Source organism: Dreissena polymorpha, chromosome 4 (assembly GCF_020536995.1).
Source record: "Dreissena polymorpha isolate Duluth1 chromosome 4, UMN_Dpol_1.0, whole genome shotgun sequence".
Taxonomy (NCBI): Eukaryota; Metazoa; Mollusca; class Bivalvia; order Myida; family Dreissenidae; genus Dreissena; species Dreissena polymorpha.
In genome coordinates, this window is record NC_068358.1 from 131,218,918 (window position 1) to 131,291,006 (window position 72,089).

Genomic DNA, 72,089 nt, shown 5'->3' on the forward strand with positions numbered 1-72,089 from the left:
ATCTTGTGCAATCAAAGTAATAAAGTTTCTCATTCTGGTACTTTACCCATAAATCTTAGTGACCATTTGCCAGTATATTGTACAAGAAAAACTACAAAAGAAAACATAAGTAAGCATAACACAGTTCATGTTCGGTGTATGAAAAATTATACTGTAGAAGATTTTATTAACAAACTTTACAATTGTGATTGGAATTGTATGTTTACTGCTGACACTGTACAAGAATCTTGGTTATTTTTCAAAGACACATTTTTGACAGTTTTGAATAATATAGTTCCAACCAAAGAAGTTCGATTAAAGCAGAGAACAGAGCCATGGATGGATTCGAATATTTTAGAATTAATTAAAAATAGGGACTATTTTATGTACAAATTTAAGAAAACTAATAATAAGGATTTTTTTCATTTGTTTTGTTCATATAGAAATAAGGTCAAAAGAGCTGTGAAGAAAGCAAAGGCAGGATATATTTGTGATCAATTAGAAGAAAACAAACACAATCCTAAAAGTTCGTGATCTCATTTAAAATCGTTAGGTCATAGCAATAATAATAAATCCTCGTCACATGTTGTTTTAAAAATAGAGGGCAAACTATGTTTTAAAGCTGAAACAATACAGTTTCTGAAGATTTTGTTTACAAAGAGTTAAGCAAATTGAATTGTTCAAAGAGTACTGGGTTAGATGAAATTTCGGCCAGATTTTTTTTAAAGATTCTGCTCCTTATATCAAAACTCATATTACATTTTTGATAAATAGCTCTATTGTTAACAATGTAGTTCCCACTGATTTAAAAAGTGCTAAGGTAAAACCACTGTTTAAGAAAGACAATAGGTCCGAGGTTTCTAATTATAGACCGGTTAGCATTTTGTCCATTGTTTCAAATTTTTTATAGAGAGCTGTATACAACCAGTTGGAATCCTTTCTAATGAAGCAAGGTCTGTTGTATGAGTATCAGAGTGGCTTCAGGGGGAACTACTCCACTGACTCCTGTCTTATTCACCTGTCGGATCATATACGTGGACAGACCTCTAAGGGCCTGTTCACTGGTATGATTATGTTGGATCTACAGAAGGCCTTCGACACTGTAGATCATGACATACTGTGTCAAAAACTTCGTGCGATGGGAGTGGAGTCTGTGGAGTGGTTTCGCTCGTACCTAACTGATAGGACGCAGTCTGTGCATGTTAATGCCGCTAACTCGGATTTCGAATCGGTTGTGTGTGGAGTCCCCCAAGGGAGTATACTGGGTCCTCTCTTGTTTTTGAATTACATTATTGATATGAAAACAAGTATATCATCCAATTGTAAACTAATACTCTATGCTGATGATAGTGCAATGTTGTATTCACATAAAGATCCTAGTACCAGTAGTCAAGTTTTAGGCAAAGAGCTCGAGTCCTGTAGTAAGTGGTTAATAGACAATAAGCTATCCCTCCATCTAAGCAAAACAGAGTGTATTATTTTTGGTTCGAAACGTAAACTCACTGAGGTGGACAATTTTAATATACAATGTAATGATCATGTTATAAAATCTCAGTCGCATGTAAAATATCTTGGTTCGATTTTGGATGCTGATTTGTCTGGTACTTCTATTATAAATAATATCGTCAAGAAGGTTAACTCTAGACTTAAATTTTTATATAGACAAAGTGCTTTCTTAAATAAAAGTCTTAGAATAAGTTTATGTAATTCTTTAATGCAATGCCATTTAGATTATGCATCCTCTTCGTGGTATTGTGGGCTTACGAAACAGCTCAAGCACAAGCTACAAATAGTCCAAAATTAAATGGTTCGTTTTATTAACAATTCCCATAGTAGAACATCACTTGGTGTATCGAATTTTGAAGATCTTGGTTTATTGAACATTGAGCAAAGATACAAGCAACTTCGACTTCACCATATCCATAAGATTTTCAACAATAAATGCCCGACTTATATGAAAGACAATTTTGTCAAATGTACAGATGTTCATCAATATGGGAATAGATCAAGATTAAATTTTTATGTACCTCAAGTTGATGGCTTTACTAGTTCTTAATTTTACTACAATGATATTAAGGATTGGAATTCATTACCTGATAATATAAAGTCCATCAAATCGAAATTTACTTTTAAGAAACTTGTTAGGAAACATCTATTAAATAAAATGAAGGAAGACGAGAATTCCATGTATTTTTACTTTTAGATTTGTTTTATTTTATGAAATTGCTTATTTTTATGCTAATTTGTATGAGTCTGTGTATTATCATGTCAACGTTTGTAAGTCTCACTTTTTTAATATGTAAAAGAAATAATTGAAAGATCATGTCGTTTTTATCTTAAGAACTGAAACAAACTATATATTTATAGTCACTTATAAGACCTGTTTAACAAAATCCAGGGACCCCGTTGGAAATAAGCTTATTCATGTTTACATGTCTAGGCTTTACGGGTTATCCTGTGTATACATCATGTCCTTATATTAGTTAGAACTGTGATAAAGGCACCATTTACACTTGAAGTTACAAGGTTAGCTATATCGTAGTATTTGTATTTGTACTTAACATGTTAAGATATTGTAATGCATTGAATATATTGAACTGTAAAATGCTTGAAATGTTTACACAAACAAAACTAACTAATAATTTATAATCATTTTTAATAAACTTACTACCAATTTTGTGATAATTTTAGCTTCATTACATGATATCCGCGCACTAAACGTTAAATTGGCAAAACAATAAATAAAAAATAATGTGAAGATTTCTTAATGTTATTGCATATTTTTGCAAATTTGTATTAAACTCAGGAAATGTAAAAGTTAACAATAGATAAGTTCGGCATACCAATCTACCCTAACTTTCTTTTCGATGTTAGTGAAAACAAAGGACATTACCTTTTAAGCCTAAGCTTAAAGATTTTAGATTAACAACAACATTAAAGGAACTTTTCACCATTTGGCAACTGTCAATTTAACGTGAAGATGATACGTATTCAAAAATAAATAATTATTATTGTATTCATTATATTCAAACAGGCACAAAACATGTCTTACGTAGAAAAAAAAGGTTTAAAATATATGTTCGTTTATCAATCAAAAGAGCTGAAATTATTAATCTTATGTAACGTTTCGCATCGATATATTAAAGGTATATTAGATTGCGTTTGAAATACACTGCAAAACTTTTGAAGAGCCTCAGTGGTTTAAAGGTTGCGCGTTTTTTTATGTTTGCTTCAAGATATCGGGTTTGTGTGAAGGGAAACTTAGTATGTTTGCGTTCATCTCGTTATGATAATACTTTCAGCCTATAAAAATGCTAAACATAATGAAAATAAATACATTAAATGACATTTATACGAAAATGTGTTTAAAACATCATTTTAACACTCAAAGAATTCATCAATAAATAAATTATAAATTAAAATTTTTAAATTCGGTATTCTGGCGAGCGACGAATCATGTAATTTGGTCTACAGAACATTAATAAAGAGACAAAAGTTTTCATCTTATCAAGCATTTGCAAATACTGTCAACGATAAGCGCACTCAGATCTCATGTTATTGTTTCCGTGGGTAAAGCAAACAGAAGTGTCAAAATATATCCCGATTTATAACGTCAAAAGAACTGATTTATTGGTTTATCACTTTGTTTTTGAGACATATTGTTGTTCATCGGCACGGCACGTTGCTTCAAGCAAATGATTGATACATTATAAATATCGTTTTAAACCATGTTTGAATATACGCATGGAAACTCTATAATCAAAAATAAATAAAAACACCACAAAATGAAAGGAACACATTTCAATTTAGCTTGTATTAAACAGTCGTCATGTAGTTAATTCTATGCTATTTGTGTTTTCATGAAAATAAAATATATTCATAAGCTCATCAGTTTCGTTTGCAATAAATTTAAAATCTTGCAAATTGTAATTTATAGCATGAAAGAGGCTTTCTTCAAAGCTAAGCTTTTCAATAGGACAATATCAATACCCCTCTGGTTTGGCAATTAAAATAAGCTCCTTCAAGAAATGCACGATTCAGAATATAATCCGAAGTATTTACGGCAGTTTTCCATCGTAGATTTTGCGTTGTTGTAGTTTGTTTTTAACACGAACGCCTTTTGATTGTCTTGTCCGTTAGCACCGATTAAAAATGTACAATTGTATTTATTGTACTTTTTTGTATATTTTTTCTTTTTTCGTCTTCTCTTTTTGTTCTGCGATGCAAACTAGCTGTAATTGTATTTTCTTTTATAATGCTTAATGTACCAGAAAGCTCCACTTGTGTTGTTTACCCACACCCTGTCTCTTGCTCTTATCTAAAGGTTATATTGTTGATGATTTTACTTAGTGTGTATCTTTACCCACATAGATGATTGACATAACGCAATATCGATCAACAATTGGGGGCTTTTATATATGTTTGCAGCGATATCTTACAACTTACATTAAACATGTTCATCCATGGAAATACTTGTATCGTAACATAATAGCATCTATTTTCAGTGTTACATCAAAGAGTTTGCATCTGTTCAGGTGGCGCTATATGTTTACTATGTACGCATGGTTTCACTTTATATGCGTGCTAAATAAAGTACAAAATGTATACAATTATCAGCACCGTCCTATTATATTGGCAGATCTAAACTCCATTACTTTACATCTTCGTGTGGACGACCTTGCATGTACTCTATCCACCATTAGGTACACAATATTATTGCTATTGTAACTGTCGGGTGTCATTGAACTTATGTAACCCCTCAATAATGCAGCCTGTCAATATTCCATCAAAACATAAGAAGTATTTGAAACAAGTTTGAATATATTCGTGACGATTTCTTAGATTTCGACATAATATGCTTTACAGAAACGAAACTGGCAGGTGACCTCATTAATGAAAGTCTATCCTAAGAAGATCATGATTGTATTTTTCGAAAAGATAATACTAACCATTCATACTGCTTCTGAATGTCGGGATCCATTTGAAACGTGCCTTGATCAAGCATATGACAATATAATTATTTTTGGCGATATTAATGAAAACCAATTAAATCCCTCCAACCACAAATTTAAAGATAATCTTTGTTTAAATAACTTATCTAACGAAATTAACGAATCAACCAGAGTGACCGAATGTACTAGTACACTAATAGATCCCATCGCTTTAACAAACACATTGCAACATTTGCATTTAGGAATTTTTGGAATGATAAATCAATTAGTGGTCATTGTGGTACATACATATCTATTAATATTGACTTACCCAAAAATGCTCCTTACAAAAGAAAAATATGGCGCTACCAGTATGCGAATTTAAGAGAGCTTAATGCTGCAATAACGTCATACGACTGGTCCTTTTTACACACGGGTGATATAAACCAAATTGTACTCAGATTTACAAATGTATTTCTTCAATTAGCGACCCAGTTTATTCCGTCTTCCGGTGTCACTATTCGACCAAACGATCGTCCCTGGTATAACTCATCAATACGTAAAACATCCCGCCATAGGGACAGACAAAAGCGTGATGCTATCAAATCTAGTAAAGTTTCTGATTTGTCAGCATATAAACATCTACGAAACGAAGTAAATAATATGAAAAACATGCTAAAGAATGCTTCTTTTAATACTCTTGAAATTGGGCTAGACGATTTTAGAAAATCTAATCCACGCCAATATTGGAAAACGGTAAAAATGCTAGTTAAAGAAAATGCAAATAGTTTTAATAGATAGATAGATATATAGTTTATTTCAGACTTGTACATGGTACATCGTCTATAACACAAGAAATAGTTTACAAAGTGACAACGTGAATTTTACACACTAACAACATTTCATTTCAACAATGGTGTATAAGAAATACATAACAGCAATGGTTATTGAATAAACATACAGTTTATAAACAGTAAGAAAGAAGTAAGTATTATTCATGTAACAATAGTTAATTAGAGTCGGTTTATTAATGTCTGCCAATAGGCAGTGGAGATGAACAATTACACAATATTAATAGTATCCATCCGCTGGTGAACCCAGATGAATCGTATTCGGTAACTGACATTGAAAAGGCAAATACATTAAATACTTATTTTGTATTAATATCTACAATTGATGAACGCGATCATGACGTACCACAATTACGCCGAAAAACACGTAACACGTTTGACGACATTTTTGTTTCTAAACAAGACGTGATCGATGTTCTATGCAACTTAGACATTGAAAAGCTAATAGACCTGATGGTATTAGTCTTAAACTATACAAAGAAACATCGAAATCAATTTGTAAGCCACTAACAATTATTTTTAACAGATCGATACATGAAAACTTATTTCCATCCTTCTGGAACGAAGCAAACGATATGCCTCTCTTTAAAAAAGGTGAAAAATTTATCCCTTCGAATTATTGACCTATTTCCCATATAAGCTGTGTTGGAAAAGTATTCGAAAGGGTTGTTTTCAAATACCTCAACAACTACCTACACACAAATCATCTTATATACAAGAATCAGTCAGGTTTTTTACCAGGTCATTCTACTGTTTACCAACTCAATGACATGTATAACCAAATATGTAAATCGTTTGATGAAAAACAATCTACCTGTATCGTTTATTGCGACATTAGTAAAGCCTTCGAAAGGGTTTGACACATAGGTTTTATACATAAACTGAAAGAACTTGGCTTTTCAGGAAATATTATTGCGTGGATATCCAGCTACTTGTCCAAAAGATCTCAGAAAGTTTATATCGGCTCGTCGTTTTCCCGATCATTAAATATCCATGTAAGCGTTCAACAAGGCTTTGTATTAAGGCCTCTTATTTTTTTAATTTATGTTAATGATATCTCTGAATCACTTTTGAGCATAAGTCGCCTTTTTGCTGACGACTCTTCACTATATGTTTCCTCGGTATTACGCTAAGTGAAGACGGTTCGTGGCACAAACACATTGACAATATTACAAAATCAGCTTCCCAAATACTTGGAAGATGAGAATGCTAAAATAAAAACTCAAGCGGGAAACACTCAATCAGATATACGTTTCATATCTAAGACCTTTGTTACAGTATGCGTCCATTGTTTGGGACAACTGCGCAAAATACGAAAAAGAACTGTTAGACAAAATTCATTTGGATGCAGCTCGTATTGTAACAGGATTAACAAAATCATCTAAAATGACTCTACTACTAAAAGAAATTTGTTGGGTTTCTCTCGATGACAGACGGAAAATTCAAAAACTTGTTTTCGTATATAAACACAATAAAGGTGCCTTACCACAATATTTAAACGATATTTTCCCAGCCACAATATATAACATTCCTTACTTGTTACGTAATCGTTGCGACTATGCCACAATTGCCCGCAGACTTGCGATTTACTAAAATTCAACTATTCCTTCGTCTCTTAAGTTATGGAACGAACTTGACATCGATACAATGTCTTTTCAAACGCTTTCTAGTTTTAAAAGTGCAGTAAAGCGGAAGTACAATCCTCCTATAGTTCTATGTCTTTCCTAGTTAGCGAACGAAAGCAACACATTTTACATGCAAGGCTAAGAAACCACTGTAGCGACTTAAATTCCGATTTACACTTAAACCACCTACGTGACAACCCAAAATGCGCTTGCAATAGTCCTGTCGAAGACGTAGATCATTTCTTCTTAAAAGATCATCTTTTCTCCGAGCAACGTATCGTGCTTTTTACCAACACTCGTCCATACCACACTCTTAATGCAAACAAACTATTATACGGTATCCCAGAACTAACTGATAACCGAAACAATATGTTATTTTTGGAAGTTCAACGATATATTAAGACTTCGAACTGGTTCATATCAATATTTGACTGCAAACACATGTCAATGTGTTTCGCTTGTTCCATTTTATTAAACAGAGTTCAAGCATTTTAGCTGTAGATTATGTGCCATTTTGTAGTTTGTAGAGCTGGGTTGTGTGGAGCAATTTATCGTAGTTTTGTATTCTACTTTGGGATAATACCTCAATACCTTTCTTGCATTTAATATGTCGGTAAGTGTCGTTGTTTTTGTTAAAACTTACTACAGTAGTGACTCTAGTTTTTATTCAGCAGCAAAAGTAACAACATGACGCAATAATTACCTAGAGGATCAGAGTAGCAAATATCGGTTTGGTTTATTAACACATTATTAACTCCCGTAATGTGCACGACATGTTGCTGAAAGCAGGCGGAAGCGTTCATGGTCAGTATTTCTTGTGATCAGAATGTGTTGTATTTGCTTAATTCTGTAAAACCATGCCTTTAATAGATTATTGTTAATCTTCACTAGACAATGCATTCAGTTAATCGATCTCCCGGTGCAGTAGGTTTACATGTTGAATCACTAAAAATTGGAAAGAGCTATATTCCTACAATTAATTGACTCATCTTGAAAAAATACGGACTACTTTTATGAAAAAAACAATTAATGCAATTATTTATAATGTTGCCTCATGCTCATGAAATTCAAACTTTATTTGAGCTTCTGTCCGAGAACAGTTTTGCAGTTCACTCTCAAAACTCTCGATACATTTTCAGGAAAGATAATATGCTTGCCATTAATTTAAAATTTAATATTCGAAAAAAAAATCATTTTGTTAAAATATTATTCTTCTAAACAGAACTGTAATAACACCGTTCATATAAATATTTATTTATATGAATATATTAATTAATTTATTTCGTTATATACAAATATAGTATAAGACAATGTTAGAATGGCATGTAAATATTCACATTTTCATTTACATATGGAAACACGAAATTCACAAACTACTACAAAACACAAAACAAAATATAAGGAACACATTGTAATTCAGTTGATATTAACCACTAGTTATAACGTTATTCTATGTTATTTTGATGTTTTGCAAATACAATATATTCATACGCTTACTATGTTCTTTTGAGATAAAATTAATATGTTTACAAATTATAATGTATAGTATGTGTATCTTGTGTCCCTTAATTATGACCCTGTGTCGAAACCCATAAGCGATTGGCATTTTCACTAGAAAAGAGAACTAACACTGAATGTTTGACATTTATCTTATTCCGAACATGAATACACATATAGATTAGAATGGTCTTTATTAAAAAGGCTATCTTGATACATAAGCTTAAATGACGACAATGTCTTCAACGTCTGTACAAGTTGTATTTGTGTCGTTTTATGTTCAATGGCGTCCTAGTTGCCGAACACTGAATTTTAATATCTTTCGACAACTACGCTTGTCTGTAAAAACAAAACATGATTATTATATGCAAGTTCAATACCAACTGTATTTAACATGAACTTACTCTGAACGTTTGATATCGTTCAGTTCAGTGATACTCATTCTAAAATAGTGCTGCCAATTGAACCTTCGTTATATTATAGTCAAGACACATATATGAAATGGCAACAACAATTTTGTTTACTCGTCTGCTGTGTTGGGTAGCTATCGGTAGTACAACGTAATCTTTCTTGAATGATATAAACTGCCATACATATGCAAATAGTTGTTCTCGTATTTTTTGAAACTAACTACAGTAGTGACGGTGGCGGTTTTTTACAGCAGCAATAGTAACAACACATCGCAACGATTACCAAGGGGATTAAAGTGGCCAATATTGGAACATACCTGGAATGAAGGATACGGGAGTAAACATTATTATAATAGTATTCACATCTGTTGACTTTAGCTATCGTACCGTGGGTTCGCCGTTTCATTTCGAATAGGTATTTTATGCAATACACTTAATTATTACTAAATATATACAACATGCATATCTTTAAATAGTTAAACGAGCATAGTGATTTTACATCAAAATGTATAATCATAGTAATATTGCAAACAGTTTTCGTAAAAGAATACACACATATCCATATGTTTTATAGTTAACTATACACATCTTTTTTTATATTATATCTCACACTTTGTTCCCTGCAATGTTTTCGCATGAATCCGCGTTCATTTCCAAACTGGACACTTGTCGCAGTCTGTCAGTACAGCAGACCTTGTAGTTCCTGTGGATTAAATCTTTGCAGCAATATTCACTGCAAGTCTCGGGCGAATGATTTACCCCAAAGTCGTCCGTCCGTGTAGCTTGTGCAACATTGGTAACAAATGCCCTCATCAACTGTGAGTCAAACACTTGGTTTATGCTTATGCGACACATGACACGTATGTATTATAATTTTGATTTTTCTACAATAAGAATGTTGATTTGTAGGAAAACGATTAATATTTTTCATTACATGTAAATTCATTTAGATTTTAAAAAATGCAAATGGATGTGTGCTTAAATAAAATTCATGTTAAACAATTTGTATATTTAAGTTCAGCGGAATTAAAACACCGTGCGATTAAAATTGAAGGAAAAGCTGTCGTCGCATGTCCATATAGCTTGATTTTCAGAAGATATCAACTGTAAGATAACGCATTCCTTGTAATAAAGTAAATGACAAAATCCGAAAATATATTGGTAAAAACAAAACTTCGTTAATATGAAGACAGAGAGGTGACATTTGATGTATTAAATAGGATAACGTTTTGTTTTTAAATAGAATTGATGCTTTCTAAAACCGTTTTTAAAACAATTGTAATGGCTGTTGCTGGATAGATTAATTCAGGTAGCACATTGTGTGATATAAAATGTAAATAAGCACCAATATCAATATATATATATTGTTTGATGTACCGCTTTAGCGAATTTAAAATGTCAATATAACTGGGTTTTTTATTTAAAATAAAACAATTGCTTATCGGAAATAGAATAATAAATATTTGAAAATTGCTTATAACTGTATGTACGATTAATCATATACAAATGTCAAGTATACGTATATTTTCAGAAATACAATGATTTATTATAAGCGTTTACTCACCACCAATCGTAAACAATAGCACAAAAATTTCTGGTAAAACCTTCATAGGTGCGATAGCATCTTTGTAATGTAACCTGTTTTATCGATATCTAAATAAAAATGGTTTATGTTTTGCCCCAACTGAGTTTATGTATACACATATTCCATGTTTTTAGACAAACAAAATGAAATTATTTTTTACCCTGAGATAGCAATTTGCCTTGCAATTTTACGGAATACCCTTAGGGCCATCATAATTGCACATTAAAATCCAGAGGGCGTCAATGCGATAGTACGATGGCGACCATGCGATAGTACGATGACGACAGTGTGACTTTACGATGGCGACAGTGCGATAGTACGACGGCGACAATACGATTATACGATGATGACAGCGCGACAGCACGATGGCGACAATACGATAATACGATGACGACAGTGCGACAATACAATGGCGACAGTGCGATAGTACGATGGCGACAATTCGAAACTGCGATAGTGCGATAATACGATGACGACAGTGCGACAATACGATGTCGACATTGCGATAGTACGATGGCGATAATGCGACAATGCAATAGTTCGATAGTACGATGGCGACAATGCGATAATACGATGATAACATTACGACAAAACGATGGCGACACTGCGATAGTACGATGGCGACAATGCGATAATACGATGACGACAGAACGATTACGCGATAGTACGATGGCGACAATTCGATGGTACGATGGCAACAGTACGATTTGACTATCGCATTGTCGCCATCGTACTATCGCACTTTCGCCATCGTCGCACTGACACATTTTCGTCACCGTACTATCGCGTTGTCGCATTGTCGCCATCGTATTTTCGCATTGTCGCCATCGTACTATCGCATTGTCGCCATCGTACAATCGCTTTGCTGCCATCGTCAGAGACGTAGATGTTATCTACGACTCTGCCATCGTTTTATCGCACTATCGCATTGTCGCCCTCTGGATTCAATGTGTTACCACGATGGCCTAACGGTATTCCGTACAATTTTACCAAACATTAACACGATAACAGATTTCATTCATTTTCAACAATACCTAGAAAAGCGCTTGAATGTTTGCGGAACAAACGAATCTTTAGATTAAAAATAAAAGAAGATCTGTTTACTCATGGCCGTTGAACATTAACAAGAATACATATGCCATTCATCTTCAATAAAACATAGCACAAACTCGTATGCGCTAATACCTACTAATCTAACATTTGCAAACAAACTGTACCTTAACAAACAAGAAACCGTCGGAGACGGGTGATGCTCCCCAAAGGTTTTTTGTCTCAATATTGCACTATATATTCAGATAAAAGGAAACGTCTTGAGGGCACAGTAGTTGGTGGGGCAAGAATTTTTTTTTAGAAAATTTCAAAGGGCCATAACTCTGTGAAAAATCACCCGACCAGAACCGGCTGATAATATGCACATCGCCTCTTGGTAGTGAAGCTTCCCATAAAGTTTAATTGAATTCCGGTCATTAGTTGCTGAGAAATAGCCCGGACAAAAATTGTGCACGGACGGACGGACATACGGACACACGCACGGACAGACGAAGCGGCGACTATATGCTTCCCCCAAAAAAATTTGGGGGAGCATAAAAGGGACAATTAATTCAATAGCAGTCATGCTATTTATCAAGCTTAAAATGAACAGCGCATGATATTATATCAAATTATTCCCTTTTTTTCAAAACTATATTCTTTTAACATGTATTATTTAATTAAAAGCCTATTTGTTCTGCTGATCTTAATATAAATTAATACTTAATATACACCGCAATTAATTAGGAAAATAATACACAGGCGTTATTAATGAAAACGTAAAGCTGCCCGTGATGTATCACAGCTAACGGACCAATACTGATAATTGGTCACTAATTTAACTCATGTTAAAACAATGATATCTCCGCGTCACATGACCCGATACACAACTTAGATTCGACAAATCAGATATAAATATGTGTCTACTATTCATGTCATTTCCTTTTACCGACAGAAGAGTACACATTCTTTTAAAGGCTCTATAAAGGTCACAAATCCAATTATTATGCATATCAACTGGTCTAATTTTTACCTGATTTCAGTTACTTTTGCATAAAAACTGCTAATAACACAGCTTAGGTACAACGTTGTCAAGAATTATGGAAGATAAACCCGTTTCATAATTGGAAGAAATGTTTACATTTTTGCAACTCACGTGATGTGTAGCCTCAGAGCGTTGACATATGCTAAAAATAGCCGAAAGAAAATTAAATTTTAATTCTATTTTAACATTTTTTTACCAGCAGAAAGTAACTTATTAGATCACTACAAACGTTTTAACCATTTAGAAAAAAACCTACTTTGTGAGTGATACCGGAAAACGTTAAAAGTCGTCGTTATATTTTTGGTGACCTGAATCACTTTCACTTTCTCTTTCGCTAGTAAACAGCAATGTAAATAAACTGATTGTTTGTAAACACAATTGACTTGGAGGACACTTTATTTTGAGCTCAAAACAAGTTGTATTGCTCATTTTTTTATTATTATGTCCAATAGCATATATATATTGTTTTTTGATAACCTTTATAAATAAAAAATGAACAAAATATTTAAAAATGTGTAAATAATTACGTATCTTCACCTTTATAGAGCCTTTAAGAAGATCTTTATCTTTCGTAGAAGTCCTTTGTTTTGGGGGTTAGTTCGCGGATTTCTATAATTAATTTTAATTGTGAGTCTGAATATAGTGTCATTGGTTTTCAGCTACAAAGAGGGAAAGGGCGTAAATATTTGACTATGTAAAACTCATATAAAGAACATAAGACTGCTGTATTCTATCCACTCCCTATTAAAATAAAATGTATCACTATAGAAATGATTCTGTATTTGTATGTCTTAGGTTTACACAAAACACAAGACACGTCATAAAGCCATGATCAATTTGTAACATTCGATTACGGTATTTTTCGTCAATAAACATATTAATGATTTCTTCAACATGCAATTTAGTGTCATGGTAAATGCAATTGAAGGATTGAAACCGTTCTGGTTCGTTATGCTCCAGTGTGGGATAGAAATAACCTAGAGGTTGAGTAGGTCAATTCTCTTTTGCTGACGTCACCGACGCGTTAATAAATGTATAAAACACAATTTATTTAGGAAAATGTTGTAAAGTCGGTTTAAAAATAGTAACTATTAACATATAAATAGCAAAATTCTTTAATTTCGGGCGATTATTCAATTGAACGACAGGCGAATATTAAAATATCGAATTCGGTTTTGGATGCAATCCCTTATGCAAACATTTTAATAAGTAATCATTCCATAAGGATGCCGATGCATTTTTGAAAAACCAAAAACATAGTGCATGTTATTGTTTGTTATTTTGCGTATGTTAAAAAGAGAACATATAAGTCGCGTTCTGAGACAACTGGGCATAATGCATGTGCGTAAAGTGTCGTCCCAGATTAGCCTGTGCAATTCACACAGGCTAATCAGGGACGACACTTTCCGCTTAAATGAAGTCTCTCCTCAGCAAAAATCCAATTTAGGCGGAGAGTGTCGTCCCTGATTAGCCTGTGCGGACTGCAAAGGATAATCTGAGACGACACTTTACGCACATGCATTATGCCCAGTTTTCTCAGAACGAGACTCATATAATAATTTAATGTAGAATACCCTCATCTTTGCTCTTGGATTCACGTGCAGGTACAAGTACTCTTTCTTTGATTTCATTTATCTTGTACGCCAGTACCATTTTATGAATCGTCTGCTTAAAGCTACAAACGTTTTAACCATTTAGAAAAAAACCTACTTTGTGAGTGATACCGGAAAACGTTAAAAGTCGTCGTTATATTTTTGGTGACCTGAATCACTTTCACTTTCTCTTTCGCTAGTAAACAGCAATGTAAATAAACTGATTGTTTGTAAACACAATTGACTTGGAGGACACTTTATTTTGAGCTCAAAACAAGTTGTATTGCTCATTTTTTTATTATTATGTCCAATAGCATATATATATTGTTTTTTGATAACCTTTATAAATAAAAAATGAACAAAATATTTAAAAATGTGTAAATAATTACGTATCTTCACCTTTATAGAGCCTTTAAGAAGATCTTTATCTTTCGTAGAAGTCCTTTGTTTTGGGGGTTAGTTCGCGGATTTCTATAATTAATTTTAATTGTGAGTCTGAATATAGTGTCATTGGTTTTCAGCTACAAAGAGGGAAAGGGCGTAAATATTTGACTATGTAAAACTCATATAAAGAACATAAGACTGCTGTATTCTATCCACTCCCTATTAAAATAAAATGTATCACTATAGAAATGATTCTGTATTTGTATGTCTTAGGTTTACACAAAACACAAGACACGTCATAAAGCCATGATCAATTTGTAACATTCGATTACGGTATTTTTCGTCAATAAACATATTAATGATTTCTTCAACATGCAATTTAGTGTCATGGTAAATGCAATTGAAGGATTGAAACCGTTCTGGTTCGTTATGCTCCAGTGTGGGATAGAAATAACCTAGAGGTTGAGTAGGTCAATTCTCTTTTGCTGACGTCACCGACGCGTTAATAAATGTATAAAACACAATTTATTTAGGAAAATGTTGTAAAGTCGGTTTAAAAATAGTAACTATTAACATATAAATAGCAAAATTCTTTAATTTCGGGCGATTATTCAATTGAACGACAGGCGAATATTAAAATATCGAATTCGGTTTTGGATGCAATCCCTTATGCAAACATTTTAATAAGTAATCATTCCATAAGGATGCCGATGCATTTTTGAAAAACCAAAAACATAGTGCATGTTATTGTTTGTTATTTTGCGTATGTTAAAAAGAGAACATATAAGTCGCGTTCTGAGACAACTGGGCATAATGCATGTGCGTAAAGTGTCGTCCCAGATTAGCCTGTGCAATTCACACAGGCTAATCAGGGACGACACTTTCCGCTTAAATGAAGTCTCTCCTCAGCAAAAATCCAATTTAGGCGGAGAGTGTCGTCCCTGATTAGCCTGTGCGGACTGCAAAGGATAATCTGAGACGACACTTTACGCACATGCATTATGCCCAGTTTTCTCAGAACGAGACTCATATAATAATTTAATGTAGAATACCCTCATCTTTGCTCTTGGATTCACGTGCAGGTACAAGTACTCTTTCTTTGATTTCATTTATCTTGTACGCCAGTACCATTTTATGAATCGTCTGCTTAAAGCGCTGAACCTGAGACAAAATGTATGTATATTGCGTGTAGATATCTGTATAATATTACTATTAATTGTGATAAATACAAATAAATAGATAAATACACCGAGGTCTATGTGATATACGTTAATCTGATGAAGTTTACATACTTGATTCGTAAATCGTTATGTTCCAATACACACAACGTGTTCGCTGCAAATATTTAAGTTAACATAATTCGTTGTCAATTATTTGACCTAAACACTGTTAAACTCTCACGCAATTGTTCTCACCAACATCGCAAGCTATTATTCGAATTAAAAACTTGCCCTGTGACAACGATGCCCTTCGTTTTCGGACCATTAGTGGGCTGATCATCGCACAACAAATGAACAATATAGAGTTTAATTCAACATACATAAGGCTTTAAGCCTAACATTATAACTACTTGGTTAATACATGTGACATGTTATGGGTGGTTATGTAGTAAAAAAATTGTGTAGATTTATGAAGAAATTTCAATTTTTCTTTTAAATAAATTGTCCCTTTAGCCCCTCGCACGATGTTCAGTTTGTACTTTATATAAAACGAAATTCAGTTCCATGAGTAGTAATGTATGCTCGTATAAATGGCTAAATACGTAATATGTTAAGATTGTCGCAAATGAGATGGAGAAATTTATGGTAAATTTTTAGTTGCATTTTCATTTGAACCTTGCTAATAATACAAGTAATTATCACTCATTTCCGCACAACCTTGACAATTAGTGTGGTAGATACTCAAACTGCAATTACTTAACTATTTATGTTGCGATACATACTTGCTTGCTATCAAATTCAAGCAAATAGTACGTACGTATTAAACGTGTATGGATTACTACGCTCCAGTGGAATATGACTGATTGATTCGGTGACTTGCATAACACATGACTACGGAAAACAGCATGTCAGTAGCATCATAATGAATTGCAAACATGTCAATGACCGAACATTGTGCGATTATGTTTAAGTCGGCCATGTATGTAAATTGGTATTCAAGAGACATTAACAAATGCCGTTTCGAAAATATGATCGAATGACTGTCTCCAATTTTTCTAAATAAACGGGGCTTAGTATAAATTGCAATTGCAACAGGCAAACTTCTCTTTGAAATAAACACACTATGTATTGACAAAGTCTGACACCATCGAAATCGATAATTAAAAAAAAAAGAAAATAATATCTTAAATATTTACTTTCTTGGAACGAATCTAAAATTGAATTTCTAGCTTAATTTGAGATACGTTATCAACGATGCATTTTGCCAATAACGCATTTGGGGTACATCGTTAACCCAGCAGCTCATGTTTTCGCATATTATCAATATGTATCTCAAAGGGGGTTATTACCACGCCTTGTCTTTATACACACATTTTGTACTGCTCATCATAAGAAGCCTTGACGAATGAAAAATGCATTACGAAACGACGCATATTAACCGAGACGAATACAATTAAATCACTTTTTTCTATGTAATTCATTTTTTGAATTTCTGATTTGATTGTATACGTTTTTAGTCAAATACTGAGCACTGATATCAAAAATTTTCGTCTGTAATCATTTTTAGACAATTTTCGTCCTGAAGGTACGTCAACAAAAACTCAATTAACACAGCATGCATGTCCAAAAGACATGTTTGCATTTATTAGTAGTATTAGTAGAAAGAAAGTTTGATTTTCTTAGACGTAGAATTTCAATAATAAAAAGCCCGCCTATTATAGTTCTTTGTCCCGTGGACTTTCTTTCCAATAACTGATTTAAATATACATGTTAACGCAACGGATAAACGATTTAAATTTTAAATTCATCGGTGGTATATATTGTGCGACAGCACTGTGTTGTTGTAATGCTTTCTTACCAAGTCGGAATAGTTCGAAAACATGGTAGTGTTTCGCTTTTTATGTTTTCTATTAAGTCTGTAATAAATGATGTGTTTATATATAATGATTCTTTAATATACCCTGATATCATTTGGAATTCATACTTTCATGGAGTGACTTGTTTTTATTGATTTCAAATTTGTTTTTATTTGATAATTGAATCTCAATTATCATGAATTAAAATTGTCACTTGTATGATCCTTAAATAATCCCGTTTAATAAAAGACAATAGAAATCACTACATTTGGCAAACTAATAAACTGAATTGTTGCTCATAAAATATTACATTAAATCTAATAAATCGGCTCATATAACTGGCTTCTTATTATATGTCGAATTTGTCTTAGGAATGTTGAGTTAAAGCATGATGGCAATACTTTATGCCTACAAGAAGATGTAGGAGACTAAGAAAGATGTTTGAGTAGCCATACAATACAATTACTTACTCTTATTTGATTTAGCATATGTTTTATGGAATTGTTAAGTCAAAAGCCGAACAAACGGAGAAAGAAACAGCATATGTGTGAAGCCTGGTTGAAAGAGACAGCCAGAGAACAAAACCTTTTGTTGTGAAACTGGTTTATTTAATATTTATTTTGACCTTACAGTCAAGGATAACCTATGAAAGTGCAAGCACTTATTTCCAATAGGGTCCTTTGGTTTTTGCTGAAGACACAGCATGCAGAAGAGACAGTATTGAGATACAAGGAGTCCGGGTGCGATACCCTAGCTCTTTGCGAATAGATCCCTTGGTTCTTTTACGTGCTCAGTGTATAGCACCGATACACACGAGAATTACCTGGATTTCATACCAGTACATCTCTAGTTGGGTGAGAAACACTTGAAGCATTTCTGCAATTGCCAGTGCCCCGGCAAGGAATTGAACCGGGGACCTCTGGAATGGTAGACCAGAGTGTTACCACTCGACTACCGTACGACCACATTTAGATGATAGACCTCAAGAAACGGACAGAGACTAGAATACACATGAGTCATCAAGCAAAAAAGAAAACAAAACATTTAGACATTAATATTAACGAACTCCCATTCCCTCTACGCCATAGCAGCGGATCGTGTGGTGAGGACAGAGTAGCTGTAGTACTTGTTAACTATTACCGAGCAACTGAAACTTATGACGCTAACAATGAAGAACTCAGAAAGAAGCTGAAACATGTTCTTAAACAGTAATATAAATGATTGATCATATATGTATTTAAAGCCTTAATGTATAACCTTTAAAATGTCGTCTGAACCCAAGCCATCAGTCCCAAAATAATCTTAGTTTGAGAAGCAAGTCACTGACTGACGCAGGTTGTGACTAAATGTTTAAATATTCTGACCCACTCTACCTTAAACCAAACACAAACCCTAAATCCTGTATCGACACTTTGTCATTATCATAGAATGGTGTTATGTAACATCGCACGGATTTTGTTTTCAACCTATATTTTATAGATGTGAGATTTTTTCACTAATTCAAAATCACGATTCTCAGTTTTTCATTGTTTTGAAATCAGAGTGAAGGTAAACAAGTATGACTTCGTATATGAACACGCTATATTGAAGATAATCAGGAACATAGCAATGCAATCGTATTAAATAAAACAGTTCCACGCGAAAATCAATACATTTTACCATCGACGTAAACATTTTGCTCACTAGCTCACTGCATGTTAAACTTTAAAACCCAAATAAATTAAAGAACTACGACTAAAACCAATGTAATTTATTTACCAAATTTACTGATCGGTAATATGATAGAATTCAACTCTTAATTGTACTTTTTCAATACATTATTGAATTCGTATGCCTATGTTAAATTAATTATTTTGTATAACGTAATAATTGTCAGTATTATTTTTATATTATTTATAAAACTTTTGATCTTTATTGATTACGTACGGTGTAAGCGGATATTCATCCAATATGATAACCCCAGAAGTGGACGCTATTGATAGGAGTGGAGGCCTGTACCAAAAAAACTAACATAACGAAAATCCATTCGGAATACATGTATTATACCCAAACCATAATAAATTATTTCAATTAAAATTTCAATTAGTGTGCACGGTACATTGAACATTTTGTTTGCTATGGATGACGCTGAAATCTCCTGGGGATTATTATCGATTGTTATATTGTTGTAGATTCAACTTTTGTTAGACAGTCTTCAAATCAGAATAAAGCACAACGACGACAGACGGAGCCATTTAATATCATCGCCATAAGTAGTTCAACATACGTGGGGAGAAGTATATTGTGATATGTACAATATTGATGCACATGCTTAATTCTGTTGGATTAGATGTCCAGAAAAGCTTGACCAGTTGTTCCAATCTATTTGTTCTGTTGTTGAAAACGTGTACTCATTTTAAACCCACACATGATCTCCAACTTCAAGCTGTGCTGTCACCGCAAGAGTTGACGTCGAAAAGGCGTTACCTGTGTCGTCTGCTAACACATGCCCTAGGAATTGCCCATTCCGGAGAAGTTGAACGCTTGCAGCATGGTCTACAAAGTTGGTTAGCATCACAAAGAACACGTAGGCACCTCGGACAGGAGCGATGAAATGGCCATCAACAGGATTGTATGCTCCTCCGATATTGGTACGCACAATGTCAAAGACGATGTGCTGGTGGTCGCCAACGTGAACTAAGGTGTTCCTCAAACCAGCCGTAAATGCTATGGGGCCAACGGAATCTGCAATTAATGAACACATGAACTTTATTGAGGAACGTTTGAGCAGTACATATTGGAGGTGTGACATCCAATACTTAAGCGTCCATCCACTATTGATACAAATATTTAAAAAAAAAAATGAATTTGATGCATAAGCAAATATAACAATTTAATGAATATTTATTTAACTCAAACTTTATTCAAATACACGTTAAATATTATATCAACGGAATTACAGAAGACTGCATTCATCATTCATTGTAATGCTGAACGTTTTTTTGTAAATGTTATTTAATGCAATATATTTGCAGAAAATGAAATAGTGTTATATATTATACACTTACTTTTGACTTCAAGTGCACTCACTCTTTGTTTGAGTTCATTTATCGTCGTTAACAGTTCTGGCATTGTCGGAGATATTCCATCTGAAAGCGCCGAGGTTTCCAGACAAAGTAGCAATAGGCACGTTGCAGTCTTGAACATTTTAATTAGGTGTATATATCTGTGCAATATTTCAACATGAAGCGAGTTGTTTAAAACGTAGATTCGTTAATTGAAGCATATGGTCAATTCACACATTCTTATCTGGTAATGTTAACAAGCTTCATAAGTATACGGTTTGTTCCAATTTAAATACACACTGTTTTCGTCACAAAACTTTAAGTAAACGTAATTTGTTACCAAGCAATGTTGTTTAATATTTGGTTCCTCGATAATATATAACTGTTAAGAAAAAAGATTAAAAAACGTAATTATTCGAGTGTCCATGTCGTTGTTCTTGCCAACGTTCCAAGCTTTTGTTCGGATGATTATCTGCCCCTTCTATTAAACTGTTATTCTTTTTCGATTCAAGAATCGGCCTATAATAGATGATCATCAACAACGAACAATATGGCTAATTGTTTTGTGTAATGGATGGTTATGTGGGAGTTTTCACAAAAAGTTAAACAAAGCATAGATTGAATTTTGTCAAGATTTATGTTGACATTTCAAGTTTCGTGTTAACAATTAATGTACCCATTAACCATTCGCACCATGTTCGGTTTGCAAGTTATATTGAACTAAATTCAATTCCGTGCATACCAGTCTGAATATATAATTGTGTAATTCAGAAATATGTGAAGACAGTCGCCAAGGGAGATATGTTATGGTTAATTTTAAGTTACATTTTCAATTGAATCTAGCTCATAATACAAAGAATACGTCTTAGTCTGTACAAAGGTTAGACATTGTCTGCCATGTGTTTGACAACCGTGCCTTATACATGTTGCATCACAGGTGGTTAGCGTGTGCTTATGATATTAATTAGTGAAAACTTCATTTTGAATGATAAATAATCAAATTATAACGAACACCTTTCACTATCAAAAATTTATATATAGAACAAGGTATTCAACTCAAAATGACCCGAAAACGGGGCGCATCGCTTTGAACAGGCATAACTTCGTCAGTTATGCAGCGATTTTCACAACCTCGGTCTTATACAACGTAGAAATGAATTTCCTTTCTGTAAATGTACATATCTTGAAAGATATATACACATTATTGGTGAAATTGTAATAAATAACACGATACACAACTCGCATGACCTTCTCGTTGTCTATCAGACCCGATCTAAGACTGATATCTTCACGGAGTAAAGGGCATTTTCCCTAAAAAGTTCACGGACCTCGATAACATAATTCAATAACACGTATGAAAAAACCCTGTTAACTGTTTTTGCCGTTACATTTTGCATAAGGTTAAACTGTCCAGCGCCGTTCGAAACATTTGTGTAAATACATTTCAGCTGGCCGACATTTTAAACACACGAGTGATTTCATTGGTCAAATTTGAAGGTGTGTCTTTACACCTGAAGATTTCATTCATAAATCGGGTAGGATTGTTGTCAAGTAGGTTATGCGAGTTGTGTATCGTGTTATTTCTTAAAGCATTTGTAGAAATAAACAAGGTATGTACATTTAAAGAAAGGAAATTCATTTCTGCGTTGAATAAGACCAAGTTAATGGAAATCGCTGCATAATTGATTAAGTTATGACTGTTCAAAGCGATGCATCCTGTTTCGGGTGATCTTGAGTTTGATACCTTGTTACATACATATTTGATAGACTATTAGTGATTTTTTTTTCAGATAAGTTCATTTTTCGTAATATTTTGATTATTTATCATTCAGAATAATGGTTTAACTAATTAATATCATAGCCACACGCAAACCACCTGTGTGTTGCACGTGTGTCAAGTTTCGTCGCAAATCAACCTGTGCAGTCCGCAAAGGCTAATCTGGAATGACACTTTCCGCATATAATGGATGTTCGTTTAAAAGAAACTTATTTTACTCGTTACGTATGCCTTATAAGACAAACGAAAAGTTCAGATGGGATTGCATAGTTTTCAAAAGAAATTGGCGGAATACAAGTGACGAGATCAAACAAGGATGAGAAGTATATTGATGAAAAAAGTATATTTGACGTTTGCAAAGACTTTCTTAAATACGAGTGTATAAAAACGGAACATAATAAATTAATAACAACATAATTGTTGTGTGACAACTTAAATGCTTATATCTCATTAAATTGTGGTTTGAAATTATCATAAACTTAATGGTGTGTTTTACATTGATTTACATCTGATTTACTCTCAAATATTTCTTAAATAATGTCCTTAGTAATTAAAAAGGACAGAATTTTTAGATGAACGTGCGAAAGTTCTTTTCCTTTGTAATGGCCACGGTGCTATGGTTACCAACGAATTTAACTGTACCTGTACAAGATATAAGAGCTTAAACAAAAGCTCATTATCACAAAATAACAATTATGATAAGTATTTTATTATGAAATAAATCTTAACAGTTAAAATCATTTTAACAATCTAGAAATCCGCCAAATAGTCATGATATGTGGAACCACCAAATAATGTACACTCAGTAATGAAACTTGTGTTTGGTTGGGTGTTTTTTCCAGATAATTAAATTAATAGTTAGTTGTATCGGCTAAACTTCAAGAGCATCGGATTAAATGTTTATACGTAGGGTCGAATATGGTACTTTGGACATCCTGATGAACACTCATATCGTTCTATTTCGGCGTAAACAAGGTGCAGGATCACGTGACCTTTCGGGGTTCCATCTTTTAACTTTACTGGATTTTAAGACGACGGTAAGTGGTGCTTTATTTCAAACAACTTTTTAAAACAAGTTTTCTTAAGAATTTCCACCAGTGTTTAAAGACAGATTTGTATGCTGCTTATGGCAATGTGAACTACATCAGAATTACTTTATATAATAAGCAAGTGTTCTTGTTAAAAAATCCATTTTACTGCATTCATTGTACACGGTTTTGTTTCACGCAACGTTTTATTTTGTCACCGATTTCAGACGTATTCAAGGATTTATTCTTATACCTTAAGATATCGGTTCAAACTGCAAGACAAAATGTCTTTTAAGCACTATAGATTTTTGCAAATGTATTTCAATAACTTGAGATATTTGCAAAAAAAGTTTTAAACGTCGTGTTTACAATCTGTCCAGCCCGTGTGTAAACCCCTGAAAACCCCGTTGATTCTTCACCCTGGTAAATTGATATATATATATTAAATAGGAAACTGAATTAAGATACATTTAAAAAAGAGATCCAACATAGAATGAAGATAATTTTGGTGAAAACGTGCTAATGACTTATGAGATGGTAATGAAAACAACATATCATTAGAAATAACAAAAGTGAAACACATAAGAAGTCTAAAGCAACGATATTCACAGGGATGTTTAAAAGAATTAAGAAATGTTCCACACTTTTCGTTCATCTCCGTTTGACCCGGTCTTCATCGCTGGTCGTACCCCGCGTGCATAACATTCGTGTTCTGTTGCTGAGCTACTATTATGGTGCTCTCTGAAAAACGACCGAAATCAACACTCAACGTATAAAACCTTTTTAAACAACCGCTGTCTAAGTATAAGTCCCCATAATCATTTTGAAATAAAAAATTTAAGATTTTAATTAAGGAAACAAAGAACACCTATAGATTTAATTTCTCTTTCGTTTTATTTCTGTTGGCGGAAATTAGCTGACAATGGAAAATGTACTCACGTGGTAATCCGTACTGGATTATCACTCCCTGATTACGGCGACACCGCCTGCAGCAACACAAGGTCAACAGCACACCGAGCGTGATTACTATTGCAATCGTAACAATCGGAACCCAACTGGACGAAAGATAAACGTTCATTATAGAATCTTTTGAATGGATATTAAGTTTCCTTGTGATTTTTTTTTGAAAATGAATGTATGACAATTTTAAATGTGTGCGTAATTATGATTATGATATATATATATATATATATATATATATATATATATATATATATATATATATATATATATATATATATATATATATATATATATATATATATATATATATATATATATAGTATTCAACAAACTTAAACTGAGTACTGATAATAAACAATTTACACAAACAAAATACATTCCGTTATGAAAATCTGACCTATAATGCGCTGATTTGAAAAACAAACGATAAAGGTTTTGACTTGTTAAAGTTTCCGCTATATTCAAAATCAATTAACATAACGTACGAGCCATCGATTTGGCTTTAAGTATTTTTATGGTAAGCTATGAGAACATAGCTCGGGATATTTTCAATTATAATTGGAATATGAAAAAAATGAATAGTTTTGCGTCTTTGAGTTATCCTGGATGATAAACAAATAGAGTTCATTTATGACGTTTGTTTATAACAATTAAAATTCCCCCCGAATGGCGGTCTGGAAAGGGAAATATGATATGCACACCACGAAAACATAAGCAAAGTTTCAATGAATGTAATACTTGTGGGTTTGGAGAACAAAACAATTTCGCTTTTGTAATAACTATTTGTTAACGAACACAACATGCCAGTTACTGAAGTTGCTGTGGAGACCACATTGCTCTGCGCTAAAAAGATTCAACAAACGTCTGTCATTTGTATCATACTAAAATCAAACTTCTTTTTCAAAACCTTCATTATGCAGTACCATAGCTAGACTAAGAACTTGAACAATTGCTTAACTGGCTATTACAAATACTAACGCTTAGGAAATGCATACATCTACAATGAATGTTGCAACTATCAACCTAACAAAAATATAACATTCCCAATTATGATGAAGCTAGAACTCAATCATAAGTTTAATTGCTAGCAAACAGATTACATTAGTGAAAACAAACATTCATATGGGCATTGCTATGCGCATAACTATACACATTACGCTTCATATTAAAATGACAACAACGTTACGTATTACAAACATGCACAGTTACTTTGTAACAGAGCAACTATCAGAGATACATATATAATGCTTTTGAGTTATTGCTAAATTGTTGTCACTAAACAGGTCTTTTTAAAAACTTATAATACAAGCAAAATGTGTTGATTTTCTCCTATTATGTATTTTTATCCATCTTGATCAATCGAAAGAATTTGTCGAATCACTCGTGTTTAATAGTTCAATAGCCTACCGAAACCGTAATTTTCTCTTTGTTCATATTAAACAGAATATAGTCCCGATCACAATGTGATTAGTAAAGCGTTGATTAAATTATTGCAGTTAAACTCACCAATAATCACGCACAAAATTGTTAAACTCACCAATAATCACGAACAAAATTGCACAAAATGCTGAATAACCTCTTATGGTGAGCATTGCAGTTCTTATTTGACACATGAATGCAGATCAGTTACAACGACCGATTGACTATATGGTCGTACGCTGATTTGCCACTTTACCTAAAGGCACAGTCATGTTATATATTTCTTCATAAATTTTATGTTATCATTATTTAAATATTCAAACATTTGAAATAAACAGCAATAAGTATAACAATAAAAATTAAGACCAGAACAGCCAAATGGATTCGCGACCGAATCCCTTATGTTTAACCTTAAATTGATTTCGGGAATAAATATATTTAAAAAAGTGTAAGTTTGACTTTTCTATCGATTGTTTTATACAATTGTATAAGTAAAATAGCGTTCACACATTTCAAAATATTAAATATGTGTTAGTTAAAAACATAACATTACACATGTTTTAAAAAAAACGAAACTTTGTGAGAATGTCCCTTTAAATGTCAATACACTCCTGTCGATTACCTACTGATTTTTTTAATAACGCTAATAAACATGAACTTGTATAGGAGTTATTAAAATTTTTGTAAGGCTAGACTTAGTATTGTAACCAAAACCTTTTGTGTCATGATCATTTCTCTGCTACTTATTCGGCATAGCTGTTTAATGTCCCATTTGACTTATCACAAACTACTCAGAAAGCCAATGGAATTTAAAAGACGTTTCCCTCCAGTAGGTCCGAATTAATTAAATCAAATTTTGCATTTGGCAATTTGATAGAAATCTCCATAAATCATTGACCACATAGCTTTCTGAAATAAATAGTCTACAATGAACGCATTCACGATTTCAAACAGCTCTCTTTGCCAAGGCCTAGCTAGTGTTTCTCGGCCGTGTAAGATCTATAATGAGAACATCGCCACCTAAACATTTATTAATAGAACAGCATACTCTGGGGAAACAGATTCAATAAGAATATCGAAACGCAATAAGAATATCGAAACGCTAATTTTTTAAATAAATAATTTTACATTCATTTTATGATCCAATGAAACAACTATATATTTTCTCTATTTGTTATCGATTTTGTAAATAAATTGCGAATTAAATCATGTATACTTAACTTTTTACGCGACCACGCATCTAAAGAATATAAACAATTTCAACCTGCAAATTCACGATGATAGGGCGAATACCACAACTTTTCCGCTCACCGTCGAAATTTTATACTTCTGACAAGAGCACCGTTTCCTTCTGTCAAAAACATAGCCGCAAACGTTTTGGCGAGTCCAGAAATGAAAGAAAAAACGATAAAAGAAGGAACGTTGATAATAAAAAGATATTCCATCGAACGAAGTATATACTTTTCATCTAATTGCCATTTACCACATCAAAATTGAGTCGCTATTAACTTCAAAATAGTGAAAACAATTTGAGCATGTCGTGAAAGAAGTGACTTTCATGACGCGAAAAATCGTATTTTTAGCAGATTTTAAACATTTGAAAAGAAGGATTTTTTGTTTAACGGTATTTTATTGTAAAAGAATCAATTTACAACATATTATGACATGCTTTATTGAAAATAACTGTGATTCTTACATTTACACGTGTTAGTAAGTATGCACCGCTCAACACTGATATTAAAGAAGTATGCACAACGCTCAACAATGTCCGTAAAAGCACCGCATCTTTATGATTTTTTTGGCACCGCTTTATTCTGATATTTCTTCTTTCAGAATGAAGAGACGTTCAAATTTATGTTTGAACAAACAAAAAACAGATCAAGAAAAGGAGACTTTTTCCTCCCGGTGCTGAAGATGATACCAGCGCATCTCCAGGCGACCGTCAACCGGCATGTACCAGCTCCACGTATGTCACTGAGACACCAAATGATCAGTGCCGCCCAGCCTACTTGACAATATTGTGAATGCTCCACACAAACGAAAAAAAAAGCACGATCAACAAGAAAGAAATAATTTCAAAATAGCAGTTAAGAAAACATGACTGAAAAAGTCACACAGCTAGTACCAGGTTTTCTTCAAAAATACACTTGGCAAATTTATGCTATGACTTTTGTTACTTTATTCATTTGGTATGTAACAACAAGTTTCCACTGACAGATCATCTACACATGTGTCGTTGTTAAGGGAACAAACTGTATCATCAGGCATCAATTCATCACTATCTACGCCACTCATCGCACGTTCCAGCAAGATCTGAAAATATAGCACCAAAGGCTTGTATTATACCACAAGAGCTGTCGAAAGACAGTGTGCTCAACTATTCTCAGTGCTTGAAAGTATAATAAACCTATTCTAATTAGAAAAATTGTGGTAAGTTTGGGGTCATAATTGTTAACAAATATAAAGCAAAATATTTAAAACAAAAGTCAAATAATTGCTTCATAATTTGAACCACGATGGTAAACAAGTGTACAAACGGTTTCAAAGCAATGTACTTTGAAACTATTTGGTTTTCAATGGTGTTTTTAATACGTGACGGAAATAACTATATATGATTCGAACCCTTTACATCTCGTTAAAACGGGCCGCGCTGTTATGTCTTGTCTAGGGAGACATGCACTCACAAGAATCTATAGACAGTCTCAAAAAAGTTGTGTTTTTTTATAATTGTAACCCCTTTGTTTCTGATAAAAGTAGTTGAGAGCATCTTTGGTATATATCTTTGGTTTTGGCCACAAACACCAAATTCATATTTTAGTAAATTTAACCAATGCAACATCACGCGGTACACTCTATACATAACTAAAGTTCTTATTTCCTTCGGTTAGTTTTACACAATTATTTGCTTATACCTTTCCATAATCGTAGCTGGACAATTTTTTACGGATTATGAATCTGAAATCAATAAATAATAATTATCAATAATGATTGTATTTTACAACCAGCAACAATATACATGTAGATAAATTGAAACATGAGACTTAAACATGTGCCCTCCACGTACTGTAAAGCAAGACAATCGATACCGGTGAACCATTTTTGGTGCAAGCATGCCATCATTTTCGAGATCAATTCTGCGACATGTAATTGTGATAAATGGAAGATTATCGTAAATAAATTTAGCTCACGATGGCTCGTTCTAGCTTATCATTTAAAACCATGTGCAAAAGTTAGCGGTGCCACGAATTTCAGTTACACGGAATATAAATACGGTGTTTATAATCAGTGTTGCGCGGTGCATCGATATTTATGTAAGTGATGCATGTTTTCACCAAAACATTAGGCCTTTAACAGTTATTGAAACAAATAGGTTCGTATGGCATGTTCTTTATATATATACAATGATTTAAGTCTGTCACATAAGGTCTGACACATCGACAATCATCTGATTATTACATTTTTCTCACAAGTACGAATAGTGTCGAGCGCGACACGACTTTTTGTAAACACTATTTCAAAGTCGTGCTAAATATTTCACGACTGGTAAACTTTTAAATAGACGACATATTGGTTCAGAAATTCGATGGAATTCTGTCGTCCCCGTGTTGAAAGAAGAGATGTTCAGTATAAAAGTGACGTCACGCTAATTGGTGAATAAATAAAGAAGTTATGTTAAAACAAAATTTTGGGCCCCACCCCAACCCCCATTCTCCTCCATCTCCTCCTACACTATTAGCACTAGAACCTTGAAACATACACACATGGTAGCTATGAGCATATGTGCAACGGTGCACTATTTGGAATTTTGATCTGACCCCTGGGTCAAAAGTTGTTATCATGTGCGTCGCATGTTGTAAGTAAACCGAGTATTTTTACCCATTTTACCCATTTATTTACCCATAACTTTTGACCCAGGGGTCAGATCAAATTTTCGTCACCGTCGCACATATGCTCATAATTATCAAGTTTCAAGGTTCTAGTGTAGGAGAAAATATGGTCCTATCAAAAATAAAGCGGAGATCAATACAATTTCCCCACGCGTTTAAAAACGTTGGGATTATCAAACATTCATAAATACTTGTTAACATTTCATTTAAAAAAAAACTTCATGCATGGCTTAAACTGCGAATAAATAAAAATCCGAGATAAAAAGCAAATTCACGCGGAGCTTTAGGGTAGACAAAAACGAGTTGAAATGAAATGAATAAACCGAAAAAGAGAATCTGGATTGATCTATGGCAATCAGAACTGATGTTCAGGTCCCGCTGCGAATTTAATAAACCGTAAGTGTTTAAAATATTAATAAATTCATGTTCGCGTTTTGATTACCAAATATTGACAAAGCAAGACGTATACATTCAGACAAGGACGTGTGTTTTCAGTCCAACGGAGTGTTTACTTAGCTTGCGGTTTGGAATTTGCATAAGTAACAATAAACGTTGTTCGAGTTTGTCGATATTTAGCTTTTACATTATGGTCGGTTGAAGATGAAACCAGTTGGAAACTCTGGGGGTGCGCATTTTCTTCCATTCATCCCTTCGTCCATCCCATTTCGTAATCACTGTGAAAAAAATTCAATTCAGATTTTGTAAATTACTTAGCGGAATTATTCAGCATCATAAGCGGATGTGTCATTCACACTCTAAGGTCAAGGTCACATTTGAGGGAAAAGATCGAATTTGTAATCTCTTGCTTATGATTGCTCAATGGCCGTGTCATTAGAGTCGCGTTCTGAGAAAACTGGGCATAATGCTTGTGCGTAAATTGTCATCCCATATTAGCCTGTGCAGTTCGCACAGGCTAATCAGGGACGACAATTTCCGCTTTTATGGAATTTTTCGTTTAAATGGTGTCTCTTCTTGGCGAAAATCCAGTTTAGGCGGAAAGTGTCGTCCCGGATTAGCCTGTGCGGATATCATAGGCTTATCTGGGATGACACTTTTTTTACACATATGCATTATGACCAGTTTTCTCAGAACGGAACTCATTATAGGAAAAGGTTCGAGATTAATTTGAAGAAAGGAATATTCATAATTATGAGACAATGCGACGCGCCAAGTCCGTGCTTCCTATGTCATATTCCTGTACATAGGTATATTGTTGTCCTGCCATTTCAAAAAAATGAAGGGATGAAATAATTTGGCGGAAATTTAAAAGACATGAAGATATCTGTAAATATCATTGAAACTTGTCTGCTGATTGAAATGCTCCATTGACGGTCTATTAAGGCATGATTATGAAAAGTAAATTTATTGAACACCTATCCAAAAAGGACATACGAAATACTTAAACGTGCATGCACACACTTTCACCGAGGCATTTTCAAAACCTAGGCAACATGTCGAGCCCATTGTCAATACTACCTCTAATAATTTGAGTCGCGTTCTGAGAAAACTGGACAAAATGCATGTGCGTAAAGTGTCGTCCCAGATTAACCTGTGCAGTCTGCACATGCTAATCATGAACGACACTTTCCGCCTAAATTGGATTTTTGCTAAGAAGAGACTTCATTTATACGAAAAATGTCATAAAAGCGGAAAGTGTCGTCCCTGATTAGCCCGTGCGGACTTCAAATTGAAAAATGTATAGCACACCATCTCCACATGGTTAATACTGCCGGGAAATGATTTTAAATTGCATTTTCTTACAAATTAACCTGCTATTTTATATACGGACACAATTAAAACACTTATAAGTTATATGGACGTTTAGAAACGTATTCAACAAACGTGTGATCTTTTTTCAAATATCGATCCGAATGTCGAAATTGCGAATCGTGAATTTTTCTGAGTGATGCAGTTTTTTTTAATACACTCCAATATGTGACTGGCTGACCCCTGATGATTGACCGAGTGCCTGGTTGTAGACCAATTATATATACTGCACCTGGTCATATGATACAGCGACGATCTCGCGGTTATACATTAAGTATGATGTATCGTATCCAGAATTATTCATTTAAATCATTGCGACCATATGGCCGTTCGCCGTTTTACACCAACCCGTGCATAGCTACGATAACAATCTAATAACAAGTGAAAGTACAACTCCCCAAACTTCCCCTTTAAAACTTCTCATTTACAGTGTTTTTCGCAAAACATGATCCAAAGACTAAAAAAATGCCTCCAAAAGCAGAAACAAAATAATATAATTTGCAACAGATACAAAAGCAACGCGACTCAAACAGCCAAAAGCCCGTCATATAGCTATAGTATCATTGCCAAAATTAAAAATAACGGACACGATCAGTATTTGAGCCACTCTTTGTGAAATCGGGTATTCATGCATGTGCGTAAAGTGTCGTCCAAGATTAGACTGTGCAGTCCGCACAGGCTTATCAGTAACAATTCTTTCCGCATAAACTGGTTTTTCGCTACGTAAAGACTTCATTAAAACGAAAAATACAATAAAAGCGAAAAGCGCCGTCCCTGATTAGACTGTGCGCACTGCACAGGCTAATTTGGGACGACACTTTACGCACAGGCGTTAAGCCCCGTTTCACAGAGCGCGGCTAATTTATTGAACGTCTCTGAAACCGGTATTTCCTCCAAATATAGCACATATTCCTTACCGACGATGTTCTTAAAAAAGTCTTAACTTGAATAGCGAACACCGTCGCTTATGTCCCAATCCACATGTGCAGACGGCGCTATTTGGTGTTAACATTAATGTTTTTTTCATGAAATTTCCTTGCTAGAAAAGTTTGGGTTACGATCATGACAGTACTAAATATACATGTATATAGAAGCTTATCATTCTATAATTATTAATTGACAAGAATTCTATAAAGTTTATGTGGCATACTATTTATGCCATCTCAACTTGTTTATATGGACATTAATAGATGTACATTGAAAAAGTAAGGAATATTCAATTGTTTACTTCTGAATAATGTGATATGTGTAATGGAAAATATCTTCATTATAATTTTATATAACATAATTATAATTATGCTCTGAGATCATTACATACTCTTCGCATTTATATACTTTCCATTACATAGTTAAATTAACATTAATTAATATGTTGTTCAATTCAATAATAAACTATGTACATGTTCTGTTCTGTTCATTTTATTTTAATCCATCATTCAAATACAAGCACGATGCTCTTTATTAAAATGTGCTTTAGTTAATTGATATTATCTCGTTGATACCATTTAAAATGCATTCCCCTGTATTTTTCTACAATCAAATTATTCATTTAGTGTGTGAGCGATGTTTAATCCTGTGAATTATCAGCATTCTACAGCAATATCTTGGAATTAGATATGGCCAATAAATACCCTAATGTTATGACTTCTAACAGTGACCAGCGTTTCACACCACCTTGATAATGACCCCTGAACAGTTAAATAGATAAGACCTGATCTTGTGGAATCTATGGAGAAAGGAGTATCCGAGTAGGACAGTATAGGTACGTCGTTTCGTTTGGACAAATTTGACAAAAACGTTTTTATAATTTTTTTTATTTGCAACTACGAGGTTTCCTATAATGACGAATTGTCGTACCTCATAAAAATGACAAAACTGTGGTGACAAAATATCGTAGCTACCATGTCTGACTGTCAGTATGACTTATCAGTATGACTTACGCGTCTACGGCTTATAACGTATTTTGCAGCTTCATTTGTTTGGTATTTTTACAGAATTTCAATTTCTAAAACATCGTTATAAAAAATGAGACGGTTTTTTCTCTCTCCTGAAAAGTTGGCATTTTGTAGCTACGAGGTTTGAGAACGACAGCGACGCTATGTACGCATGGTTTCACTTTATATACGTGCTAAATGAAGTACAAAAGGTATACCATTATCAGCACCGTTTTTTATATTGGCAGATCTAAACTCCATTACTTTACATCTTCGTGTGGACGACCTTGCATGAACTCTATCCACCATTAGGTACACAATATTATTGCTATTGTAACTGTCGGGTGTCATTGAACTTATGTAACCCCTCAATAATGCAGCCTGTCAATATTCAATCAAAACATAAGAAGTATTTGAAACAAGTTTGAATATATTCGTGGCGATTTCTTAGATTTCGACATAATATGCTTTACAGAAACGAAACTGGCAGGTGACCTCATTAATGAAAGTCTATCATAAGAAAGTCATGATTGTATTTTTCGAAAAGATAATACTAACCATTCATACTGCTTCTGAATTTCGGGATCCATTTGAAACGTGCCTTGATCAAGCATATGACCTTTGTAACAATATAATTATTGTTGGCGATATTAACGAAAACCAATTTAATCCCTTCAACCACAAATTTAAAGATAATCTTTGTTTAAATAACCTATCTAACGAAATTAACGAATCAACCAGAGTGACCGAATGTACTAGTTCACTAATAGATCCCATCGCTTTAACAAACACATTGCAACATTTACCTTCAGGAATTTTTGGAATGATAAATCAATTAGTGATCATTGTGGTACATACATATCTATTAATATTGACTTACCCAAAAATGCTCCTTACAAAAGAAAAATATGGCGCTACCAGTATGCGAATTTAAGAGAGCTTAATGCTGCAATAACGTCATACGACTGGTCCTTTTTACACACGGGTGATATAAACCAAATTGTACTCAGATTTACAAATGTATTTCTTCAATTAGCGACCCAGTTTATTCCGTCTTCCGGTGTCACTATTCGACCAAACGATCGTCCCTGGTATAACTCATCAATACGTAAAACATCCCGCCATAGGGACAGACAAAAGCGTGATGCTATCAAATCTAGTCAAGTTTCTGATTTGTCAGCATATAAACATCTACGAAACAAAGTAAATAATATGAAAAACATGCTAAAGAATGCTTTTTTTAATACTCTTGAAATTGGGCTAGACGATTGTAGAAAATCTAATCCACGCCATGGATTGGAAAACGGTAAAAATGCTAGTAAAGAAAATGCAAATAGTTTTAATAGATAGATAGATAGATAGTTTATTTCAGACTTGTACATGGTACATCGTCTATAACACAAGAAATAGTTTACAAAGTGACAACGTGAATTTTACACACTAACAACATTTCATTTCAACAATGGTGTATAAGAAATACATTACAGCAATGGTTATTGAATAAACATACAGTTTATAAACAGTAAGAAAGAAGTAAGTATTATTCATGTAACAATAGTTAATTAGAGTCGGTTTATTAATGTCTGCCAATAGGCAGTGGAGATGAACAATTACACAATATTAATAGTATCCATCCGCTGGTGAACCCAGATGAATCGTATTCGGTAACTGACATTGAAAAGGCAAATACATTAAATACTTATTTTGTATTAATATCTACAATTGATGAACGCGATCATGACGTACCACAATTACGCCGAAAAACACGTAACACGTTTGACGACATTTTTGTTTCTAAACAAGACGTGATCGATGTTCTATGCAACTTAGACATTGAAAAGCTAATAGACCTGATGGTATTAGTCATAAACTATACAAAGAAACATCGAAATCAATTTGTAAGCCACTAACAATTATTTTTAACAGATCGATACATGAAAACTTATTTCCATCCTTCTGGAACGAAGCAAACGATATGCCTCTCTTTAAAAAAGGTGAAAAATTTATCCCTTCGAATTATTGACCTATTTCCCTTATAAGCTTTGTTGGAAAAGTATTCGAAAGGGTTGTTTTCAAATACCTCATTAACTACCTACACACAAATCATCTTATATACAAGAATCAGTCAGGTTTTTTACCAGGTCATTCTACTGTTTACCAACTCATTGACATGTATAACCAAATATGTAAATCGTTTGATAAAAAACAATCTACCTGTATCGTTTATTGCGACACTAGTAAAGCCTTCTAAAGGGTTTGACACAAAGGTCTTATACATAAACTGAAAGAACTTGGGTTTTCAGGAAATATTATTGCGTGGATATCCAGCTACTTGTCCTAAAGATCTCAGAAAGTTTATATCGGCTCGTCGTTTTCCCGATCATTAAATATCCATGTAAGCGTTCAAAAAGCTTTGTATTAAGACCTCTTATTTTTTTAATTTATGTTAATGATATCTCTGAATCACTTCTGAGCATAAGTCGCCTTTTTGCTGACGACTCTTCACTATCTGTTTCCTCAAATGATACAGCTATTATTGAGAGTGTTTTAAATCATGATCTAGACTGTATAAACCAATGGGAAAAGAAATGGCTCGTCCAGCTTAATCCCTCGAAAACGGAAGTAATCTTTTTCAGTCTCTTGAAAAATCAAAACCGTCCAAATTTAACTTTCGACGAAACCCATTTATCCTTTGTAAAAGAACATAAACATCTCGGTTTTACGCTAAGTGAAGACGGTTCGTGGCACAAACACATTGACAATATTACAAAATCAGCTTCCCAAATACTTGGAAGATGAGAATGCTAAAATAAAAACTCAAGCGGGAAACACTCAATCAGATAAACGTTTCATATCTAAGACCTTTGTTACAGTATGCGTCCATTGTTTGGGACAACTGCGCAAAATACGAAAAAGAACTGTTAGACTAAATTCAATTGGATGCAGCTCGTATTGTAACAGGATTAACAAGATCATCTAAAATGACTCTACTTCTAAAAGAAATTTGTTGGGTTTCTCTCGATGACAGACGGAAAATTCAAAAACTTGTTTTCGTATATAAACACAATAAAGGTGCCTCACCACAATATTTAAACGATATTTTCCCTGCCACAATAAATAACATTCTTTACTTGTTACGTAATCGTTGCGACTATGCCACAATTGCCCGCAGACTTGCGATTTACTAAAATTCAACTATTCCTTCGTCTCTTAAGTTATGGAACGAACTTGACATCGATACAATGTCTTTTCAAACGCTTTCTAGTTTTAAAAGTGCAGTAAAGCGGAAGTACAATCCTCCTATAGTTCTATGTCTTTCCTAGTTGGCGAACGAAAGCAACACATTTTACATGCACGGCTAAGAAACCACTGTAGCGACTTAAATTCCGATTTACACTTAAAACACCTACGTGACAACCCAAAATGCGCTTGCAATAGTCCTGTCGAAGACGTAGATCATTTCTTCTTAAAATATCATCTTTTCTCCGAGCAACGTATCGTGCTTTTTACCAACACTCGTCCATACCACACCCTTAATGCAAACAAACTATTATACGGTATCCCAGATCTAACTGATAACCGAAACAATATGTTATTTTTTGGAAGTTCAACGATATATTAAGACTTCTAACTGGTTCATATCAATATTTGACTGCAAATACATTTCAATGTGTTTCGCTTGTTCCATTTTATTAAACAGAGTTCAAGCATTTTCGCTGTAGATTATGTGCCATTTTGTAGTTTGTAGAGCTGGGTTGTGTGGAGCAATTTATCGTAGTTTTGTATTCTACTTTGGGATAATACCTCAATACCTTTCTTGCATTTAATATGTCGGTACGTGTCGTTGTGTTTGTTGAAACTTACTACAGTAGTGACTCTAGTTTTTATTCAGCAGCAAAAGTAACAACATGACGCAATAATTACCTAGAGGATCAGAGTAGCAAATATCGGTTTGGTTTATTGACACATTATTAACTCCCGTAATGTGCACGACATGTTGCTGAAAGCAGGCGAAAGCGTTCATGGGCAGTATTTCTTGTGATCAGAATGTGTTGTATTTGCTTAATTCTGTAAAACCATGCCTTTAATAGATTATTGTGAATCTTCACTAGACAATGCATTCAGTTAATCGATCTCCCGGTGCAGTAGGTTTACATGTTGAATCACTAAAAATTGGAAAGAGCTATATTCCTACAATTAATTGACTCATCTTGAAAAAATACGGACTACTTTTATGAAAAAACAATTAATGCAATTATTTATAATGTTGCCTCATGATCATGAAATTCAAACTTTATTTGAGCTTCTGTCCGAGAACAGTTTTGCAGTTCACTCTCAAAACTCTCGATACATTATCAGGAAAGATAATATGCTTGCCATTAATTTAAAATTTAATATTCGGAAAAAATAATTCATTTTGTTAAAAAATTATTCTTTTAAACAGAACTGCAATAACACCGTTCATATAAATATGTATTTATGTGAATATATTAATTAATTTATTTCATTATATACAAATATAGTATAGGACAATGTTAGAATGGCATGTAAATACTCACATTTACATTTACATATGGAAACACGAAATTCACAAACTACTACAAAACACAAAACAAAATATAAGGAACACATTGTAATTCAGTTTATATTAACCACTAGTTATAACGTTAATTCTATGTTATTTTGATGTTTTGCAAATACAATATATTCCTACGCTAACTATGTTCTTTTGAGATACAATTAATATGTTTACAAATTATAATGTATAGTATGTGTATCTTGTGTCCCTTAATTATGAACCTGTGTCGAAAACCATACGCGATTGGCATTTCCACTGTAGTTTAGAGCTAACACTGAATTTTTGAAATTTATCTTATTCCGAACATGAATACACATATAGATTGGAATGGTCTTTATTAAAAAGGCTATCTTGATACATAAGCTTAAATGACGACAATGTCTTCAACGTCTGTACAAGTTGTATTTGTGTCGTTTTAAGTTCAATGGCGTCCTAGTTGCCTGTCCCGTAATCGTTCATAGTTCATGGACGACACATAGTTACTAACAATGTTCATAACTCTTAAATTACCGGTGTGTAGCCTATTATTCGATATCTCGTCATGCGCGAATTGCCAAGATGACGAGTTTTGCATTAACTACCATTTTCTCGTGTCGCGCATGGGACAAGTCGGTACCACTCTATTTATGTTAATTTCTCTGCATTACGTAGGATAAAATATTCAACAACACCATATATCAGTTTCTAGTCCAATTTAATGTCTAACATATTTAATATTTTCAGTTATACAAATACGTTGTGATTGCTACATGATTGTGTCTTTCTCGATCCGTACGCCTCTAAGTCTAAACGCTAACTGCTCTTTACCTCTAACATCTGCCCCGTGAAACTCAGTTATGAATCTCATTGGTCAGTGTTCTATACGTGCTTGTTGCTGATTGGTTGAATTACAACATGGAGAAGTCACTATTTAAGTATGCACCCGCTAATCAGCATTGTGACACCAATAAATAATGCAAATACAGCCCAAGGCTTTTGTTAACAGCATCGTAACCCCTTTGTTCTTAAACATACACCAGATCCAAATATTTAATAAAGAAAACCCAAATATTTCACCCAATTTCTCATCATTATTTGACATGCCGAACACTGAAGTTTTAATATCTTTCGACAACTACGCTTGTCTGTAAAAACAAAACATGATTATTATATGCAAGTTCAATACCAACTGTATTTACCATGAACTTACTCTGAACGTTTGATATCGTACAGTTCAGTGATACTCCTTCTAAAATAGTGCTGCCAATCGAACCTTCGTTATATTATCGTCAAGACACATATATGAAATGGCAACAACAATTTTGTTTACTCGTCTGCTGTATTGGGTAGCTATCGGTAATACAACGTAATCTTTCTTGAACGATATAAACTGCCATTCATATGCAAATAGTTGTTCTCGTATTTGTTGAAACTTACTACGGTAGTGACGGTGGCGGTTTTTTTACAGCAGCAATAGTAACAACACATCGCAACGATTACCAAGTGGATTACAGTGGCCAATATTGGAACATACACGGAATGAAGGATACGGGAGTAAACATTATTATAATAGTATTCACATCTTTTGACTTAAGCTATCGTACCGTGGGTTCGCCGTTTCATTTCGAATAGGTATTTTATGCAATACACTTAATTATTACTAAATATATACAACATGCATTTCTTTATGAAGTTAAACGAGCATAGTGATTTTACATCTAAATGTATAATCATAGTATTATTGGAAACAGTTTTCGTAAAAGAATACACACATATCCTATTGTTTTATTGTTAACTATACACATCTTTTTATATTATATCTCACACTATGTTCCCTGCAATGTTTTCGCATGAATCCGCGTTCATTTCCAAACTGGACACTTGTCGCAGTCTGTCAGTACAGCAGACCTTGTAGTTCCTGTGGATTAAATCTTTGCAGCAATATTCACTGCAAGTCTCGGGCGAATGATTTACCCCATAGTCGTCCGTGTAGCTTGTGCAACATTGGTAACAAATGCCCTCATCTACTGTGAGTCAAACACTTGGTTTATTTTTATGCGACACATGACACGTATGTATTATAATTTTGATTTTTCTACATTAAGAATGTTGATTTGTAGGAAAACGATTAATATTTTTCATAACATGTTAATTCACTTAGATTTTAAAGAATGCAAATGGATGTGTGCTTAAATAAAATTCATATTAAACAATTTGTATATTTAAGTTCAGCGGAATTAAAACACCGTGCGATTAAAATTAAAGGAAAAGCTGTCGTCGCATGTTCGTTTAGTTTGATTTTCAGAAGATATCAAATCTAAGATAAGGCATTCCTTGTAATAAAGTAAATGACAAAATCCGAAAATATATCGGTTAAAACAAAACTTCGTTAATATGAAGACAGAGAGGTGACATTTGATGTATTAAATAGGATAACGTTTTGTTTTTAAATAGAATTGATGCTTTCTTAAACCGTTTTTAAAACACTTGTAATGGCTGTTGCTGGATAGATTAATTCAGGTAGCACATTGTGTTATATAAAACGTAAATAAGCACCAATATCAATATATATATATTGTTTGATGTACCGCTTTAGCGAATTTAAAATGTCAATATAACTGGGGGTTTTATTTAAAATAAAACAATTGCTTATCGAAATAGAATAATAAATATTTGAAAATTGCTTATATCTGTATGTACGATTAATCATATACAAATGTCAAGTATACGTATATTTTCAGAAATACAATGATTTATTATAAGCATTTACTCACCACCAATCGTAAACAATATCACAAAAATTGCTGGTAAAACTTTCATAGGTGCCATAGTGTCTTTGTAATGTAATCAAATCTTAATAAAAATGGTTAATGTTTCGCCCCAACTGAGTTTATTTATACACATATTCCATGTTCTTAGACAAACTAAATGAAATTATTTTTTACCCTGAGATAGCAATTTGCCTTGCATTTTTACGGAATACCGTTAGGGCCATCATAATTGCACATAAAAATCCAAAGGGCGACAATGCGATAGTGCGATAGTACGATGGCGACAATGCGATAGTACGATGACGACAGAGTGACTATACGATGGCGGCGACAGTGCGATAGTACGACGGCGACAATTCGATTACACGATGATGACAGCGCGAGAGTACCATGGCGACATTACGATAATACGATGGCGACAGTGCGACAATACAATGGCGACAGTGCGATAGTACGATGGCGACAATTCGAAACTGCGATAGTGCGATAATACAATGACGACAGTGCGACAATACGATGTCGACATTGCGATAGTACGATGGCGACAATCCGACAATGCAATAGTTCGATAGTACGATGGCGACAATGCGATAATACGATGACGACATTACGACAAAACGATGGCGACACTGCGATAGTACGATGGCGACAATGCGATAATACGATGACGACAGAACGATAACGCGATAGTACGATGGCGACAATTCGATGGTACGATGGCGACAGTACGATATGACTATCGCATTGTCGCCAACGTACTATCGCACTTACGCCATCGTCGCACTGTCACATTTTCGTCACCGTACTATCGCGTTGTCGCATTGTCGCCATCGTACTATCGTATTGTCGTCATCGTACTATCGCATTGTCGCCATCGTACAATCGCATTGTTGCCATCGTCAGAGACGTAGATGTTATCTACGTCTCTGCCATCGTTTTATCGCACTATCGCATTGTCGCCCTCTGGATTCCATGTGTAACCACGATGGCCTAACGGTATTCCGTACAATTTTACCAAACATTAACACGATAACAGATTTCATTCATTTTCAATAATACCTAGAACAGCGCTTAAATGTTTGCGGAACAAACGAATCTTTAGATTAAAAATAAAAAAAGACCTGTTTACTCATGGCCGTTGAACATTAACAAGATTACTTATGCCATTCATCTTCAATAAAACATAGCACAAACTCGTATGCGTTAATACCTACTAATCTAACATCTACAAACAAACTACCTTAACAAACAAGAAACCGTCGGAGACGGGTGATGCTCCCCAAAGTTTTTTTTGACTCAATATTGCACTATATATTCAGATAAAAGGAAACGTCTTGAGGGCACAGTAGTTGGTGGGGCAAGACATTTTTATAGAAAATTTCAATGGGCAATAACTGTGTGAAAAATCATCCGGCCAAAACCGGCTGATAATATGCACATCTCCTTTTGGTAGCCTCTTGGTAGTGAAGCTCCCCATAAAGTTTAATTGAATTCCGGTCATTAGTTGCTGAGAAATAGCCCGGACAAAAATTGTGCACGGACGGACGGACATACGGACACACGGACACACGCACGGACAGACGAAGCGGCGACTATTTTCTCCCCCCCCCCAAAAAAATCGGGGGAGCATAAAAGGGACAATTCAATAACAGTCATGCTATTACTCAAGCTTAAAATGAACAGCGCATGATATTCTATCTAATTAATCCCTTTCTTTTTCAAAACTCTATTCTTTTAACATGTATTATTTAATTCAACGCCTATTTGTTCTGCTGATCTCAATATAAATAAATACTTAATATACACCGCAATTAATTAGGAAAATAATACACAGTCGTTATAAATGAAAACGTTAAGCTGCCCGTGATGTATCACAGCTAACGGACCAATACTGATAATTGGTCACTAATTTAACTCATGTTAAAACAATGATATCTCCGCGTCACATGACCCGATACACAACTTAGATTCGACACATTAAGATATAGATATTTGTCTACTATTCATGTCATTTCCTTTTACCGACAGAAGAGTACACATTCTTTTAAGAAGATCTTTATCTTTCGTAGACGTCCTTTGTTTTTTGGGGTTAGTTCGCGGATTTCTATAATTAATTTAAACTGTGAGTCTGAACAAAGTGCCATTGGTTGTCAGCTACAAGGAGGGATAGGGCGTAAATATTTTACTATGTAAAAATCATATAAAAGAACATAAGACTGCTGTATTCTATCCACTCCCAATTAAAATAAAATGTATCACAAAAAGAAATGATTCTGTATTCGTACACAAAGCACAAGACAGGTCTTAAAGCCATGATCAATTTGTAACATTTGATTACGGTATTTTTCGTCAATAAACATATTATTGATTTCTTAAACATGCAATTTAGTGTCACGGTAAATGCAATTGAAGGATCGAAACAGTTCTGGTTCATTATGCTCCAGTGTGGGATAGAAATAAACCTAGAAGTTGAGTAGGTCAATTCTTTTTTGCTAACGTCACAGACGCGTTAATATTTGTAAAAAACACAATTTATTTACGAAAATGTTGTAAAGTCGGTTTAAAAATAGTAACTCAACATATAAATGGCAACATTCTTTAAATTTCGGGCGATTATTCAATTGAACGACAGGCGAATATTAAAATATCGATATCGGTTTTGGATGCAATCCATTATGCAAACAATTTAAAAAGTAGTCATTCCATAAGGGTGCCGATGCATTTTTGAAAAAAAATCAAAAAAATCTGGGTGTCTTGGCGACGATCTGGTTTTACTCCGACTCTGTTTGTTACTCTGCAGCATGCATATGACATTTCCGATTACGGATCGGCATCGCTAAAATTAGCTTTCATTTGCCTTTTAAAGGGGCCTTTTCAGATTTTGGCATTTTTTAACTTATTCATTAAATGCTTTATATTGATAAATGTAAACATTGGATCGTAAAAGCTCCAGTAAAAAATCAAGAATAAAATTAAAAAAAGGAAAAGAACATTGCCCGGAGCAGGTTTCGAACCAGTGACCACTGGAGTCCTGCCAGAGTCCTGAAGTAAAAACGCTTTAGCCTACTGAGCTATTCCGCCAAGTAAACATACTTGACGTATTTTATACCTTATATAAGCAATCTTCGTAGTTTCACAAAATTTAACGACAAAAACAGAACTCTCCAAATTATTCAATCGTTTCGCGTTGCAACGCTTTATAATTTTTAGGTTTTAAAATCGTCAAAAGATGCATATAATGGCTATATTAGACCATGGTAAATGTTCAGTATTACTGTTTCCTCACAAATATCATAACTAAAACGAAAATGTGCGAATCTGAAACAACTTTTTTCAATTTTGTCAATTTACCAAAGCGTGAAAAGATCCCTTTAACATAAAATTTGGAAAGTCGGACGCCGAAGTTTCAATTCGGATTATTTCATGTTGTTCGGAAACTAATTTACAACAATTTAGAACCTTGTTATCCAGCGATATTTACTCGGCACCTTCGTTAAGCCTTCTACAAGGATTCTTAATTATATATCCAATTATCCATCCTGAGCGGACCAAAATCCTTCCACGTGTAATATTTGCGAAGATTTCTTTATACAGGTTCCGCTTAAGGTTGATCAACAATTTAAAAGCATTGCAGAAGGCTTTCTAACGATGCCGAGATACCAGGATAATTGCAGACGATTCTCAATGCATGATGATATTGACGAACATCCAAAAATTATCTAAATAAAAACATTCGTCAACCAAATATTATTACTTTTCAATGGTTGATGCCGAAATCGTGTTCCGTTCCATTCGCGAAACACACGCGCAACATATGCGCTTTGCATTCGTTCCAGTTGTGTTGCATTCGCTCCGTATTCGCTCAACCCCGATCGTTATTGGAATGCAAACGTTACACATTTAGTGTGTTAATCGCTGACAATGTATGATCGCAATGTAACAGGGCCTTTAAACAGAAGGAGACATTTTCCCTAAACAATAGCTGAGGATACGTCTGGGAAGTTTGAATGCCAGTCGGCTTGTTGAAACCCGAATGTTGTTAAGCCTCTGCTGTTAACATACTAGCCATTATGTTCTAAAGCAACATTTCATGTCGAAAAAGAATGACACACGTAATATTTGCAAAGACACACGCTCATGTCACAACGAATTCGTTGAACCAGTCGAAAATGCTATCGGACCTACATAATCTATAATAAATAAACAAATGTGCTGAATAGGTAACTTGTTAAATTTATACATTTGAAGTGCGACATTCTACACGTATGTGTGCATCTTATTGTTAATGTTGTTACAACAACTATTTATGTTATGTATTGATGATTAGGATTAATGAGCCAATGTTAAAATGTAATGGATATTTCACTCCCTCAAACTTCAATAAATTACACGTTCAATACTTTATCAGCACAATTACGTTTATGTTGATGCTAAATATTACATGTTATTGTTTGTTATTTTGCATATGTTAAAAAGAGAACCTATGAGTCGCGTTCTGAGAAACTGGGCATAATGCATGTGCGTACATTGTCGTCCCAGATTAGCCTTTAGGCTAATAAGGGGCGACACTTTCCGCTTTTATGACATTTTTCGTTTAAATGAAGTCTCTACTCAGCAAAAATCCAATAAAGGCGTAAAAGTCAGCAAACATCCAATTAAGGCGTAAAGTGTCGTCCCTGATGAGCCTGTGTTGACTGCACAGGCTAATCTGGGACGAAACTTTACGCACATGCATTATGCCCATTTTTCTTAGAACGCGACTCATATAATAATTTAATGTAGAATACCCTGATCTTTGCTCTTGGATTCACGTGCAGGTGCATGCACTCTTTCTTTTATTTCATTTATCGTCTGCGCCAGTTCCATTTTATGAATCGTCTGCTTAAAGCGCTGAACATGAGACACAATTTATGTATTTTGCGTGTAGATATCTGTACAATATTACAATTATTTGTGATAAATACAGATAAAAAGATACTTACACCGAGGTCGTTGTGATATACGTCAATCTGGTGACGTTTACATCCTTGATACGTAAAACGTTATGTTCCATTACACACAACGTTTTCGCTGAAAACATTAAGTTAACATTATTCGTTTTCAATTATTTTACCGAAACACTGTTAAACTCCAACGCTTTTGTTCTTGCCAACATCGCAAGATATTATTCGGATTATAAACTTGCCCTGTCACAACGATACCCTTCGTTTTCGGACCATTAGTTGGCTGATCATCGCACAACAAATGAACAATATAACTAGTTGTTTATTAAATGTGACATGTTATGAATGGTTATGTAGGTTTGGTTGTAAAGAATAGTAATAAAATATGACATATACTGCATTTGTGTGTAGATTTATGAAGAAATTTCATTTTTTTTAAATAAATTGTCCCTGAAGACCCTCGCACGATGTTAACTTTGTAATTTATATAAAACGAAATTCAGTTCCATGAGTATTAATGTCTGCTCGTATAAATGGATAAATACATAATATGTAAAGATTGTCGCTAATGAGAGGGAGAAATTTATGGTAAATTTTTAGTTGCCATTTTATTTGAACCTTTCTAATAATACAAGTAATTATCACTGGGCCCACACAACCTTGACAATTAGTGTGGTTGATACTCAAACTGCAATTAATTAATTATTAATGTTGCGATACATACTTGTTAGCTATCAAATTCAAGCAAAAAGTACGTACGTATTAACCCATTTATGCCTAGTGGACTTTCCCATCCTTCTAAATTGGATCAATTTATTTCCAAAATTAGAAATGTCTAGTATATTTATTTCTATATTTAGAATATTTCTTACAGAAATTCCTTTAAGCAAACAGCGTAGACCCTGATGAGACACCGCATCATGCTTCGTCTCATCTGGGTCTACGTTGTTTGCCAAGGCTTTTTTTCTAGACGCTAGGCATAAATGGGTTAAACGTGTATGGATCAATATGCTCCAGTGGATTATAACTGATTGATTCGGTGACTTGCATAGCAAATGACTAAGGAAAACGGCATGCCAGTAGCATCATAATGAATTGCAAACATATCAATGACCGAAAAGTGTGCCATTTTTTTAAGTCGGCCATATGTGTAAATTGGTATTCAAGAGACATTTACACAACAAAATGCCGTTTCGAAAATATGACCATATGACTGTCTCCAATGTTTCTAAATGAACGGCACTTAGTATAAACTGCAATTGCAACAGGCAAACTTCTCTTTGAAATAAACACATTATGTATTGACAAAGTATGACACCATCGAAATCGATAAGTAGAAAAAAAGAAAATGAACATCTTAAAAATTTACTTTCTTGGAACGGATCAACGATGCATTTTGCCAATAACGCATTTGGGGTACATCGTTAACAGAGCAGCTCAAGTTAATCGTATGTATATCGTAATATCAATATGTATCTCAAAGGGGGTTATTACCACGCCTTGTCTATATACACACATTTTGTACTGCTCATCATAAGACGCCTTGACGAATGAAAAATGCATTACGAAACGACGCATGTTAACCGAGACGAATAACATAAAATCACTTTTTTCCATGTAATTCATTTTTTGAATATCTGATTTGATTGTATACGTTTTTAGTCAAATACTGAGCACTGATATCAAGAAATTTCGTCTGTAATCATTTTTAGACAATTTTCCTCATGAAGGTACGTCAATAACCATCAATTAACACAGCATGCATGTCCAAAAGACATGTTTGCATTTATTAGTAGTATTAGTAGAAAGTAAATTTGATTTTCTTATACCACGTAGAATTTCAATAACAAAGAGTATACATATCATGCATATTAAACTCTGTCCCGCCTATTATTGTTCTTTGTCCCGTGAATTTTCTTTCCAATAGTTTAATTTAAATAAACATGTGAACGCAACGGATAAACGATTTAAATGATAAATTCATCGGTGGTATATATTGTGCGACAACACTGTGTTGTTGTAATGCTTTCTTACCCAGTCGGAATAGTTCGAAAACATGGTAGTGTTTCGCTTTTTATGTTTTCTAGTAAGTCTGTAATCAATGATGTGTTTATATATATATATATATATATATATATATATATATATATATATATATATATTGATTCTTTTAAGCGGGTATATACGATTTTGTCAAACATTTATGAATTTATATAAACTGTGTAAAAAACTTATTATATATATATTTCAATATAAATTAAAATAAAAGTTAAGAAGAACATATGTCGAAAAATGCGAAATAAGCCAGATATTTAATTCTGAAATTGAAAACGGCTGTACAGCCGAATTCGCCAGCATGTATACCATACATGTACGATGTGCATCTAAACTTAGTTTAACGGTTTATTTGAATTCCTGCAACGATATCTATTCATACGACACACGAACACTATCTCCGATCCTAATACAAAGACGAATGCTTCGGTTATTGTAGGAAAATATGTACGTCACTATCGGCTCGGGGCGCTAAGTTGTCTTTGCTGCATTTTATGAAATTCGGCTTTAATGTATAATTTTTCTTGCCTATTCTGTGTTATTGTAACATATTTTATCAATATATTACAATTAAACACATATAAAAAATTGTATATACCCGCTTTAATATACCCTGATATCATTTGGAATTCATACTATCATGGAATGAGTTTACTTTATTGAGTTCAAATTTGTTTTTATTTGATAATTGAATCTCAATTAACATGAAGTAAAATTGTCCCTTAGATGATCCCGAAATAACAGACAATAGAAATCACTACATCTGGCAAACTAATAAACTGAACTGTTGCTCATAAAATGTTACATTAAATCTAATAAATCGGCACTTATAACTGGCTTCTTAGTCTTAGTCGAATTTGTCTTAGGAATGTTGAGTTTAAGCATGATGGTAATACTTTATTCCTACAAGAAGATATAGGAGACTATGAAAGATGTTTGAGTAGCCATACAATACAATTACTTACTCTTACTTGATATAGCATATGTTTGATAGAATTGTTAAGTCAAAAGCCGAACAAACGGAGAAAGAAACAGCATATTGAATATTTAGTTTGACCTTACAGTCAAGGAATATCCATGAAAGTGCAAGCACTTATTTTCAATGGCGTCCTTTGGTTTTTGCTGAAGGAACAGCATGCAGAAGAGACAGTGTTGAGAAACACGGAATCCGGGTGCGATACCCTAGCTCTTTGCGAATAGATCCCTTGGTTCTTTTACGTGCACTGTGTATAGCACCGATACACGCGAGAATTACCTGGATTTCATACCAGTACATCTCTAGTTGGGTGGGAAACACTTGAAGCATCTCTGCAATTGCCAGTGCCCCGGCAAGGAATTTAACCGGGAACCTCTGGAATGGTAGACCAGAGTGTAACCACTCGACTACCGCACCACCACATTTAGATGATAGATCCCAAGAAACGGACAGAGACTAGAATACACATGAGTCATCAAGCAACAAAGAAAGCAAAAGCATTTATACATTAATATTAACGAACTCCCATTCCCTATACGCCATAGCAGCGGATCGTGTGGTGAGGACAGAGTAGCTGTAGTACTTGTTAAATATTACCGAGCAACTGAAACTTATGAAGCTAACAATGAAGAACTCAGAAAGAAGCTGAAACATGTTCTTAAACAGTTATAAAAATGAATGACCATATATGTATGTAAAGCCTTTATGTATAACCTTTAAAATGTCGTCTGAACCCCAGCCATCAGTCCCAAAATAATCTTAGTTTGAGAAGCAATTCACTGACTGACGCAGGTTGTGACTAAATGTTCAAATATTCTGACCCACTCTACCTTAAACCGAACACAAACCCTAAATCCTGTATCGACGCCTTGTCATTTAACATAGAATGGTGTTATGTAACATCGCATGGATTTTGTTTTAAACCTATATTTTATAGATGTGAGATTTTTTCACTAATTCAAAATCACGATTCTCAGTTTTGCATTGTTTTGAAATCAGAGTGAAGGTAAACAAGTATGACTTCGTATACGAACACGCTATGTTGAAGATTATCAGGAACATAGCAATGCAATCGTATTAAATAATACAGTTCCACGCGAAAACCAATACATTTTACCATCGACGTAAACATTTTGCTCACTATCTCACTGCATGTTAAACTTTAAAACCCAAAAACATTAAAGAACTACGACTAAAACCAATGTAATTTATTTACCAAATTTACTGATCGGTTAATATGATAGAATTCAACTCTTAATTGTACCTTTTCAATAAATTATTGAATTCGTATGCCTATGTTAATTTAAATATTTTGTATTACGTAATTATTGTCAGTATTATTTCTATATTATTTATAAAACTTTTGATCTTTATTGATTACGTACAGTGTAAGCGGATATTCATCCAATATGATAACCCCAGAAGTGGACGCTATTGATAGGAGTAGAGGCCTGTACCAAAAAACTAACATAACGAAAATCCATTCGGAATACATTTATTATACCCAAACCATAATTAATTATTTCAATTAAATTTCAATTAGTGTGCACGGTACATTGAACATTTTGTTTGCTATGGATGACGCTGAAATCTTCATAAGGATTTTTCTCCTGGGGATTATTATGGATTGTTATATTGTTGTACATTCAACTTTTGTAAGACAGTCTTCAAATCAGAATAAAGCACAACGACGACAGACGGAGCCATTTAACATCATCGCCATAAGTAGTTCAACATATGTGGGGAGAAGTAAATTGTGATATGTACAATATTGATGCACATGCTTAATTCTGTTGGATTAGATGTCCAGAAAAGCTTGACCAGTTGTCCCCATCTATCTGTTCTGTTGTTGAAAACGTGTACTCATTTTGAACCCACACATGATCTCCAACTTCAAGCTGTGCTGTCACCGCAAGAGATGACGTCGAAAAGGCGTTACCTGTGTCGTCTGCTAACACATGCCCTAGGAATTGCCCATTCCGGAGAAGTTGAACGCTTGCAGCATGGTCTACAAAGTTGGTTAGCACCACAAAGAACACGTAGGCACCTCGGACAGGAGCGATGAAATGGCCATCAACAGGATTGTATGCTCCTCCGATATTGGTACGCACAATGTCAAAGACGATGTGCTGGTGATCGCCAACGTGAACTAAGTTGTTCCTCAAACCAGCCGTAAATGCTATGGGGCCAACGGAATCTGCAATTTATGAACAAATGAACTTAATTGGGGAACGTTTGAGCAGTACATATTGGAGGTGTGACATCCAATACTTTAGCGTCCATCCACTATTGATACAAATATTTAAAAAAATGAATTTGATGCATAGGCATATAAATATAACAATGTAATGAATATTTATTTAACTCAAACTTTATTTAAATACACGTTAAATATTATATCAACGAAATTACAGAAGACTGCATTCATTGTAATGCTGAACGTTACTTGTAAATGTTATTTAATGCAATATATTTGCAGAAAATGAAATAGTGTTATATATTAAACACTTACTTTTGACTTCAAGTGCACTCACTCTTTGTTTGAGTTCATTTATCGTCGTTAACAGTTCTGGCATTGTCGGAGATAGTCCATCTAAAAGCGCCGAGGTTTCCAGACAAATTAGCAATAGGCACGTTGCAGTCTTGAACATTTTAATAAGATGTATATATCTGTGCAATATTTCAACATGAAGCGAGTTGTTCAAAACGTAGATTCGTTAATTGAAGCATATGGTCAATTCACACATTCTTATCTGGTAATGTTTACAAGCTTCATAAGTATACGGTTTGTTCCAATTTAAATACACACTGTTTTCGTCACAAAACTTTTAGTAAACGTAATTTGTTACCAAGCAATGTATTTGGTTCCTCGATAATATATAACTGTTAAAAAAAAAGATTTAAAAACGTAATTATTCGAGTGTCCATGTCGTTGTTCTTGCCAACGTTCCAAGCTTTTGTTCGGATGATTATCTGCCCCTTCTATTAAACTGTTATTCTTTTTCGATTCAATAATCGGCTTACAGTAGACGATTATCAACAACGAACAATATGGCTAATTGTTTTGTGTAATTGATGGTTATGTGGGAGTTTTCACAAAAAGTTAAACAAAGCATAGATTGCATTTTTGTCAAGATTTATGTTGACATTTCGAGTTTCGTGTTAACAATTAATGTACCCATCAACCATTCGCAACCTGTTTGGTTTGCAAGTTATATTGAATTAAATTCAATTCCGTGCATACTAGTCTGAATATATAATTGTGTAATTCAGAAATATATGAAGACAGTCGCCAATGATATCGAAAGGGAGATATGTTATGGTTAATTTTAAGTTACATTTTCAATTGAATCTAGCTCATAAAACAAAGAATACGTCTTAGTCTGTACAAAGGTTAGACACTGTCTGCCATGTGTTTGACAACCGTGCCTCACGTTGCGTCACAGGTGGTTAGCGTGTGCTTATGATATTTATTAGTGAAAACATCATTTTATATGATAAATAATCAAATTATAACGAACACATTTCACTATCATAAATATATATATAACAAGGTATTCAACTCAAAATGACCCGAAAACGGGGTGCGTCGCTGCGAACAGGCATAACTTCATCAGTTATGCAGCGATTTTCACAGCCTCGGTCTTATTCAACGCAGAAATGAATTTCCTTTCTGGAAATGTACATATCTTGAAAGATATATACACATTATTGGTGAAATTTTAATAAATAACACGATACACAACTCGCATGACCTTCTCGTTGTCGATCAGACCCGATCTAAGACTAAAATCTTCACGGAGTAAAGGGCATTTTCCCTGAAAAGTTCACGGACCTCGATAACATAATTCAATAACACGTATGAAAAAAACCTGTTTACTGTTTATGCCGTTACATTTTGCATCAATTTTAACTGTCCTGCGCCGTTCGAAACATTTGTGTACATACATTTCAACTGGCCGACATTTTAAACACACGAGTGATTTCATTGGTCCAATTCGAAGGTGTGTCTTTACACCTGAAGATTTCATTCATAAATCGGGTCGGATTGTTGTCCAGTAGGTTACGCGAGTTGTGAATCGAGTTATTTCTTAAAATTTGACCCAGCATTTGTAGAAATATAGAAGATATGTACATTTACAGAAAGGAAATTCATTTTTGCGTTGAATAAGACCAAGTTAATGGAAACCGCTGCATAATTGATTAAGTTATGACTGTTCAAAGCGATGCATCCTGTTTCGGGTGATCTTGAGTTTGATACCTTGTTACAAACATATTTGATAGACTATTAGTGATTTTTTTTTCAGAAAAGTTCATTTTTCGTAATTTTTTGATTATTTATCATTCAAAATGATGTTTTCACTAATTAATATCATAGCCACACGCAAACCACCTGTGTGTTGCACGTGTGTCAAGTTTCGTCGCAAATCAACCTGTGTATTCCGCAAAGGCTAATCTGGAATGACATTTTTCGCATATAATGGATGTTCGTTTAAAAGAAATTTAATTTACTCGTTGCGTATGCCTTATAAGACAAACGTAACGTTCAGATGGGATCGCATAGTTTTCAAAAGAAATTAGCGAAATACAAGTGACGAGATCAAACAAGGATGAGAAGTATATTGATGAAAAAAGTATATTTGAGGTTTGCAAAGATTTTCTTAAATACGAGTGTATAAAAACGGAACATAATAAATTAATAACAACATAATTGTTGTGTGACAACTTAAATGCTTTTATCTCATTAAACTGTGGTTTTAAATTATCATAAACTTAATGGTGTGTTTTACATTGATTTACATCTGATTTACGCTCAAATATTTCTTAAATAATGTCATCAGTAATTAAAAACGACCGAATTTTTAGATGCACGTGCGAAAGTTCTTTCCCTTTGTAATGGCCACGGTGCTATGGTTAACAACGAATTTAATTGTACAAGATATAAGAGCTTAAACTAAAGCTCGTTATCACAAAATAACAATTATGATAAGTGTTTTATTAGGAAATTAATCTAAACAGTGAAAATCATTTTAATATTCTAGAAATCCACCAAATAGTCATGATATGTGGAACCACCAAATAATGTACACTCAGTAATGAAAATTGTGTTTGGTTGGGTGTTTTTTCCAGATAATTTACATTAATAGTTAGTTGTATCGGCTGAACTTCAGAGCATCGGATTAAATGTTTATACGTAGGGTCGAATATGGTACTTTGGACATCCTGATGAACACTCATATCGTTCTATTTCGGCGTAAACAAGGTGCAGGATCACGTGACCTTTCGGGGTTCCATCTTTTAACTTTACTGGATTTTAAGACGACGGTAAGTGGTGCTTTATTTCAAACAACTTTTTAAAACAAGTTTTCTTAAGAATTTCAACTGGTGTTTAAAGACAAATTTGTATGCTGCTTATGGCAATGTGAACTACATCAGAATTACTTTACATAATAAGCAAGTGTTCTTGTTAAAAAATCCATTTTACTGCATTCATTGTACACGGTTTTGTTTCACGCAACGTTTTATTTTGTCACCGAGTTCAGACGTATTCAAGGATTTATTCTTATACCTTAAGATATCGGTACAAACTGCAAGAAAAAATGTCTTTTAAGCACTATAGATTTTTGCAAATGTATTTCAATAACTTAAGATATTTGCAAAAAAAGTTATAAACGTTGTGTTTACAATCTGTCCAGCCCGTCTGTAAACCCCTGAAAACCTCGTTGATTCTGCACCCTGGTAAAGTGATATATATATTAAATAGGAAACTGAATTAAGATACATTTTAAAAAGAGATCCAACATAGAATGAAGATAATTTTGGTAAAAACGTGCTAATTTAATGACTAAAACTAAAATATTCCAACTGTATTCATCGCATTTAAAATATTGTGAGATGGTAATGAAAACAACATATCATTAGAAATAACAAAAATGAAACAAATAACAAGTCTAAAGCAACGTTATTCACAGGGATGTTTAAGAGATTTAAGAAATGTTCCACACTTTTCGTTCATCTCCGTTTGACCCGGTCTTCATGGCTGGTCGTACCCCGCGTGCATAACATTCGTGTTCTGTTGCTGAGCCACTATTATGGTGCTCTCTGAAAAACGACCGAAATCAACACTCAACGTATAAAACCGTTTTAAACAACCACTGTCTTGTAAGTAATAAATAAAAATTGTAAAAGCATATATGCTTGTAAAAATTATGGTTGGTAAAAATCGAATACGATTCAAGAAGACTTTCAAACGTCATCTTTGTAAATTACAAAAGCATTTACTCTTCGTTCGAGTCAATATGTCATAATCAAGATATAAGTCCCAATAATCATTTTGAAATAAAGATTTTAAGATTTTAATTAAGGAAACAAAGAACGACTATCGATTACATTTCTCTTTCGTTTTATTTCTGTTGGCGGAAATAAGCTGACAATGGAAAATGTACTCACGTGGTAATCCGTACTGGATTATCACTCCCTGATTACGGCGACACCGCCTGCAGCAACACCAGGTCAGCAGCACACCCAGCGTGATTACTATTGCAATCATAACAATCGGAACCCAACTGGACGAAAGATAAACGTCCATTATAGAATCTTTTGAATGGATATTAAGTTTCCTTGTGATTTTATTTGAAAATGAATGTATGACAATTTTAAATGTGCGCGTAATTATGTTTCTTTGTATTTAAGTTTATATTAAATATATAAAACGGTCCTGTTTATATATGGCAGATCATGATATATTACATAACAAGAATTAGCCTCATACGTAATTATAAATCGTTCTATTTTACGGTCATTTAGAAAATATATTTTAAAAAAGTCGAAGAGCATGTTCAGTACATGTGGTCACTGATCCAGTCGGTCGTGCACGAGTCCTGGTCTCGATCCGTGAAGGCAACCTGCCGCCATTGGTCGTCGCAGCAGACCTTTAAGTGGGAAAGGCTGGGAAAGTCAACATTCCAGCAGCAGTAGTGCTCGCAGAGCTGCGAGGAGTGGTACTCCTCGAACGTATCCGTGTAACTTGTGCAACACTGGTAACCATGGCTACCGTCAAAGGTTACTGAAAACATAAACAATATGTTGTAAACAACTGGATGCGATTCCATGGTAGGATCTGAGTAACTCGAGAAGCATTTGGTGTATCCTGAACAATATAATATGGTTACTGGAAAGAAAACGGCGCTGCAAACGACGGTATTTCTTGTTAATCTGTGTAGGTGTAGTCATTGTACGAATCCTTGCAATTGGATCATTGGTGATAACCATTTAAACCGACCAACGTCACTGGAAATTGGATCGATGACAAAAGCAAAATTAACTGTTTAAGTGTCGAGACATTCTGCTTTTCTGTTGATTGGCCTTTGCATGCAAAATGCAACCTCAACATTAAGTTCAATATCGAGCGAAACAAATACTTTCTAGAAACGACTAAACATATTTTGCTTATTGTAGTTGCTAAGCATAAATAAAGTTGTTTTAAAGTTGCAATAGGTTCCGGTTTGCCTTTGTGATGTTAAGTAAACGAGAGAACTTAACATTATAAACTTAGTAATTTAAAGATTGTTCATATTCCGTGGATTATACTGCCGCATGCAATCTACACCAACTAGTCGTATAGTATTTCATGTTCTTTGTATGTAATATATTTTGAATAGGCAGCATTGTATTGTTAACAAAGAGGTATGATATAGGTATTGAATGAACAACACAAGACATAACACATTAATTTTTAAATTCAATACAATCAAGTGAACTTGCAAAAAATACTTTTGTTAAATTTCAATGTATGTATATATTATTCAACAAACTTAAACTGAGTACTGATAAAAAAAATTTATATCGTCCCAGATTTGAGCTGACACTTTCCGCTGTTATGTTATCTTCGCTTTTACGCTTTTATGCTTTGTAAACTATCCGGTTTATACTAAAGATACGTAATATTGTTTTTCTAATTTTCTTTTTTTTTCGAAAAATGTGACCTCATTCCATAAATACTTATTTGGGACTTATTTTGTCTTTTTATGGATGGGAATAATTGTTCGAAAATGGACCGAATAGCCCTATCCTAATTAGCGATTAAAAATACATGCATATCTTTTCAAATAATAAATGTTTTTCTTTATAAAAAACTGAAGTTGGTTAAACTAAAAAGTTGTACAGACGACTGCCGTGTATAAGTCAATGATTTTAATAAATATGTGATCATTTTTGATAATTGGTAAAAAAGATGGTATCAGGGTATTGGGCAAGTTAAGTGTCGGTTTGCGTCCCGCTGAGATGCAGTTTGTCCCAGTCAATCGCTAAAATTGATGGCAGTTATATTGATGTAACGATTAACTACGGTAAATCCTTCTTTGATTCTTTTGACAGTATCCGTGAGCAGTGTGTGAAAATGGTCTATTGGTCACTCTAAATTTCATTCGCTTTCTACATCAACTATCGGGTTCATAGCGCGTACTTCTCACGATAAACTTTTAACGTATAAATTGTTGTTGTAAAGCAAAAACATAAAATCTGCATCATAAGCGCTTTTGATACAAAGTTGTGTTATTATGTGCTGTGCAACTGTTATACAATAGTAAATATCTCAAACTAAAAATGCGCTACAAAGCCCTACTTTTTCTCGATGAATTTGCAACATGATTCTTTGTTCCAATCTGTTTAAGCACGGACTCTAGATTACATTACGTATAAACCAATAAAATCGGATGAATAGTGTTTGCATAAGATTGAATTTACTACAGTAAGGGTCAAATACTCGATTCATCTCCTTTCAATATACACTCCGTGGTTTAAGTGCATTTTATTTTACTTCGTTGTACGTTTAAACCAACCAAAACATACTAGCTTTCGGGCGATAACGATAACAAAATTCATTAAAAACTGTCCACCATATGCCACAAAAAACTGGTTGGTTACCATACAGAACAAACGCTATCGTTACTCAGTTTTCTTATGTTGACTTCAGCAATTTATTTGTGCATTTAATCGACTTAAAATGCCACAAATGCGTCTTAACGTCTTAAACTATTAATAATTGACGAAGACATTGCGTATTTCACAAACTACTACCTGTTGATTCGACCAACCTGTGTAAACATGGTTACAAGGGAATGTCATGATAATACCGGTTGTCATTCATGTAACATTCAATAAAACTCTCGAATAAAAATGAACCTCGTGTTCAATAAATTTCATATCAACCCAGATGGCGCATTATGCCCTTGACATTGTGATCGCTTATGTTTGCTGAAATATCTTACTGATAATGCTTAATACATGTAGGATGAATATCTCAAAAGGAGCGTGTATTGTTAAAACAAAACGACAGTTACGAACAACGTGTGAAAAGGAAGTTTATTCCAGCCATCATTTAGTCTTCTCAGCTTTATTTCCTTTCAACAGTCTTTTACGCGTTATGATTTTAAAAGGAGTATATGTTGCGTATTAAGACTGTAGTTTTTTTTATACAAAATCTAATTACGGTTGTTGAATTCGTTCATATATTGTTTCATCATGAACATGACGACAAAACTACAAATTCCAACGACAGACGGATATATTCACCACATGAAAAGAAAATCCCTGTTTGATTTTACTGAAATTTGAAATAACCAATCCCTAAAATTTACGTATATCTATTTTCTGAAAACGGATTTCACGCAAAATTGAAAATCATTCATTAACAACAAATTAGGTGACTATTGCAGCTATACTTCAAATTCGTCCCTTCCTCAACGTAAGTCTAGGAATTTAATTTGGTAGGACACCTACTAGGAGTGCCGGGGCACATTCCGGTTCCATTAACAATGCAGCCTCAGGCGAGGAATGACCTAAATAACTTCGAAATACGCACAGACACACTAATGAAGAGCCAAACACAAATGCACAAACGCGATCTACATATTAAATCAGTCTGGGTAAAATCACAATGAGCTTTAAATAACTGCACCAACAAGTATACAGAAAGTGACTAAACATTATAAAATGTAGATCAACGGTAAAAGTAAAAAAACACGGTTTACTTAAAAGATCTCGACACTGTTTTAACATAATTCCAACGGCTTTTCCCGTCTTTGTTAAAAGGCCCTTGGTCAATCAACTTGTGAACAAATGAGTCGCGAATTAAAAAATATATACATTGTAGAAAAATGTGTCGTGAAATTTTTAAAATTGTGAAAAATGAGTCGTGAACTTCTCAAACGCCACGACCATTTTCTCAGAAGGAAAAAGGCACTGCAGCGGTAACGTCTTCGTTTCGCATTTTAAAACTCAATTTTATGTAAGGCTTATGTTAAACTGTAAAACTTGAACAAATATATCTGAAATAAATTCACTTACCCCAAATAACCAACAAACAAACGAATAAAGCGCAACAAGTATGCATTGTTGTTCTATCCCAATATGATATTCGCAATAGAAGATTCGTCACGCTTAGAAGCGGATATTTGTGCGCATGTTATTTCTAAATATAGATCGTAACGGGTTTAAGGCATTTTCTGAAAACTGGTTAAATATGAATGATAACTTTGGAGAATCAACGCACCCCAAGTAAACGCTCGGTTACGTCCCTTGCTTTTCCTTTACTTTTCTCGACGTCCGTGTTCAAACGAAAACTATGCCTGCGTCGCTCTATGCCTGCGTCGCTGTGGAACCGCCGCACGTGACCTTTTCATCTTTACGAAAAATGTCTTATTTTCCATGCGATTTCATGGCGCTCTCAAAATTAAAACAACGTCGTTATGTCGTGTTATCACCATCGTTTTTTCGGGTTATCCACATCGTACTGTCGTATTGTCATTGAATATTTAGTATTATGTTTTTGCAATTATCTGTTACCGGTAATTGTCGCTCTACGCATGATGCCGTAGTTTGATGTATATTTGATGTATTAATAAGTTACTCTATGTTCATAGTTGTTGTCAACATTTTTGTTAATGTCCTGCGCGCATCTGTTTAATGAACTTGAAATTGTAAATCGACTATCTAAAAGCAATTTGAGCCAAAAATATGAACTTACAATCGTGTTCACCTTTGAGATATTTGATATTGAATACCTTGCGTTTACCTTGATAACTAATACAGAGGGGGTAATCACGTGATAGACAAGATGGCGACGTCCATACCGAACAGTTATTTTTCGCCGTTTTATACCCTTTATTACTTCAGTTTTTAAAATGACGCTCACTTTCCAGCCATATCAGTAAGAAGGTGATTAGCGTTTACTCCGTATTTTAATTCGCTTTATATCTCGACTTTACTCGGTGCAAATGTTCTTAGTGAAGCCCTAATTAGGTCATCCCGCTAAGAAATTTTGCACCGAGTAAAGTCGAGATATAGAGCGAATATAACTTCAAAATAAAAGCCAGTAACTTTCTTTCTAATATGGCTGGAAAGTGAGCGGAATACAAAATCATAAAACAAGTAGTAAAGGGTATAAAACGACGAAAAATACCTGCCTCGGCATGGACGTCGCCATTTTGTTTGTCACGTGATTACCCCTTCTGTAATATAGTTTCAATAAAAATTATACTCAACGATGAAACTTTTCAGTTATCCGATTAATTGTCAATGCAAATGTTTTACCATAAAACACATTGAATTAATCGCTCTCCTGTCAATCCAATATTTATACAATCAACGACATGAATATATATCATGTTGAGCCTTGAAAATGGTGATTATGTAAGGAAAACTGGTGTAATAAAGTATTACAACTGTGATGAAAGTCGTGTTATTCCGCCTTATTTTGCAAATGACCGTAACTCAAAGCGTTTACGAGTACGTTAACTACAATTATTCGGTCAAAATCGCAACAAGATACTAAGCGGTCCTTGGTGCAGATATAGAACCTCTTTGGATCAGCAGACGATTTATATCATACATCTTACCTATCTTGCGGAGGAATCCCAAGTATATAGCCGATATATCACGGTTGAGATAGAACGTTGGCATTCGAGTCCCACGGCAGTCAAACACTTTTATGACACGTTTCTTTTCCTTGCTATCATAATTATTTGAAACTGCTTCAAATAACACAGTGCTGTTAATAAATTAACAACATTTCATTTTGTTTAAGCACGAAAAGTGTGTCGAAAAAGTATGAACAAGTATTTTCATATACACAGCTAAAATTTCCCCTGTCTATTACGTTCTGTAAATAATTTTGAATTCCAAGGTTACGTTAAGTATAACTCCTTCCTGATCTGTGTAGATACCATGTTCCATGCATTTTTTAGCACGAAAAGTGTGTCGAAAAGTATGAACAAGTATTTTCATGTCCACAGCTAAAATTTCCCACGTCTTTTACGTTATAAAAATCATGTTGAATTCCAAGGTTAAAGTGAGTGACTCCTTCCTGATCTGTGTCGATACCATGTTCCATTATGAGTTGATTATTAACTTATCATCATCTTCATATATTCAAACATGTGGTTGCATCGTTGAACTCGTCTCGATCTTTATAAAAAAAACTTGGTTATTCTTTTTAATGCAAATACATACATTTATTCTTGTAAATAAGCTGTAACAAGTGAATATATTATTACCGGTCAGAACACATGTTTCGTCATCACTCCTCGGAAATACCGAAAAAACCATCTCTAATCATAAGTTATTAATATAATTAAAAACTGCAAAAGGAACGAACAAGCTGTCAATACACATAAACTGTATATGACGAGTCATTGATTACAAATAAGAAAAGTTTCAGGATTTTATTTTTAAGTGATGTGAACAGTTTTGATTGCTTGTACGTACTCATATCGCCATATTTGGGATCCGTAACAAAGAATGGGTTTGATCATGGAATCAAATTTTTGAACATTTCGAGAGGCTTAAAGAAACCAAATGGCTTTAGAGAGTTATTAATTAAGAATATATCCTTTTGTGCTTTGGCAACTAGCTTTTTTATTGCCAATTTCCATGATAATGAAGGGTTAAAAATTAGGCCATATACGTGTATGCTGGTGTTGTTTTGACTTGTTTGCACCGAAAATACCAACGTTGGGTGCTTTTTAATACTCCACCTTAACGAAATACAACTATCTCGGTTTAATTGAGATTTACTTCCATCACTGTCAGCTTTGACAGAATAACTCAATTAAATTAATTTGTTTTTGTATTTTGTGTTATGTTTCCGCGCAATTTGCAATATCGTCAGCTAACATAAAACAAATGATGTCGGGAAAATGATTGGTGACAAAAGTACCCGAACCACAGTTTTCGTGCAAAAAGGTAGAAAACTCGTCAATAAAGAGGACAAATATTTTCGAACTTGTTATGTCTCCTTGTCTGGTGCCGATGTTACAAGAGAGCCTATTGGTTACAACGTGCTCATTTGATTGTCTGTTATTATCATCTGAGCATGTATAATTCTTTTCACTTGTACGCGGGATCTTAAGTTCTTATAGAACATTCCGAAATTAACGTGTAAGCATTTCCTTTCAAGACATTTAAACAATTTAAAATGCTTTATGGAATCAAAAGCTTTTTTAAAATCAACATGTAAACAATATAATCTGCCTTTCTTTTTCAATAGATATGTTTGTATCATAGCTTGGAGGCAAAAATATTGTCAACTGTCGAGTACCTAGGCCTGAAACAAGCTCGCGATTTGTCGATTTTATTTTTGTTCTGAGCACACGAGTATAAACGCGCATTAAATATTTCATAAATACTTTGTGCGTCGTGTTAGTAACAGAAATGCCCTGTAATTTCAAGGGTCATGAGTTGTTCCCGATTTATAATTTGGACCTATTATGCTGGTTCCCCACGAATCTGGAAAATTACTTGAATCGAGAATTTTGTTAAAGAGTTTATATAGATACGGTGTTATTTCGTTCGAGGTATACTTATGAAATTCCGATAGAATACCATCAACACCATAACTGTTGCCGATGTTCCAATTAAGAAACGTGTTGTTTGTCAATTCGGACAATGGTCGTTCGACTTCTTGTACGGTGAATGGTTTATTAAGTTCGTATGCTGATACATCAAAAAATTATGTATTTTCAGAATTTTCAATTTCCACAGCATCTGTATCATAGAGTAGTTTACTAAAATGTTGATACCATTCATTAGCCGTAATATTTAAATTTATACACGGCTCAAAATGTGTACGTTTGATTTTCCTCCAGAACATAAACGCATAATTGTTTCTTACATCATACAGTTGTATTCTTTCACTGCGCTGAAAGTCTAAAAGCTTGTTTTTACAGATAGATTTACATTCGTTTCTCAAATCTTGATATTCACGCAAATGAGCTGCTAATTTATATGCTCCCCAAAAAAAATATTGGGGGAGCATATATTCGCCACTTCGTCTGTCCGTCCGTCCGATCTTTATATTCACGCAAATGAGCTGCTAATTTATATGCTCCTCCCCAAAAAAAATTGGGGAGCATATAGTCGCCGCTTCGTCTGTCCGTCCGTCCGTCCGTCCGTGCGTCCGTGCGTCCGTGTGTCCGTCCGTGCACAATTTTTGTCCGGGCTATTTCTCAGCAACTAATGACCGGAATTCAATGAAACTTTATGGGAAGCTTCACTACTAAGAGGAGATGTGCATATTATCAGCGGGTTCTGGTCGGATGATTTTTCACAGAGTTGTGGTCCTTAGAAATTTTCTATTAACTGTACATATAGTGTAATTCTTGTCCGGGCAATTTCTCAGCAACAATGACCGGAATTCAATGAAACTTTATGGGAAGCTTCAATACCAAGAGTAAATGTGCATATTATCAGCGGGTTCTGGTCGGATGATTTTTCACAGAGTTATGGCCCTTTGAAATTTTCCATTAATGTACATATAGTGCAATTCTTTTCCGGGCTATTTCTCAGCAACTAATGACCGGAATTCAATGAAACTTTATGGGAAGCTTCACTACCAAGAAACAATGTGCATATTATCAGCGGGTTCTGGTCGGATGATTTTTCACAGAGTTATGGCCCTTTGAAATTTTCCATTAACTGTACATATAGTGCAATTCTTGTCCGGGTTATTTCTCAGCAACTTATGACCGGAATTCAATGAAACTTTATGGGAAGCTTCACTACCAAGAGGAGATGTGCAAATTATCAGCGGGTTCTGGTCGGATGATTTTTCACAGAGTTATGGCCCTTTGAAATTTTCCATTAACTGTACATATAGTGCAATTCTTGTCCGGGCTATTTAACAGCAACTAATGACCGGACGGGCTATTTTTCAGCAACTAATGACCGGAATTCAATGAAACTTTATGGGAAGCTTCACTACCAAGAGGAAATGTGCATATTATCAGCGGGTTCTGGTCGGATGATTTTTCACAGAGTTATGGCCCTTTGAAATTTTCCATTAACTGTACATATAGTGCAATTCTTGTCCGGGCTATTTCTCAGCAACTAATCACCGGAATTCAATGAAACTTTATGGGAAGCTTGACTACCAAAAGGAGATGTGCATATTATCAGCGGGTTCTGGTCGGGTGATTTTTCACATAGTTATGGCCCTTTGAAATTTTCCATTAACTGTACATATAGTGCAATTCTTGTCCGGGCTATTTCTAAGCAACTTATGACCGGAATTCAATGAAACTTTATGGGAAGCTTCACTACCAAGAGGAGATGTGCATATTATCAGCGGGTTCTGGTCGGATGATATTTCACAGAGTTATGGCCCTTTGAAATTTTCCATTATCTGTACATATAGTGCAATTCTTGTCCGGGCTATTTCTAAGCAACTAATTACCATAATTCAATGCAACCGTATAGGAAGCTTCACTACCAAGAGGAGATGTGCATATTATCAGCGGGTTCTGGTCGGATGATTTTTTTACAGAGTTATGGCCCTTTAAAATTTTATATTAATATATTATTGTCCCCCCAACTACTGTGCCATCAAGAAGTTTCCTTTTATCTGAATATATAATGCAATATTGTGACAAAAAACACTTTGGGGAGCATCACCCGTCTCCGACGGTTTCTTGTTTTAGTCTAAATTGACGTAGCGCCGCGTACTTAGCTCGCTTCTCAACACTCGGGCTGCGTATTGTTTAGGCGGATTGATCGTACTTGCATTTGCTTTCCAGCTGTTGCATATAATAATGTGATGTGTTTTATTGCTTCGTCAATATCAATGTTAATATAATTTGTAAGTATTGCGCTGTTTGACTGGAGGGCGTTCTTAAATGTGGATACAAAGTCATGCATTCTGTTATCACGCCATTTTAATCGGTGTAATGTGTTCGTAGTTCTTGAGTAATGATTTGTTTGGGGCGTTGTTGACGGTACAACGGATTTCAACTCAAACAGTAAGAAAAACTCACCTTTAAAAAAGCAAGAACATGTTTATTGATAGATCTTTGACTGTGGCAATGAAATTTGTGTTCAGAATATTACAACGCGAGCATGGTATATTGTTCTGGAACAGAGCACGCAAAAATGTTTACGCTTCAGCTCGATTGGTAACTGTCGGCTCGCGGATTATTTAAATCATGAATGTATCCCGGGTATTCTTAAGTATACTTAAATGTACCGCGGGTACGAAAAATGTACTAAAACGAACCCGTGTATTCTAACGCTTAATTGGCTGTTGTCGGCTTTTTTTTCAAATGAATTATTTTCATAAATAATTTTCATGCCGATATTTTTAATGGTCTCTATATATAATCAAAATTTATACTCAAAAAGAATGTTAAGGCAGGTCTTTTTCAAGGAGAAGTTTTATTCGAATTGCGTAGCGCGGTTTACTACACGTACTCTAGATGATATATACGCTCCGTGTTTACTACAAAGGATTTTGGGCGGAAATAAAACTCGTATATTGGCTAAATTTGCCGGGTACGTTTTAGAATATATTTTGTAAGGGTACATTTAAGTATATTTAAGAGTACGCGAGTACATTTAAGTAGTACCGAAGCCGACAATGACCAATCGAGCCTCACGCTCGCTTCAAGTAATTATTTTAAATATGTGAAATTAGTGAAGTGTAGCCGCAGTAGTAGGCTAGTGAAAATGTTTCTTCTCTCCTCCATACGAAGAGCACATTGTTGATGATAACAACACTTCCTGTCATTACATGCTAGCATAGATATCGGCATATAAAAATGGTGAAGGCTAGTTTCAAAAATTTTATTACTAAAGCATCATTTGGAGATTTTGAATTGTTTAGTTAAGTTCTAGTCCAATACATTCCCAGCGTTCCAAACTTAAAATGGTTGACAGATATTGTTACTCGAAAGTTGGCTATCCTGGCTGGGGCTGAACACAGGCAGCTGTATCATAAATTTGCCCCCCCCCCCCCCGGGACCCTACCCCCCCCCCCCCCCCGAGCTTACCCCAGGGGTTCCAGATTGTTAAATGTACACCTATTGTGTATGGTTTGACTTTTCAACAACGAATATTGACAAAAAAACACAGTTTGAAAAAATAACCCTCGTATAGGTATTATATATACACAAGGTATGAAACGCACTATATGCCTATTGCTGAAAGATTGTGGAACACTGGACTTGACCTTTTTCATCGAAAACACACATGTTCCCATGCAGTTGCCGACAAAATCCAACTGGATTCGTTAAAAGACAGTAAAAGCAACGAGATTACACTACTAACCGATCTCATGCTCGGCTAATAACTTTAATATTCAATTAGATTTGACTTTCTCGCTATATGTCACTCGGTGTTTCATCTACACATGTACACCATTTTAATTTTATAACTGTTGGTTGTTCTCATTGTGTTGGCCAATGATATGGCGTTTTAGAACCGAGTATTCGATCGACAAAATATGACAGTAAAACACAGACATGTAGCGAGAAAGTCGAATTAAATTGAATATTAAAGGGGGATAGGTTCCCAGGGGGGGGGGGGGGAATTTAGGATACTGCTGCCTGTGGGGCTGAAGGCTGAATGACATGCAGTGTTCGAACGTGATAAATAAATGGACTCATCCTCTGTGACAAGTTCCAGTAACTTTAGATGATAAAATTATTTGTCTTGTTATATGTCAAATTAGAGGTTGTTTTCTAACAAAGCCAATAGGGGGTCACTATCAGTATCATTTATTTCATGAAAAAGTATAATCAAATCAAAAATAATTATTGCATAGTGTGTCCCTTGGATAAATGTACGAATTTGTGAAAAGATGCTCCAACTGTTGATCTGACAGGGGAGATAATGCTGTAAACAGTGATCCTTTATTGGCAATAGTGAGTGCTTTTGTGTACATCATTTTATCATAGGTAATGTTCATTTATTTCAATGAAACCTTTTTTAATCTGAAATATGGTTTAATGACAGCGTCATAAACTGTTTATTTTATAATTTTTGTGATCATATGATATTTATTCATTGTCGTACTGTCATTGGTCATTTTTTCAAAAAAATCAAAAGTGTACTGCGGCAAAATAATGAGGCAGAAAAACGATATAATAGCATTTATTTTTACATCTTGTCATATATACACAAAAGCCAAAAGGACAAAATTCTAATGGAAATATTTAACATTTTTTGGCATGTGATTCTCTATTGGCAAGTTGATAGTATAATTATCATACCTAGTACCGTAATTACTCTATGTTTTCGGACACACTATGTTTTCGGACACCCCTTTTTTAGCAAAATAAATTATTTTTCGTGACTCTTAATTTTCGGGCACACGAGTTTTCGTCCATAATTAATGTCTCTAAGTTTTCGGACAGTATATTTCACAGCGCTATTTTACCAAATTTCGGTCCTGTTTTCGATATCTAATGACACTTCAATCATGGGGTTTTACAATCAGATTTACATTATAAAACATGGAAGGAGGCCTGAGGGCAACAAACCATTACATTTGCGTTATTGGGTAATGAACCTTGTAAACCGGTATTAAACAATGGTTTCGTCCGATAGCATAAGCGTTATGCCAATTACCAGGGTTAGTGACAATATACAGTTCAATTATCTACCGCAATGGTACTACCCCTTCTCAGTAAAATAACTGTGACAAATGCTAAACACTTCAAAGTGCGAGGCACCCTATTGCAAGTTTAACGTACAATGGAAGGCTTTAGACAACAACTATCGGAAATGAACAAACAAAGAATGCATAGTTGGCTTTTTTTATTGCGTTCATTACAGGTTCATATTAGTGAGTACTATAGGTGCATCACATGCTCATCTTTGAACTCGTTGGTCAAAGTACAACCTTGTAGTAACTTTCTGTCAAATAAATTAAGCATAAAAAAAAATTAAATAAAGTGCAAACATATATAACTGTAATTTATACTATACGGCATGGTATTTTACAAGCGCATGCTATTACCGGTAGTCGTTGATACAATTGACGCTATTTTCGGACACTTCAATTTTTGACTTTAAGTTTTCGGACACCCATATTTTGTGAATATTTTTCGTATCAAAGTTTTGGGACACGAACAAAAATAATTATTTTTAAGTGTCCGAAAACATAGAGTAATTACGGTAGTCTTTATAAACGTACTCCCAGAGCCTTTGATAAGTTTTGATATGGCGGCTCTGGGAGTACATATGCACCCCTTCATAAACACAATTGCAGTTTTGCACACAGATATCATGCGCATCACTTAACAGACATCGTTCGTTACCAATTAAGGAAAGCGATGAAAAAACTTCAAAATCACATTAAATTTACATGAATGGCAGCCAAATGACATTATCCTTTGCTTGCAACCTAAATAACACGACGATTTTTTCAACACACTATTCTTGCTGACATTTTCATTCTGAAATTTCGAACAGTGTTAATATTTGACAACTGTTCCACATCGTTATGGACTTGGTTACATCAAATATCACGATGTGCGAAAGATTGGTGTATTGCGACCTAACGGATAGCGACACTTTTGTCGGCAACATTACAACAGTTCCCAATATGGTGAATAGAGCATACTAAAAAATAACATAGTAAATAAAAAGCAATTATTTCTTTCTTTAATGGTACCATTTGCATGAGTTTGTGCTTTAGACAGGTAAACTTTTATATGACAACATTCCATAGCGTAAAAGGGCATGTTTTCATTCCGTTTATGCTTTTTTCCAGATAAGCTTTATAATAAAAAATCATAAAATATTATGGCTGACATTTTGTACTAGAAGCAAAATCTTTAAAAGCCTTGTAATGAAATGACAGACCTTTTCCGCTCCATTTTGGGAAAATGCCACGCTGGAATTTTGGGAATTTCGAAATGAAAAATCCCATTTTGGGAAAAATCGCAAAACTGGCTCGATTTGGAAAAATAATCGCATGTAAATAGTGTTTCTTATATTTCAAAGAAGCTGTTAACTGGTCAATAATGACTATTATGTTACCATATTATCAAAATTTTACAAAATATGAACATTTGTTATAAGTGTACATTACCATGACTATGTTAATAAAATATAAACAAACACAGTGTCAGTATTCAGAATTTCTTGACCACAAAGTAACAAGTATTGTTTAAGATTTTAGGACTGCTTTAATGCCTTAAAATAAGAAGAATATCAAAGTTATTTTGTAACACAATTACTTACAAATGAATTGATCTATAATAAATATCAGATATCCAATAAAATAATCTTATGTCACATCTTGTTGTTGAAATTAAGAAATCTTTTATAACGATCTTTGTTTATTACTAGAAATATTAAGGTGCATTCTTATACTTACCTCACCCGATTTTGTTGTTTTTCTTTTTGCTTGTTGAAAGGGACGAAATTGTTGGTGTACTTTTCAAATCTTTTTTCTTATTTTGGCTATGTATTATTTGCTGTTGTGAGATGCCTTTTTGATGATTAATGATTACCTGCACATTGCGCGCAGTATTGATCAATATGAAGCCGGGCTCAAAACAAGCATTTTTTCCCCAATGTTTAGTTTGAGCATTAAGGTAACGTTATTTTGCACATTTTAGCGGCCGAAAAAAATCAACTTTGCAATCGTTGGAAGTTGGAACTGGGAATTTTTTTTTTCAATTGGGAAAAAACTACCAGATTTGCATTGGGAATGGGGCCCATATTGTGACCCGTGGCATAGGGCGGAAAAGACCTGAATGACTCTACTTCCTTCAAACTCAAACAGAAATTATAAATTCTTTTTCACCCAGATTTTTAAGTCGATCCGTTTAGGAAATCCATTAAAAAAAATATTTTGACTCTTACCTACTATAGAAACACCTGAAAATATATTTCTTCCATTCCATGTACCAACAGATAAACACTGGACAACACAGTGTCTCCACTGCACATAAAACAGAAGCATGATGAAACTGTGGACAAGCAATTGGACCTACAATGAATACTGTCAGCAAATTAAAATCCAGGGATAAACAGTGTGTATATAATGCTTAATTCCTGTTTTTTAATTCACTGAAACTTGACACATTTTTCTTATGGTAAAAGCCAAAGCACCATGTTTATTGGGCCCATCAAGTAATGTTGACATAAAGACTCAGTGCATTAGATCTCCTTCATAAAATTTAATAAAGATGTGATCGCTAAAGAAAATTTATTTAATACATTGTGAACCTAATAAACTAGTTCTCTTTGTCGTTTAAAGTTCTTATATTTTTAAAAAGGAAGATCTTGTTGTTCTCTGCCGTTAACTGTTCATTTGTTGAAAACATGTTTTTGTTCAGTGTTTCTCTGTTCTAACAAATGATCTTCTAAGTTAGTAACATACACGTGAGTCGTTTTTTAGCTGGGCTGTTTTTGGAAAAAAAAACGAGGTATTGTCATGGCCAGCTAGTCATGTCCGTCGTCGTGTCCTCCGCCATCCGTGTCGTGCTAAAACCTTAACATTTTGTTAGGGTTTTGAACATTGGCTCTAAAATCAAAGTGCTTCCACCTACAACTTTGAAACTTCATATGTAGCTGCATTTTGATGAGTTCTACACACCACATCCATTTTTGGGTCACTTTGTAAAAGGTCAAGGTCACTGTGACCTCTAAAAAAAATAAAAAGCTTTCATTTATTCACAAATGCACCCGCAGCCGAGCGGTGGCACCTGTTTTACATTGCTCTTGTTTTAAATAAATTTTCAAAGATGTATTACTAGTTAGATCTGCATTAAAATATTTACCCGTATCAATAAACTATAATTTGTAACTATCTAAAACATTTTACATTGTACTTGAGGTATGAATCACTTGTGGACAGCAATGCCAAACTGCATAAAGATATTGAAGAGCTAGAAACGGCCTACATGATACACAAGCACTATGTGGAAGAAGACCAGAATAGTCTGCAGGGGGTATTAAGGTTTGTGGTATTTTTAAAATATTTGTTAATTTATTCTAACAACAATCTTAACACCATGACATTATCAGTAGTCAATGTTTATTTTACACCTTATTTCAGATTGCTTCTAAAACAGAGTCTGGAGGTAAGGATGAAATGAATTATCCTCTGGACAGCCTCCGCCTCTTTGTGATCTCAGCTTTCCTGGAGGATGTATTAAGCTGTTTGTTTCCACAGGGTCATTTAAGAGACGGCGCAAGGTGCAATCACTTGTTAATCTGTTGGTTAAGTCTATTCTTTCCTGTTCCAAGTCTGCAAAATGAACCTGTGTTCAAGACCAGGCAGGTGATGGTAGCTGTCCTGTAGCTGTTAAGATCTTTGCAGGCTTTTGATGATGATGTTCTTTTCTTCTAAACTGACTGACTAAACTCCTTCTGGTGGTTTTCTCCCACTCCCAGCTTTGCCTTATCATTTCAGTGTTATCCACAGTGAGAGGGAAACATTTGACTACTATGATGCTGAAACACTTGATGTTTTATATTGCTTCTGTGAGGCATAGCAGTTTGTTTGATGTGGCTGCTTCCAGGACTGACCAAGCATCTTTTCGAGGAACTATCAGGGAGTCTTGGTCTACCTTGCTGCTGATGATGTTTTTAGCAAAGATCAAGGCTTCTTCCTCAGCTTTGTAGCATGTAGTGGAGACCTGTTGGTATTGCCTCTGTCTGCCACAGTCCATCTGGGAACTGCACCTACTCCCTAGCTATCCCTCTCTTGAATGCAACTGTTGTTGACCCATCTGTG

General features: G+C 34.3%; 2 protein-coding genes and 1 long non-coding RNA gene across 4 annotated transcripts in view; 1 reads left to right on the plus strand and 2 right to left on the minus strand.

Annotated features, from left to right (window-relative positions):
- Positions 1-19,967: 19,967 nt before the first annotated feature.
- LOC127876516 (complement C1q-like protein 4) lies at positions 19,968-51,723 on the minus strand. 2 transcript variants are annotated; one of them, XM_052421816.1, is made up of 3 exons: positions 51,579-51,723; positions 51,006-51,263; positions 19,968-20,410 (listed from the first exon to the last, which is right to left on the minus strand). In XM_052421816.1, the coding sequence occupies exons 1-3, from the start codon at positions 51,715-51,717 to the stop codon at positions 20,340-20,342; spliced, it is 468 nt and encodes a 155-aa protein (XP_052277776.1). In that variant the 5' UTR covers positions 51,718-51,723; the 3' UTR covers positions 19,968-20,339. The 2 variants fall into 2 exon arrangements, with proteins under 2 accessions (XP_052277776.1, XP_052277775.1); XM_052421815.1 differs by lacking the exons at positions 51,006-51,263; positions 51,579-51,723 and adding an exon at positions 20,992-21,239 and having other exon boundaries at positions 19,968-20,668.
- A 3,214-nt stretch (positions 51,724-54,937) lies between these two features.
- LOC127876531 (uncharacterized) lies at positions 54,938-56,017 on the minus strand. Its single transcript, XR_008047916.1, has 3 exons — positions 55,913-56,017; positions 55,517-55,632; positions 54,938-55,168 (listed from the first exon to the last, which is right to left on the minus strand). It is a non-coding gene; the product is annotated as an uncharacterized LOC127876531 (long non-coding RNA).
- A 14,242-nt stretch (positions 56,018-70,259) lies between these two features.
- The window catches only part of LOC127876510 (uncharacterized), a 28,988-nt gene continuing 27,158 nt past the window's right edge, over positions 70,260-72,089 (plus strand). The window contains exons 1-2 of the mRNA XM_052421809.1: positions 70,260-70,380; positions 71,187-71,309. Coding sequence (XP_052277769.1) covers positions 70,343-70,380; positions 71,187-71,309 — 161 coding nt within the window. The 5' untranslated portion in view covers positions 70,260-70,342. The remainder of the gene's footprint in view (positions 70,381-71,186; positions 71,310-72,089) is intronic.

Excerpts from the sequence above, each read along its gene's own strand:
- LOC127876516 (XM_052421816.1), bottom strand. The coding sequence starts at position 51,717 with ATGTTCAAGACTGCAACGTGCCTATTGCTAATTTGTCTGGAAACCTCG. Across the intron at positions 51,264-51,578 it reads GAGTGCACTTGAAGTCAAAA|ATTCCGTTGGCCCCATAGCA; the intron begins GTAAGTGTTTAA and ends CATAAATTGCAG. Across the intron at positions 20,411-51,005 it reads TGTGTTAGCAGACGACACAG|GTAACGCCTTTTCGACGTCA; the intron begins GTAACGCCTTTT and ends CAGACGACACAG.